The 72089-nt window shown below is 42.8% G+C and overlaps 1 protein-coding gene across 1 annotated transcript; it reads left to right on the top strand.

Annotated features, from left to right (window-relative positions):
- The first annotated feature begins 34827 nt into the window (after positions 1-34827).
- Positions 34828-38837, top strand: ACTG1 (actin gamma 1). The gene is made up of 6 exons (XM_083351375.1): positions 34828-34924; positions 36323-36454; positions 36548-36787; positions 37052-37490; positions 37610-37791; positions 37927-38837. The coding sequence occupies exons 2-6, from the start codon at positions 36332-36334 to the stop codon at positions 38068-38070; spliced, it is 1128 nt and encodes a 375-aa protein (XP_083207501.1). The 5' UTR covers positions 34828-34924; positions 36323-36331; the 3' UTR covers positions 38071-38837.
- Positions 38838-72089: the final 33252 nt, after the last annotated feature.

Genomic DNA, 72089 nt, shown 5'->3' with positions numbered 1-72089 from the left:
ATGTAAATAGATACAGAAAACAAAACATTTTCCTACTTCAGAACAGGACCTGGGAAAAACTGGGTAAATGGGTTAAGTCTCTGAGGGCATATAAGGCATGGTTTGTTTGAAGACTGTCACAGTTTTACTTGTCTGACCACAGACTAGAGGTGCAGAAGTCGCGATGCCTAAACCCATGTTTTCTGGTTCTGTCCGGAAGTGTTTATTATTATTTTCACACTCCCAGCCATTGGGGAAAGCTGCACCAGACTGATGGAGCCCAGCAGCCACATGAGACAGAAAGGTTGGTAGATCCAAGCCTTTTTACCTTCAGTAAATTGTTCCTTTATCTACACTCAGTCTACAGAAGATATCAGATTTATGAATTTATTTATATTCCACAATTATTATTTTTGTAATTAGTTCAAGAGGTGAACTTATCTAATACTCCTTCCTCCTCCTATTTTCGCCACAACCACCACCCTGTGAGTAGATTGGGTTGAGAGAGAGTGACTGGCCTAGGATCACCTAGCTGTCTTTCATGCCTAAGGCAGCAGGACTAGAATTCACCGTATCCTGGTTTCTAGGCCAGCACCTTAATCATTAGACCAAACCAGCACTTCAGATGTCTGTTTTCATATCATCCTGCAGGTCTATGCAAGGGGGACCAGGAATATATTTTTAAAAAGCAAAAGTGGCACCATACTTCCCTCCAACAATGTCCATTTTAAAACATACTTTTTAAAAGATGCATTTGGTCAACTATCTTGTTCCTCCTCTCAGCCTCCTTCTCTTATTTTTGAAATGTGTCATGTACATTACAGTAAAAAGCAAAACATAACTCAGAATCATTGTATGGAAGAGCAGACGATTTTATTAAGGCTAATGGTATCAGCTCAGCTGTATATATCTATCTTCAGCTGTACTTAATCAACACCTGTTTCCTCCCTCCCCCCCCTCCCCCCCCAGTCTGGGATTGAAGATGATAAATTAAAGCAAAACAGAGCAGCTGGGTCCAAAACCCGCTAAAATCTGATTGGCTAATCTGTGGCGCCATATGGCAGGAAAAGCAAGGTTTGGTGTAGGTGTGTTGTGTGAATCCAGGGATAATTCAGTAACTCCTGCTTCAGTTAAAACGAAGATTACTTACTATGCAAACAGCCAAGGAGTGCAACTTCAGAATAGCTTTGCTATTCCATTCTACTGATGTATGTCTGCAATAATCAGTCACTAAAATGCCAATAACTTTCCTTTTGTTTTATGCATGCACACTTGAACTATTAATCTAAGTCTAATTACTTCGCTGCCCTTATCGCATCCGCAGATAATCGCCCGGCCACCCTGTTTAGGGTGACTTGCTCCCTCCTTAATCAGGAGGTGAAGGAGGAGCCCTTACAGGGGCGAGCCGAGGAGTTTAGCTATCATCTGACGGACAAAATCGCTCAGATTCGAGCCGGTTTGGATTCTGACAGGACAGAGACTGACGGGGAGGAATCGAGCAGTCTAGAGAATGTTACCTGGAGTGAATTCGATCCTGTGACCCCAGATGAGGTGGACAGGATCATGAGGAGACTGAGTTCCGCCACGTGTTTATTAGACCCGTGCCCCTCCTGGCTTGTAATGCAGCCCGGGAGGAGACACAAGGCTGGTTCCAGGCAGTAATAACTGCTTCTTTGAGGGAGGGTACCTTCCCTGCCGCCTTGAAGGAGGCGGTGGTGAGGCCCCTCCTCAAGAAGCCTACCCTGGACCCAGCTATTTTGAACAACTATCGTCCGGTCTCCAACCTTCGCTTTCTTGCGAAGGTGGTTGAGAGCGTGGTGGCACTTCAGCTCTCTGTTCCTGGAGGAAACTGATTATCTGGACCCATACCAATCGGGCTTCAGGACCGGGTACAGCACGGAGACAGCATTGGTTGCGCTGGTGAATGATCTCTGCTGGGCTCGGGATAGGGGTTGTTCCTCTGTCCTAGTCCTATTAGACCTCTCAGCGGCTTTTGATACCATCGACCATGGTATCCTACTGCGACGTCTCAGGGGGTTGGGAGTGGGAGGCACTGTTTTGCAGTGGTTCTCCTCCTACCTCCTGGGCCGCTCACAGTCGGTGTTGACGGGAGGGCAGAGGTCTGCCTCGAGGCCTCTCGTTTGTGGAGTTCCTCAGGGGTCGGTCCTCTCTCCCCTCTTGTGCAACATCTATATGAAGCCGCTGGGTGAGCTCATCCGTGGTTTCGGGGTGGGGTATCATCAGTATGCTGATGATACCCAGCTTTTTCTTTCCACCCCGAACCAACCCAGTGATGCCCTCGACGTGATGTCCCGTTGCCTGGAAGCGGTCCGGGTTTGGATGGGGAGAAACAGGCTTCGTCTCAATCCTGCCAAGACTGAGTGGCTGTGCATACCGGCATCTCAGACTAACCAATCTTTTCCATCGTTAACTATGGGGGGGTGAGGTGTTACCCCCCGTTGATAGGGCCCACAACTTGGGTGTCCTCCTGGATTCACGGCTCAGTTTGGAAGATCATATAGAAGCCGTGGCCAGGGGGGCTTTTGCCCAGGTTCGCCTGGTGCGCCAGTTATGGCCCTATCTGGACCGAGATCCTCTACGCACAGTCACCCATGCGCTCGTGACCTCCCGGCTAGACTACTGCAATGCTCTCTACATGGGGCTGCCCCTGAGGACCACTCAGAGGCTTCAGATGGTGCAGAATGCAGCCGCGCGAGTTGTGATGGGAGTCTCCCGATACTCCCATGTAACACCTCTTCTCCGCGAGCTGCATTGGCTTCCGGTTGCCCTCCGGGTGAGATTCAAGGTGCTGGTGATGACCTATAAAGCCCTAATTGGCATGGGCCCAGATTATCTAAGGGAACACCTGCTGCCAGCGTCAATTTCCCATCGTCCTGTGCGCTCCCACAGGGAGGGCCTCCTCAGGGTACCACCAGTCAAGGATTGCCGACGGGCGATCCACAGGGGGAGGGCGTTCTCTGTGGGCGACCTTCGTTCATTTCGCCGGGACCTAAAAACCTGGCTCTTTGAGCTATCTGGTCTGGACTGAGGGGTTTAATGTTTTTAAATTGTGATTTAATTTTTGCGGCTAAACTTAATTTAATTTTATTTTAATTTTATATTGGATTGTTTTTAAATTTTGCTTTGTAAACCGCCCTGAGTCCTTTGGGAATAGGGTGGTATATAAACCGAATAAATAAATAAATAAATAAATAAATAAATAAATAAATAAATAATCAGCAACAGCTTATTTCAGCAGTACTTTGATTCTCCCAGTTATATTAGGGTGACAATATTCCCCTCAATCATTAATACTTGCATAAAATAATAGATTTCAGTTAAATGTCACTTACGTGATAAGAGACATTAGCTGTTAAGAGGACAATTTGATAAATTAATGGCTGATCAAGTGGCGACCAATCTGCGGTTTGCTAGGCATAATACTTTTTGCAATGCTAATAAACCAGGCAGATGGTTAGCTTATAGACTGAGGAAAAAACAAAGGGCATCTAATATAGATAAGATTGAGTATAAAGGAAGGGTTGTGTATCAACAGAATCTTATTAAAGATGCCTTTGTGGATTTTTACTCGAAATTATATACTAAAGAGGACATTAATGCAAAAGATATTGATACGTATTTGGAGAAGGCTAGCATCCCGGTTCTTACGCAAGTACAAAAAGAGGGGATTAATCAACTGATTACAGAAGAAGAAATTTTTACAGCTATTAAGGAACTGAAGGTGGATAAAGCACCAGGCACTGATGGCTTGACTGCGGCCTATTATAAAAACTTACAATTAGAGATGATAAAACCGTTAAAGGAACTGTTCCAGACAATCCAGAGGGGGGGAAAGGTGCCCCCGTCTTGGAGAACAGCTTTTATCTCTTTGATTCCGAAGGAAGACCAGGATGCTACTTTAGTTAAAAATTATAGACCAATATCGCTTTTAAATACAGATTATAAGATATTTGCTAAGGTTTTGGCTAATAGACTGATGAGGGTTCTGCAACAGGTGATTCATGGGGACCAAACGGGGTTTATTAGTGGAAGACAAATGAAAACTAATGTGAGACATATAGTTGATGTGTTAGAGTTTTTGGAAAGGCACAACCAGATCTCTGCTGCGCTAATCTTTTTAGATGCTGAAAAGGCTTTTGATCAATTGAACTGGCAATTTTTGTTGAAAGTTTTAGACAAAATGGAATTTGGGGAAAATTTTTTACAACCGATTAGGGCATTATACCAAACACAAACTGCCCGAATTATAGTTAACAATAGTTTGACAACAGTATGTAATATTGAGAAGGGCACAAGGCAAGGGTGTCCGCTATCGCCCTTGTTATTTGTGTTAACATTAGAGATATTATTGGTTAAGATTCGGAATTCGGAAAAAATTAAGGGGATACAAGTTGGAGATCAGGATTACAGATTGAGAGCATTTGCAGATGATCTGGTTGTTACAGTGACCCAGCCAGAGAACTCTGTTGTGGACCTGATGGAGATAATAACACAATATGGGAAGGTTTCTGGATTTAAAGTAAATATACAGAAAACTAAAATTTTGGCTAGAAACATGACAGTTTCGCAGAAGGCTCTCCTAGAAGGATTAACTGGATTTGAGATTGTTAAAAGGGTTAAATATTTGGGGGTGATTTTGTCGCCCTCTAATACAAAGCTATATAAAAATAATTATGAAAAGTTATGGGGGAAAATTCAAAAAGAACTGGAGAGTTGGGAAAAATTACAATTGTCTTTGTTGGGACGGATTGCAGCAGTGAAAATGAATGTCCTGCCCAAATTTTTATTCTTATTACAAATGATACCGATTCTTAAGAAAGATTCTAACTTGGAGGAATGGCAGCGTGGTATCAATAAATTTGTGTGGGCAGGGAAAAAGCCACGAGTTAAACTTAAGATTATGCAGGATACTGTAGAGAACCCAGACCTACAAAAGATTCCTATATTAAAAATTACAAGGTTCTCCCTTCCTGTCTCCAGTGATGATATTTCTGCAAGTGTAAAATCTGCTTTTCTCTGCCTGCAAAAGAAAAAGTTCAACACTTCTGCCCTTTCCCCAATTAGTAATCGATTAAGTCACATTCCTGCATTCAGTTCTACCTAATCTGCAATTGTAAGGTCACATTCCTACATTCCATCTCTGCCTCTGATGATAAAACTCTTTTCTTATTTACAACCACATTCCTGTCTCTAATTCACATGTGTATACAACAAAGACTTGTTTCATTTAAATTGCCCATGCCTCAAGATATATAGTTTTCTGTCTCCTGAAATTGTCTATGTTTCAAGATTATGTCTTTCAAGTCATGTCTTCCTGTGATAACCTTTTGTCTTTCCTGTTAGCATTTGTATATCTCTGCCTCAAGTTATGTCTTCCTGCAATAATCCCTGTCAACATTTGTATAAGATAGCTATGCAATATTGTTTCCTGTAATGACCTTTGCTTTCTTCATTAGCAATTGTATACCATAAGCTATGTTCCCCTTTGACCTTCCATGAGTGTTTTTCCCCCCTCCCAAATGAAACAGCCTAATAAATAGAGAGTGTCCAGAGGTATTCTGGGGCATAACATCCACCCCGGGCACTTCTGTGCTCTCACCTTGAGCAAACTTGTGTTGGTGTCTCAGTCTGTCCTAGGACTCTGCTCTAAACTATCGCAGTTCCCAAGTATGACCGTTGGAATTTCCGGCATACTGGGTCGGTAGCAAAGGGCCAGATCCTTCCATATTCAAGGTGATCACCCTTGTGAGGGTCCCTCTAAATTCCCACCCCTGTTAAGGGGCTCTAAGAGTTGAAGCCAGAACCCTGACCGGTCGCTCATCGCAACAACTGGGGGCTCGTCCATTGGATCGCGGCTTCAACTCCACAGCACGACTCCTGTCCAGGCGTGTGCTGCCTGCATTCCCTGTTCTCACGCACCTCGGAGAAGGCTTCAAATTGTGAGTAAACGGGCTCTCCAATTTCCAAAGTTTTGTCAGGTCATAGGGACGAACTTTTTAATATAATGCAGAAGGCTAATTTTGTTCAAAAACACAATGGCACCATGGTCCATCCTGTAGGAAAGAGACTTTTAACAAAACTTTTACGATATATTAACAAAAATTGTCTGGCTTATCCAGAATCAGGCACTTTGTCTGTTATAACCTGGGAAAAGCTACGTAAATATTTTCACAATCATCCCAGGGTGCCTGCTGACATTCTGTCCGCATGGCAAGCAGTGATGGCAGCATTAAAACTCTTGCCATCTCCTTTAGATCTAACATCTTCTATCTCTAAACCTCTTGATCACTCTTCTGATTTTCTGCCTTCATCCGTGCCACCCCCACCCTATGAAAAATCAGAGAAACTTCCTCCTATTGCTGTGCATGTCCCCCCCTCTGCTCTGCTTCCAGAGAATCTTCCTTCTGCCTTTTATTTTTGCCCTGCTGTGCCTGTCTCTCTTTCTGCTCTCGGCAAAGAGGAAAAAGCCTCTGAGCTTGTTGCTATTTCTAAACCCCCCCTCCCCCCTTCCCTCCTCCTCCTTCTCCAAATCTCTCTCCTCACTCAAGAGGCACCTTTTGTTCCTTTCCTCTTCATGATTCTCTTTTTCATTAAGCCTTTTCAGTTTCTCCACCTCCCCCTCCTTATGAGGAAGATTTGTCATCTTGTTATCTTGTTAATTTTTTGCCACCACCGGCAGCCGGAGGTTCACCAATCCACCCTTGCATCATGAATTGATCAACTATGTGCAAGGATTTTTAATAAGTAAAAATTCTTGCTGGATTGCCTCAAGGAGTAAATAGGGATCAATTATTTGGCATGGGACAATTCATTACTAATGACCAACAGGCTCAAAGCCCAAGGGATGCTTTTAATTTGAAGGGGCTTTAGCAGCTTTCCACAAGATATCCTAAACAGCCAGAAGGAGGGGGGGTGGCTGGTTCTTTTAACCATTTTTTTTTCTCTGCTTAGAATTCCAGTCTGAGAAAGGGGGGGTGGATGTGAAGCTTGATGCCCACTCTTGCAGTTTCAGCTTGCAATTTTTTTTTTACTCGAAAGAGGAGAGATTCTTTGCTGGAGAAGTTTTTGGAATTCTTTGAGTTTTAGTTAAACTTCACCTAAAAAAAATTACTCTGATCTTTTTGTGGAGTTGTTTTTTGTTTTTGTTTTCTTGTTTTTGATGTTTTTGTGTCTGTGTGCAGGACACATTGATAGAAGGTGATATCTGGGAGAATTTTCCTCCCTTAATCTGCACTATTTTATGCCTTACAACAGGCTCTGAGATTGTTAATAAAGATACACTGACTCCACATATGATTAATGTAGAGGATTGATTAATAGCTAAGAGAAACAGTTGGCTCATGCAAAAGTTGATAGAAGCTGGAAGCAGAAAAGTCAGAAGTTAGGCCAGAATGGCAGAAGGGCAGTGAATGAATGGATATAGAAGGGAGAAACAGAAAAGTGGTTTTTAAGTTGGTTTGCACAGATTTGTGAATTGCATGCATGAATTGTATGCCTTAACACAAGCCTTAGAATGCTGAAGGAACAAGAATGTACTATAGAAATATGGATAGGGAGAAACATGAGAAGTAGAAGAAAGAGAAAGGTGGATGTTGCATGATGTGAGTCTGTTCCTTTTGCTGCAATTAATTTAAACACGCCTGGACTATTTATTGTTGCTATTGTTCAACGTGCTAACCAATTGAAAATTTTGGAGTGGATTCATTTATCCCATACGCCCAAAGTTTCTATTTTAACCAGAGAAGCACAATTAGCTCCATTGATTTTTAAAATCCTGGAGATAGACACTTTTTTTGTGCCTATGTCTTTGCAAATTTGGGAATCATTTTTTCAAACCTCAAGTGAATTATCGTTTGCAAATTGTTCGCACTGTACCCATTGACTGGTTGTCACCCTTGTCTCCTCACCCCCTACATTCGGCTGTTACAGTTTTTGCAGATGGGAGCAAGGAGTGTGGCGCCTGTGCCTGGTTGGAAAATGGTCAATGGATAACCAAGCAAACAACACCCCAGCGGTCAGCTCAAAAAGCTGAATTAGCTGCTTCAATTTTGGCCTGTCAAATTTTTTCATTTCAACTTTTGAATCTTATTGTGGATAGCTTTTATGTTTATCACACAATTCAAGTGATTTATGGATCTTATTTATCCCCATCCATTCAACCAGATTTGTTACAACTTTTTTTAACCTTGCAAACTTTGCTTTTTGAACGCCAACATCCTGTTTTTGTTGCTCACATTCGTAGTCATCAGCCTTTTCTAGGTTTTTTGCAAGAGGGAAACAATGTTGCAGATCAGGCTGCCTTCGGACCTTCAGCCTGTTCTTTGCAACCCCTCACCCCCTGGGAAAGTCATTCATATTTTCATCAAAATTCCAAAGCTTTGCAAAAGCAGTTTGGCTCATCATGGCTACCCCCCAAAGGGGAGAAGCCACTAAACATGTAATTAATCATTGTATTCGGACCTTTGCAGTGCTGGGATGTCCAAAAGAACTCAAACCAGATAATGGCCCTGCTTACAGCAGTCAAGCCATGGCAAATCACACACAAATTTGGAATTCCATATTATAGCCAAGGCCAAGCCTTGGTGGAATGGGTTAACCAAACCTTGAAACATGCTTTAGATCATTATCAGAACAGGGGAAAACGAAACCCCAACCTCCCAGCAATGCATGAAAGTCTTAACCTTTGCCTCTACACTCTAAACTTTTCCAACTTGACTGGCTATCCCTTAACCACAGCTGCAGAGCAGCATTTTTCTTCTTCTTCTTCTTCAGATCTCCCTAAGCCACAGGTTTGGTATCGCCAACTTCCAGACCTAACTTGGAAAGGCCCTGCAGACCTTCTCACTTGGGGAAGAGGCTACGCAGTTGCTCAACTGCCAGACAAAGTGCTGTGGATCCCAGGTCGCTACGTTCACCCGTATCATGCCTCCACAAACACAACTGCAGAACCCATTAAAGATGACAGCATGGTTTGTGACTTTTTTCAGCTCTAACACCACTGACTGATGCTGCTAAAACACAATTCCATCTGAAAGCTAACCCCAGACGTCAAAGTCTTGCCGCCTCTCATACCTTTGACATTGGTTCCAGTCAAAAATGACTCTTTTCACACTGTTTTTGCCCATCGCATGGACCCAGAAGGAACAACCTGTTGTTAACAACGAGTCTACCATCATCATCTATGTGAACTCTGTAGCTCATGTTCCTGTCCAAACTTGAAATGGTTTCAACTTTCAGGAATTACTTGGCTCCTGGTTTCCCAAAGTACCTGGTTTACAAGCTATTGTAGCTTTTATTAGTATGATTGTATTAGGATGTATTATTTTACCTTGTGTCTTGCCTATTTTTATCAGAAGTATTACTAACAGTATTTCTTTGATTGTGCTTGACTCCATGGCAGAATTATACTTGGTATCAAGGAATGTTTAACTTCTCTCCCTGGCTGACCACCCTTTTCTCAGCTATAGCTGGTCCTTTAATTTTATTATTACTTGCATGTGCAATTGGCCCATGTGTTATGGGTAAACTTTTAAATTTTCTACAACGAAGGCTGAGCAGCATTAGCGATGACATTCTGTTGATGAAACACACTGTTGACAGTGAATACAAACACCCTCTTTTAGAATTCACTTCTGACCCAGAGACTGATGCACCCTCACACCAGCACTCTTTGAAAGGAATACTGGCGCCGGCACAGGAGTTGTCGGAGGATTTCTCTTTTTCCAGCGTAAGTATCCTAGAAGAGAAAGTTTTGGATTTTGAGGGGCCTTCTCAGTAATTGGCTTTAAAAAACAGAAAAAGAGGAGTTGTAGAGAACCCAGACCTACAAAAGATTCCTATATTAAAAATTACAAGGTTCTCCCTTCCTGTCTCCAGTGATGATATTTCTGCAAGTGTAAAATCTGCTTTTCTCTGCCTGCAAAAGAAAAAGTTCAACACTTCTGCCCTTTCCCCAATTAGTAATCGATTAAGTCACATTCCTGCATTCAGTTCTACCTAATCTGCAATTGTAAGGTCACATTCCTACATTCCATCTCTGCCTCTGATGATAAAACTCTTTTCTTATTTACAACCACATTCCTGTCTCTAATTCACATGTGTATACAACAAAGACTTGTTTCATTTAAATTGCCCATGCCTCAAGATATATAGTTTTCTGTCTCCTGAAATTGTCTATGTTTCAAGATTATGTCTTTCAAGTCATGTCTTCCTGTGATAACCTTTTGTCTTTCCTGTTAGCATTTGTATATCTCTGCCTCAAGTTATGTCTTCCTGCAATAATCCCTGTCAACATTTGTATAAGATAGCTATGCAATATTGTTTCCTGTAATGACCTTTGCTTTCTTCATTAGCAATTGTATACCATAAGCTATGTTCCCCTTTGACCTTCCATGAGTGTTTTTCCCCCCTCCCAAATGAAACAGCCTAATAAATAGAGAGTGTCCAGAGGTATTCTGGGGCATAACATCCACCCCGGGCACTTCTGTGCTCTCACCTTGAGCAAACTTGTGTTGGTGTCTCAGTCTGTCCTAGGACTCTGCTCTAAACTATCGCAGTTCCCAAGTATGACCGTTGGAATTTCCGGCATACTGGGTCGGTAGCAAAGGGCCAGATCCTTCCATATTCAAGGTGATCACCCTTGTGAGGGTCCCTCTAAATTCCCACCCCTGTTAAGGGGCTCTAAGAGTTGAAGCCAGAACCCTGACCAGTCGCTCATCGCAACAGGATACTCGTGAGAGAGGTGGCCTTAAAATGCCTAATTTTAAATTATATTATGAAGCTGCTGCACTAGTAGGAATAAGTGATTGGATTAATTTGACACAATCGAGGTTATTAAATCTTGAGGGCCATGATTTGTTGTTTGGCTGGCATGCATATTTGTTGTATCATAAGAAGGTAGATACTGTGTTTAGGATGCATATTTTAAGACAGGCACTGCTGAGAGTCTGGAAGAAGTATAGACATAAGTTAAGCAGCAAGATACCATTGTGGGCAATCCCAAAACACGCAATAGAAAATATACATGCTGGTTTCAAACATGATGAGACTACTTACAAGGAAATTTTAAGTTTGGAAAGGAATATTTGGTGCTTGAAATCATATAGTTTCTTGCGAGAAGAGAAGGTTGTTCAGACTTGGTTTCAATATATTCAGTTACGGGCCAGGTGGAAAGAAGACCAGAAAAATGGATTTGCAACGACTGATGAAAATTTGATAAAGCAAATTAGAAATCAAGGACCAGCACATATTAAACGGATATATCTTGCATTGATAGAGATCGATTCAGAAACAGAGCTTGTTAAGGATTGTATGATAAAATGGGCCCAAAACATTCAGGAAGTTATTACAATGGATACGTGGGAAAAGATTTGGGTGAGAAATGTAAAATTCACTCAAGCTCAAAGTCTAAGAGAGAACTTTTATAAAATGTTTTATAGATGGCATCTAGATCCTAAAAAGCTTGCAAGTATGTATCCGAATTATCAGCCTAAATGTTGGAGGTGTGGTGATGAAGAGGCAACATATTTTCACATATGGTGGACATGTAAAAAGGTCAAGGCTTTTTGGATAAAGGTCTGGTGGAATATGCAGAAGATTTTTAAACGGAGGATAAAGTTTTGTCCGCAATTTTTTTTGTTGGGAATAATTGATGACGCTACAGTTGTGGACTCTAAGTTGATGTTGAATTTAGTTACGGCAGCAAGACTTTTGATAGGTCAATATTGGAAGAAAGAGGAACTGCCGACTATACAAGAGTGGATTTTAAAGGTTTCCGACTTGGCAGAGATGGCGAAGATTTCGGCCTATTTGAAAGATTACTCGCAAGAACATTATATTATGGAATGGAGAAAATGGATTGAGTTTATCCAGAACAAGTATAGGGTTAAGAAGTTTTATGTAGCATTCGAATAAGTCTTCTTTCGTTTTCTTTTTTCTTTTTCTATTTTAGTCTTCTATATATATTTAATAATGCTAAGTTTTGTTTGATCCTATATAAGTTAGAGAGTGATGGATTTTAGAATTTATAGTTGTTAGTATATGGTTGTTTATGATTGCTTTTTTATATATATATACCTTGTATTTAGCTCTGGGAAGTCCGGGGGGGGAGGGGGGTTGGGGGGAGGTGGGGGGGAGGAGGGAGGGGGGGAGGGGGGGAAGGGGGGAGGTAGGGAGGGGAGGAGGGAGGGGGAAGGGGGTTTTTTAAAGGAAAACTGTATTTTTAAAACTTTTCAAGAGACATTAGCTGGAACTCTGCCTTTTCTATAGCTGTTAAAAGAATAGGTAGCCTGCCCATTTTTTGCATCTGGCTTCCTGGTAAGAATAATCAGGAATGCTTCTAAAAAGATAAGAACAGAGACAATTTCCAGAGCAGTAGTTCCAGTTGTGCACTGTCCGCTATAATTATCCTTTAAAAACAAGGACTACCTGTACAGCAAAAATAGGCAGTTGTTTCTCTAAAGTTTAGATCATTTGGAAGAGAAACAACTGCCTTTTTTGCTGTACAGGTAGTCCTTGTTTCGTTACTGTTATGTATGCAGGCACCTGCATAGCAACAGCCACCAGGGGGCGTTGGCCTAAACGGTTTTGGCGGGAAACCCAGTTTCGGCGGGAAACCTAGGGCCAACCCCATTGGCTGTCCGCTTACCTGGCTAGGTATTTAAGGAGGCCAGGTAACCCTCATTCCTCAGTTTGCTACCCCCCTCCAATAAAGAGCTGAACTCACACACCGGCTGGCGTCTCTTCCTTGCGTCGGACCCACTACACAACAGTGGCGACGAGGATGGGATTGCTACCGACCAAGAGCTGAAGTCACTGGGGAAACGCTCCGCGAGCTGAAGAGAAAGGCATTTTCCTTCTCCCCCACGACCGCCAGCCGATCGGACCACGCAAGTCACCACATCCGAACCTGAGACCGCACACCACACCGCGACCTAGACCGCAACCGCACTGCCATGGCAAGAGCCGGACAACCCCGCGAGTTCGACACCCGCCACCCAGAGACCTGGGCCCGTTACCTGGCTCACGTTGAACTGTACATGCGGTTCAACCAGATATCAGAGGATGGTGCGAAGGCGACAGCACTGCTTTGCCTCGGGGGGCCAGCACTGTTGGAGATCGCTGCGAACCTGTTCCCCCAGGAGGCCATCAACACCGTCGTGTACCGGGACCTCGTGGCCAGACTCAACGCCCATTTCAATCCCCGGCGCTCAAAGGTGGCCGCGCGGTCACAATTCGAAAAAAGGTACCAGCACCCCGACGAGACCGGTGCCGATTTCCTCACCGCCCTACGAGAAGCCGCCGTCACCTGCAGGTTCTCGAACTTGGAGGAGCGGCTACGGGACCGGCTGATCTGCGGCCTACGTGACAGGCGGCTGCAAGAGCGCCTGTTCGAGAGAGAGGAGGTTTCGCTCCAAGAAGCCGAGGACGCCATCCTCGCCCACGAAGCAGCCTGCGGGGCCTTCCAAGCCTGCCAGGAAACCTGGTCCGGCAACCAGGCGACCAGCGTTCACCGGCAATTTGCCTCGGAGGAGGACGACCAGAGCATCGACCTCCTCTAGCGGAAGTCGACCCCAGACCAGCGAGCCAGACGGCCAGAAAAGCCCAGGCCTCCCAGCAATGCCTCTAACCCTCAGAAGTGTGCAGGGTGTGGTGGGAACCACGTGCGCAGCCTCTGCAAGTTCCGGTCAGCCACGTGCCGTGCCTGCAAGAAAACAGACCACATAGCCGCGGTCTGCTGTAGCCGCCACCCCCAAGAGGAGATCCACAAACTGCAGCCGGAGGAATTGCCATTCGAAGGTACTGGGGCCCCGACCAAATCGCGAATTGGCTATGTTGAGAGCCGGCTGGCCATTAATCACACGGGTAGCCGCCAGCTACTCAAGCCTAAAATTAGATTAACAATCCGCTTGCAAGGCATCCCTTGCAGCATGGAGCTTGACTCCGGATCAGCGGTCTCGATCATTTCGGACGAGACCCTTAACTATATAAATTGCCGGAGCAAGCAGCAGATTAAATTACGGCCTACAAATTTAACCCTGACTGATTTCCAGAACTCACCGGTCAAGGTAAGAGGGGAGGCCACCGTCTCGGTGGGGTTTAAGAGCACCTGGGGGTTGTAGTAGTAGAGGGCCGGAGAGCCAGCCTAGTCGGCCTAGACTGGTTCGAGGCCCTGGAAATAGCAGTCACCGGGATCCACCGGATCCAGGGGAACCCCGTCGAGACCGTCTGCAAGGAGTTCGCAGACGTCTTCGATGGGACACTGGTCAGGTACACAGGGCCCCTCATATCGTTCAAACTTAACTCGAACGTTCCCCCAATTAGCGTCCGGCCGCGGCAAGTCCCCTTCGTGCTCAAACAAAAAATAGAGCGTGAATTAGATAAGCTAGTGGCCCAGGGAATCTTAGAGCCCGTCGATGGGGGGGAGTGGGAAACCTCAAATCCAACGGGGAAATTAGGATCTGTGCCGACTACAAGTGTTCGGTGAACCGCACCCTAAACCTGCATGCTTACCCGGTCCCCACGGTCAGCCATGTTCTCGCTTCCCTCCAAGGCGGCACCATCTTTGCAAGGCTTGATCTTGCGCAGGCGTACCAGCAACTCACGGTCACGCGGGCTACAGCTGACATTCAAACTATAGTGACACACAGGGGGGCGTTCCGGGTGAACAGGCTGCAGTTTGAAGTTAGCGTGGCTCCTGGCATTTTTCAGGAAGTCATGGAGAAGACACTCAAGGGCATCCCAGGAGTCTGCCCCTATTTTGATGACATCCTGATTGCAGGAGCGTCAGCAGAAGAACTAGCAGGTAGGCTCAGGGAGGTACTGTCCAGGCTACGCACAGCTGGACTCAAACTCAAAAGGGAGAAATGCAGCATAGGGGTGCCCTCCACAGAATTCCTGGGGTTCAGAGTAGATGCCAGGGAAATTCACCCCACAGAATCCAAGGTGAGGGCCATCAAGCTAGCACCCACTCCCAAGAACAAGACAGAGCTACAGGCATTCCTGGGTCTGTTGAATTTCTACCATGCATTCCTCCCACATAAGGCAGCCATTGCAGAGCCACTCCACAGGCTACTAGACAAGCAGGCAGCATGGGTCTGGACTGCCGCCCACGATCATAGCTTCAAGGCCTTGAAAGCACTACTGTCGGTAAGTCCACAGTAACCCATTTCATCGAGTCCAAGCCCATTTGCATCGCAAGCGATGCATCCCCTTATGGTGTGGGTGCAGTACTCAGTCACCTTGAGCCCAGACGGTCCACCCAGCCCCACAGGACACCTGCCTACCTGTCGGACTATGTGTGCAAATGACCCTTACACAGTAGTATTGTTTTTCTTTATCATTGACACACAGTGTATATAGTTATAGTTAGTTGCAAGTTGTTCATTGTTATGTGGTTCTTCTCTAAGGGGGGAGGGGTGTTATGTATGCAGGCACCTGCATAGCAACAGCCACCAGGGGGCGTTGGCCTGAACGGTTTTGGCGGGAAACCCAGTTTCGGCGGGAAACCTAGGGCCAACCCCATTGGCTGTCCGCTTACCTGGCTAGGTATTTAAGGAGGCCAGGTAACCCTCATTCCTCAGTTTGCTACCCCCCTCCAATAAAGAACTGAACTCACACACCGGCTGGCGTCTCTTCCTTGCATCGGACCCACTACACAACAGTTACTGCCTCATTTAGCAACCGTTCGCAGTTATAAAAGAGATGAAAAAGTAATGTTAAGACCAATCCTCGCATTTACTACCTTCACACGTCTGTAAAGCAGAGGAAGTTGAAGAAAGATCATAAGCATAGTTTCATTTAGTGACCACTTTGCTAATCGATTGAGTTGCTGGTCCCAATTGTAGTTACTAAACAAGGACTGCCTGTAATAACATTTACCAATGAGTTAAAAGATTGTCAAATTTCTGTATGTTGGAATGATTCAACAGTGCTTCTATAAATAGACTAAAATGCTTCTTTTACTTCTTGATCCTCAGCATAAGCTCTTTTTATATGACAGATTGTCCACTAGCCAAACCTTTTGTCATTCAATCGATTTAGCTAGTAGATTGAGCTACTGGATACATTTCTTATTTGCTGGCTGAATCTCTGACATCAGAAGTGCAATATATTACTTGATAGTGCAAAACAGCATCAATCTCCTTTAAGTATAACAAGCTTTTTCCTGTCTGCATTGTTTTGAGTGGCTTTCAACTTAGGCAGCCCAGAATTGCTATATGTGGGATGACCTGTACATTTATCAAAACAAATAAGTAAAAGAGAAATAAATTAAAAAAACCTTATAAAATAAACAAACAAACATAAATAAGGAGGGGCTTTCCTTTATTACCATTTTCTATATAATGGCTAGAAATTTTCTATATAATTTCTAAAAAAAATAGGACAAATTTCAGTGATAAGCATCTAAATGGGAGATAAAGATGCTGTTTCTCAGACACACTCTTTGCAGAACCTGTCTGTTTTGAAACTTAAGATAATATGCAACGTTTAATTATACTGATTTTGTTTTTATTCTGAATTTTAAATGACTGCTGCCTTCCTTTGTTCATCTTATTCTGTCCTTTCCCAAGTAAGTTCCTTTATAAATCTAGAGCTGTATTGTTAAATTTCTCATTAAAATTTTCCTCACATACAAAACTGTGCAGTTGAACAGATACCCTTTATGTTCTTGGGATTTTCACACAGTGTATTAAATTCTGAGTTTGTGTTCATACCTTCCCCCCCCCAATTTTGGAATAAAAGTAGGGGGGAGAGAAACCTTGATATAAGGGCTTGGGGATCTCTGATTGGACAGATTATTCTAATATTTTTTTATATTGAAGAACCAAATGATCTACATGTGAAGCCATCTTTCTTCCAAGCTCATAATAAGTCCATTAAAGCTTCTGTAGGTGAAAATCCATTTCAACATGTCCAACGCGGATGATGGTAGGAGAATCTCTGGAAGGAATAAACAATCAGTGATCTTTAACATTCTTTAGCACAATCAGATTGATCAGATTTTTTGAGGAGGTACCATAGCATGGTAAGAACAGGGCTCCCATTTTAGTGCCATGGAGCTTAATTTATACAGAGAGGCCTAGCTCAGCGACAGAGCACATGCTTTGCATCTAAATGGTGGGAAAGAATGTTACTGAGCAACATAAAAGTGGGAAAACAACACAAGCCAGCAGATCATGATAGCTTTAGAGCAGAAAGGATGAGACATTATGCAGACTTAATCAGGCAAGGCCCTGCTTGGTGCAAAATTATATTGAATTGTACCAAAAGCTTTTAAAAATATACCTAGTTTGGTCTCCTTCCATGAATGAAGTGAATTGGTTGTTACTCAGATCCATCTTGTGGAATAATCAGAACCTAGCAACCTAATGAAAAACAAAAGATTTCCCTGTTGTCAAAACCTAAAAATTAGTAATAATGGAGAAGATCCTCCCCCCTGAAAATCCAAGAGGTGTTCCGACAAAAGCATGGGCCAAAATTTGAATAAAATGGGGCCCATACTGATCACATGATAGCGATTGTAATTGTGAGCTATTTTGAAATACAGGCAGTCCTCAACATGCAAGCATAATGGAACCTGCCCATTACAGTTGTATGTTGTGACTGTCAGGACCCACCTCAATCCACATCTTAGGAAATAAGAACTCTTGGATGCAAGTTTAGTCCAAAAGGAAAATGTTTACTAGGATGGAATCGATTGTGGGAATACAAGACGGAATCTAACAAAGTTACATTTCAATCCTATATAAACATTCCCATTTCAGCCCCTCCCCTCATCCATTTGGTCAGGCTCTCATCAGTTGCTAGGTGTCAGGTCCTTCCATGGGAAAGGGAACTCTCCTTGGTTTTATGGTTATTGCTTTCCTTTTCAGTTGTAAATGAAGATGCAATCCAGACCTGTCTGTCCCCCTCCCTCCCCCAGTTAAAACATTCCCTGTTGTTTGGAAATCGCTTTAGTAACCATCCTCTCCCCCCCCCCTCGGAGAGATGGCAGAATCCCCAGAAATAGCACGTTGTTCTATCTATACAATTATGAAATGTGATATAAATGGATTCTGACATTCGGCTCTCCTTTCAGAAAAAAGATGAGTCCATCTGTAGGGAAAGAAAACATATAAATGTTAGCCTGGTTTGTTTGGATATTCTGTATGAAACCTCTTAAGCAATGTAGGTGCTTTAACATGGAGTTTGTTAACCCACTCATTTTCTGAGGAGGGGAGGTGTTTCCATGCCACTAAATATTGTATCGTTCCATGGTGTTTTCTGGAATCTAAGATTTCTTTCACTTCAAAATGTTGTTCTCCTTCCACCATGATGGGGGGTGGTGGTGGTGGGATTTTTGCTCGTAGTGGTGATTGTTGTTCTCTCTTTAATAGACTGCAGTGGAAGGTTGGGTGTATTTGTCTAAGATTTTTGGGTAGTTCTAATTCAACTGTTACTGGGTTTATGATTCTTTTAATTGGAAAGGGTCCAATATATTTTGGTCCTAGTTTTTTACAGGGTTGGAGTGATTTCAGGTATTTTGTGGATAAATATACCATCTCTCCTACCCTAAATGGTGTGGGATCGGCTCTTTTTTTGTCTGCCTGTGTCTTGTATGCTTTTCTGGCATCTTCCAACGCTTTCCTAACGATTGGCCATGTATTTTGTAATTGAGCAATCCATTCCTTCAGATCAGGGATAACCGGTTCTTTTGGGGTTAGTTCTGGTATTGGGTTGAAACTCTGGCCTGTAGCTACTTGAAAAGGAGTGTAACCTGTGCTTGAGTGGACTGCATTATTATATGCTACTTCTGCAAAAGGCAGTAGGTCCGTCCAGTCGGACTGCTGAAAATTAATATAGCATCTCAGATATTGTTCAAGTATATTATTAAGTCTTTCAGAAGCTCCGTCTGTCTGAGGATGGTGACTAGATGACAGTCCTTGGGTGGTTCCTAAGAGGGATAAAAATTCTTTCCAAAATGCCGACGTAAATTGCACCCCTCTGTCAGATATGATGCGTTGTGGTACCCCGTGCAATCTGTAAATATGCTGTACAAAAAGTTTTGCAGTGACGGTCATAAAAACCAATTTTACAAACTTTCTGCAACGCTGTGGTCATTAAGCAAACCAATACTTCACTATAGACGTGATTTTGCCAAAAGTAGGAAGTCCTGGCTTTTGCAAAACTGTCATAAAATGTGGTCACATGACTGCAGGATGCTGCAAACAGCCATAAATCTGGTTGTGTTGCTGAGCACCCAAAGTTCATGACTGTGGAAGGTGTCTGGCCATCGGAACTTCAAATCCTGGTTGTAAGTGGAACACTACCTGTATTTTTATGCTAATGTCATATCTGTGATACACAAATATAATTTCAAAACAGCATATACTGCTGCAAAAGGAGTAACTGATGCTTGAAGACACGGTCTCTCTGCCCACTGGGAAGGACTCTTGAGTCCCCTTGTCTCCCACCTCCAGGGATCCTGCTGAGGGAAGTCTGCTCCCCAGAGAGGGAAATATTTAAAAGGGCAGGAAAATATATTTCCTAAAAAGAAATTGAACCAGGAAAACATGCCCAGGTTTCTTAATAGCCCCAAGTCTCCCTCCCCCAAGCAGAAACCAACTCTATAGAAATGCAGATGTAAACTATTCAGGAAGGTTGAAGCTAAGAAGACATCTAAAATCTACATACACCAGCCCCAGGGAGGTGGGCTGGGACATACAACCAGCAAGATTCCTAGAGTGGCACACCTAGACTCAGGACAAAATACGTGACACAGGAAATACAAAGCCTGAAACAGGAAATAACTCCAAACAATAGAGTCCAAGGGGTATAAAAACTCACTACCCACATGTGGTCTCTCTTTTCTCTCTCCTTTTTCTGTTGGATCCATATTTCTGTCTGGCTTTCCTCTGCAATAAACTCCAACCTTCTTCCCAAAGCAGTTGCCATGTTTATTCCCCGCTTGGATGAACCATGATGAAGACTTTTCTTCCAACACAACCATACCACTATGGTGCTATGATTATGGAAAGGAGGCCAAAATTAGAATAGTCAGCAATTCAGCATCAGCATTTTTTGCAGGCAGTTGAGGTTGCCAACATGACAAGCACCAAAAATAAACCACAATACATTCATTTTGTTTGTTTGACTTTTGGTGAAGAGGGAGAAAGACGAGGCATAAAATTATTAGCTTGGAAATAAGCACTGACTGACTGACAGTTCTGATATAAATCTGACATAACTGACTGACATAAATCACCATCTGTGATGATTGTATTTTATTATGATGATCATGATTATCCCTTGTTGCTTGCATCTACACTGGGAGCTTATTCACCGGAGACAAATTCCTTGTGTGTCCAATCACAGCCAATAAAGAATTGAATTCTATTCTGTTCTGTTCCGTTCCATTCCATTCCACTCTTATTCATTTTCTATTCCTATTCCTATTCTATTATCTTCAGCTATTGCCAGAAGGGACAAGCACTAAATCTGGGTATTCCTTTATTTCATACATGTCAATAGTATGCCCATGTATGGACAAGATGGTTCATGCAAGGGCAAGCACAGCACTTCTCCATTACTTATTAAAGCAGACTGTCTTTTTAAAAGGTTCTCTGCTGGCCATTTTGGATACTCCCCAAAAGTCAGATTTAATGAGTAGCACAAAGGTGCTCCATTCCAGGATCATTTTTGAAACATGCGCAACCCTAATAAACACATCTTTGCTCATAGTACCCAATAACCAAACAAAATCTGAAAACAATCAACGTGGCATGGAACAAGTTCAGGACCATTTAAAAATGGGAATGCTCAGGAGTGCTGGAAGATGGAAGCATTTAAAGATGTTCTTGAATGGCTAAATTTATAGTTCACCGAAGTAGATAAGCACTGAAAATTGCATGTATGTTTCACAGTGCTATAGGAGAACATGAATATCAGCCAGTGCAACTTCTTATAACACAGTGTGATGAGGAAAAGGAGGACCACAAAGTGAGGGGTCCTTGGTGCTCTCTGAGCTTGTTTTCTTGCAGACATTTCATTAGTAACGTCACCAGTGCCAGACCTGATGCAAGAGCAAGCACAGCACTTCTCCATTATTTATTAAAGCAGCCTGTCTTTTTAAAGGGTTCTCCGTCAGCCATTTTGGATGTTCCCTAAGACTCAGATTTAATAAATAGTACAAAGGTGCGCCATTCATGTTTGTGCAAAGTCTGAAGCACTTTGGATCACAAAGTCTGCACTGGATGAAACAAGATTGTGTACATTAGTTTGAAGTTAAAGTCCTGTTCTCCAACGGGTCTGATTAATTTTGAATCCTATTATTAAAATCATCTGCTTTGCTTCCAGTTTTCAAGCTGGAATTTCCACTCTTGCTGCTATTTTGCTTGTTTCAGGATATAACTCTAATTCACTAAGGAGCAGGCAGTGCAGTCACCATTTTTATGTTGCTGAACAATGTACCTAACAGCTTCCAGATGGGGCTGTATTCTCTAATCATCTTGTTTCGTTTATGGAGTTTGAAAGGAAGTCCCTTCAGATATTACTGTCTCTATTTTTAACTCTTCTCTTTTTGCTTCTCTCTTTTTTGTGTGTACATTTATATGGAAAATCTATCAAAGAGGATATGACAGCATACAGGCAGTCCTTGTTTAGTGACCATTCACAGTTATGATAGTGATGGAAAAGTAATCTCGCAACTAATTCTCACATTTATGACCTTTGCAGCTCTGCAAAGGAAAACTGACATCAAATTAAGCACATAGTTTCACTTAGTGACTATTTCACTTAAAGACTGAATTGCTGGCTCTGACTGCAGTTCCACAAATATATTTGGACTAGGAAACATTACGAACTTTCCATCTGGAAGCGTCCAGTGTTTATTATTATGAACACAAGCAAATTGCTCCATGCTGACTGAGAGGGGCAAGTAGAAATCTCTTTGCTTGCTCTCTTAGGCTGTTTACCTCACCAAGGAAAATAAAAATTGAAGATCACTTGCACCTGCGTTACTCCAAGGTAAGCTACTATGTAACCTTGGTAGAAGCCGAGGAGCACATATGTACATGTGTAAAAACAAAGTGTTTCTCCACACCTTTCTTATCAAGCTGGTGTTTGTCTTCCCTTGGGAAGGATGCTATTTCAGGTGCATTGGATATGTTTTGCATGCAACAACTTCAACTAAACCACTGGCATCTGCACATAAAAATTTAGAGAGCAAGTGAGAGAAAATGGCTTTTGACTGAGATCACAGCAAACCATAAATGGACAATATACTTAGCTAGATCGATAGAAATCAGCTTCCTCTGTCGGGAATCCAATTGAATTGCAGAGCCAACAACCAGTAACAACAGCAAGACAAAGCTACCTGTTTCTCCATGAGCTCCAGATACCATTCATCTACCAGTGATATTCCTTAGACAGTCTCTAAATGATGCAATTTCACAGAATCCCCTCTCCACTATTTTTTATAAAGGGTGAAGCAAATGGAGAATAAGAAAGGTCCTTATTGTGGCTAAAAGCCACAGGAAACAGGGGGTGGAAGGGGGGTGGTGGAATAACTGCAATAGGCAAAAAACACTCAAACACCACCATCTTCCTTATTGTAAAGTGGAAATACAATCTGCTCACTGGAGCAAATGGCTTCCAATCCTACCCCAGGGTTCAATTTTCTTACTGGCTGGAGACATTTCGCCTCTACTATCCATTCTCTCTATCCCCATAATCATGGAAGCTGCTCCTTTCAGAGAGAAGCATTTCCTGGTGCTTTTAGATCACACATTCAAAATGTGCTCTTTAGCAGGGACTGTGTGTGATAGAGAAAGGGAGGAGAAAGGGAGGGGGGAGAAAAGGAGAGCGAGGAGGACTCAAGGTTGCCCTTGTACAAGATCTAAGCCTATGACTCAAATCAGCCTCTGAAGATCTCTTTGTCATTGTCTCTGTACTTATTACCGGAATGGATAGAGGCCCATGAATAGTTATTGCTGAGCAGCAAGGGTGGGGGAGACCTAATGTGCTGCCTCTTCCCTTTTCATGGGCTTGCACATCCCTTACAACCATTTTAATGGCTCAGAATCAAGGTACATTCGCACTAATCATTATGTGAGGAAGAAACTATCTTACGCTGATATACACAGCGATGTATATCATCTGCCAGACAGCTTAACAGGGAAATCTCTCTCCTGCTGAAAGACAGCCTCCTGTTCTTCAGATCACAATTAGGGTGGGATCATGACTGACAGCACTGTAATAAAATGAGATCCGTTGGAGGAGTCTGGCTTGCCTTGCCAAGCAGGCTATGCAGTTCAGGATACTGAATGTATATTATAAATATTTATTCACTAAGGCCTTGTTTGGCAGGTGGTAATTATAATTCAACATAGAATGAAAAAAAAATTAACCCAACCCCCCCAAACTCAAAAACAGAGTCCTGTGATCAGCCACATCAGCTTTCTCCAGCCTGGTGGAGAAACACACTTCCAGATTTGTTAAGATCTCTCAGATTGCTGGGAATCCGGGGAACTGTACCCCAGTACATGTAGTCCTTGATTTATGATCACGATTGAGCCCAAAATTTCTGTTACTAAGCGAAACATTTGTAAAGTGAGTTTGCCCCATTTTACAACCTTTCTTGCCACAGTTGTTAAGTGAATCACAGTAACTGTTAAATTAGACAAACTGTTGTTAAGTGAATCTGGCTTCCCCATTGACTTTGCTTGTCAAAAAGGACCAGGACACTGCATCCGTCATAAATGAGTCAATTGCCAAGCACCTAAATTTTGATCACATGACCACGGGGATGTCACAAAGGTCATTAAGTGTGAAAAATGGTCATAAGTCACTTTTTTCAATGTCGTCATAACTTTGAATGGTCACTAAACAAACTTTTGTAAGTCGAGGACTACCTGTACTTCTGACCTGTCAGTGTGATTTAGAGCAAGTACCAAGAAATCTACAGCATCCAGTTAATGTCTACGTTATACTCAGGGCTGCAAAAATAAAATTCACCCACAACGACCCAATTTTGTACTGTGATGATCGTTTGACACCCCACCATACAATCCACAGTAGATAAAATAGGACAAATCATCTTCTGATTATTCTTGGCTATTTCCATCCCCCACTTTACTTCCTGAATTTTATAGAGGCGTGGTTCTCGTAGTAGTTGTTTTTGAATTCAAAATAGTTTGCCTGATCTCAGCAAATTTGCATTAGTTTAATCTATAGGCCCTCTCTCTCTTATAAAATCCTAGGAATTCAGATGACCTGGCAAGAAGTTACATGGTACTTAGAACATACATCCAAGAGTGGATAGAGAGGATGTTTCTCCAGAAAGAAATGGCTGGCATGGCTGCAGTGGCGTAGCATGGGTTGTCAGCACCTGGGGCAAGGCAAGTAATTTGCGCCCCCTAACCCGTGGATTTTAGCACTCGAGTCTCTTCCACCACTGCACTGTCCCTCCCCCAGATAGTCCCTCTCTCTCCGCACCGCACCACACGCCTGGCACCCCCCCCCTCCACAGTGGTCGGCGACCCGGCGGCTCGGATCGGATTCGCACAGCCAGCACTGCAGTGAGAGAGAGTGAGTGAGCCAGGCAGGGGCAGAGAGCTGCGAGTGCGAGCGCGCCCCCCCCAGATGTTGCGCCCGGTGCGGCCGGCCCCCCCTGCACCCCCCACGCTATGCCACTGCATGGCTGTGAACTCGGAGGAACTGGCACAGCTGGCAGAGCAAGTGCAAAACATGCTTCTCTGGTTCGGGATTCCACATCAAGAATGGGAAGATTTATGCAATCAAATGACCTCTGCCTGCCTGAGCAATGGGAGAGGAGGTGTTCCTGCCTTCCGGCTAAAATGTAGAGGGTGGGGGGTAAAAGAAAGGAGAGAGGGGGAGTTACAGAACTACAAAGTTGTTGCTACCTAAGGAATCTGCCCAGCTACTCTATATCAATCCAGTTCATTCTGTAAGGGGAAAAGTAATGACCCATCATCTTCAGAGGAATGCCGCTGCAAAGTCATAGGGAGAAATGCCCCTACTTCTTGGTCTTTGATGTTATAGCATAGGCTAGCCTTCCTGTTTCTAGGATTCAGTTCCCCTCTAAGACATAAATTCTACACTTGAAAACATCAATGGCAAAATCCAAAAATATGCAAGGGAAAATCTGTTGGTTGAAGAGGAAAAGCAATTTTAATTGCTGAGGTTAATAAAATTTGAAAGCGGAGGGTTTTTTTTAGAAGTTCAATGAAAATAAATTAAACAACCACTTTGATATGGTAGGATCAAGACTAAATTGCACTTAAACACAATTCTTAAGTCAAGGTTGGCTGCATAAGTGAAATGACTTCCTCACAGCAGAGAAATGGGACTTATGTGGTAAGTGAAATACCAATCAGGCAATCAGGATGAGTATGTGAAGGTGCTGGAGGTAAGCTTATCACTTTTCATACATACAATTCCTTACATTGCTTCAACCTCTTAGGTTCAGCATGGAGTCCGTTGTGCCAACTCCACATAGGCTTAGAGGAGCTGAGGAGCAGGAGACCAGTCTGATAACAAAAACTGTTCTCAACCTAGTCAATCGTTTTCCTACACCACTCTACAGGTAATCTTTGACTTATGACCACAACTGAGCCAAAACTTTCTGTTGCTAAGGGGCACAGTTGAGTTTTGCCCCATTTTATGACATTTCTTGCCACAGTTGTTAACTGAATCACTGCAGATAAATTAGTGACACGGTTGATAAGTAAATCTGGCTTCCCCATTGACTTCTTGTCAGAAGGTTGCAAAAGGGGATCACATGATCCTGGGACACTGCAACCGTCATAAATATGAACCAGTTGCCAAGCATCCAAATTTTGGTCACATGATCATGGGGATGCTGCCACAGTTGTGTAAAAAATGTCCTAACTCCTAAGTCAATTTTTTTCAGTGCCGTTGTAACTTCAAACCGTCATTAAATGAATGGCTGTAAGTTGAGGACTACCAGTATTGGAGAGCCAATCACTGGCTGTGATACAGTTACATTTACAAAGTTCTCCATGGGTTTGACTCAGCCTCCAGGGCAGAGTCATCTGCAGGTGATGCTTCTGATAGGGACTATTCTGCCCTATCCTGCTTCTCTATCAAGTATGTCAAAAGGGTTAGCATTACCTATCTCCACTTGAAGTAAAGGATTTATGTCATGACCCTCAACGGTGCCCAAGTTCAACAAACCTAATATGGACTTAATCCAGTGACAATTTTTACTGATCTGCCTGTTGTACTTCATCTGGAAATTTTGGAAATACTGAGATGGACTCATTAATTCATGTAGCCACAATAAAGATTATGATTCAGTCAATATTTTGTAATGGTCTTTCTTAAATCATAACTTTACGATGCTTGTATGCTTGCAGTTGTCTGTCAGTCCACAATTGGCTCCCCACCACTGCTTAACAGGCTTTGAGGAAAATTGGCTCATTCTGATATAGAGATCTGCTGATCAGTGCAATCTAGCCTTCTGAATTAATTTAAAGCTGCAATCCCACATATTCCCATTCACTATGGAAGAACTGCAGGGCCCTATAGAGACCTAACGCCTGAGCAAAATATGGTTAGGACTAAAGGGCAGGTAGGAACGCGGTGGCTCAGTGGGTTAGGACGCTGAGCTTGTCGATCAGAAGGTCAGCAGTTTGGTAGGTCGAATCCCAAGTGCCGCGTAACAGAGTGAGCGCCTGTTACTCGTCCCAGCTTCTGCCAACCTAGCAGTTCGAAAGCACGTAAAAAATGCAAGTAGAATAGGGACCACAGGTAACAGCGTTCTGTGCGTCTAGTCATGCTGGCCACATGACCACGGAGATGTCCTTGGACAAGCGCTGGCTCTTTGGCTTTGAAACGGAGATGAGCACCGGCCCCTAGAGTTGGAAACGACTAGCACGCATGTGCGGGGGAACCTTTACTTTTACCTAGGCTGAGAGAAATTATTTTGGAGGTAGGAATTTAAAAAAAATAGTGGCCTGAAAAATTAAAAAATCTGATTGCAGTAGTCCAAGTCATATCCTGTGAAGACATGTGAGAGATTTTTTAAAAAAAATCTCTACTGCTTCCTCCCTTCCAGCGTGTTCCTGTCTTCTCTGATATCAAAATGCTGAGTGTACAGAATGTGCTTAGCCTTGCCAAAATAAAGAGCCAAGCAGGCAGATATTCATTTCTGCTACCTTCACCTTTACCCTGTAGGAATTCTGTATCAAAGAGTTAACCTCTGTTGGGTTGACCCTATATGGAGATATCGAAGAACCAATAAGAAGAGCAATACAAGCAGAATCAAGCTAAGAGGTTGGCTGGTAGAAGGCATTAGACTGACATTGCTCACATTTTAATCACAGCTTGTTGGTCCTTGAGTAGAGCCCAGACAGGCAGATAACGGAGCTCTCAACAAACTTAGCTTGTGTATTGCAACAAGTCCATGTATTCTCTCAGCAAATAATCTAGCATGTGTATTGCAACAAGACCATGGTAACTAGCTAAGCAAATGGTGCATACAGGGCGGCCAATCAGCCTTCTTTCCTTTCTCTCCCTTTTTCCCCTACCCAACATCTTTGATGCAGGTGGATCAAAAACTTGGGAATGATTTTGCAACCCAATGCAAATATTGCCAACAAGGATTTGGGATTTGGTCTATTACAGGGCCACAAAATAGGCCTATAAAATAGCTCAAGGATAACTACTGTATTGGCCTTTGAACTAAAAGTATTTTCCGAAAGCCCCCCCCCCCACGTTCTAATCCACTCTTCTATTCATATTTGTTTTGCAAAGTAATCCAATTATATGGTATCTTTTCATTCTGCTCCTTTCTAGCAAGCTAGAGAAAATTAAGCAGGTGTATTGGTATGTCAAAGCTAACAGAAATGCGACCAAAGAGAGGAGACAGGCAAACCTCCCTGAAATCCTAAACTTCCCAAAAAACTAAGATACAAGTCCTCAATTTCAATGGCTAAGAGAGACAGTCAAGTGAATTTTATAACTGTTTTACAACCTTTCTTGCTAGTTATTAAATGAATTACTCCAGTTGTTAAGTTAATGACACAGTTGTTAAGTGCCTCTGGCTTCCCCATTGACTTTGTTTGTCAGAAGGTTGCAAAAGGTGATTGCATAACCCCAGAACACTGTTAACTGTCATAAATATTAACCAATTGCCAAGCATCTGAATTTTGATCACTTGACCATGGGGATGCTGCAACAGTCGTGTGAAAAATGGTCATAAGTCATGTTTTTCAGTGCCACTGCAACTTCGAATGGTCACTATATGAATGAATATAAATCGAGGACTACCTGTACATCTAATTACTGAACTGGATTGTTGCCTAGCCCCTTCCTAGGAAATGAAGACAAAGGGAGGGGGTTCTCGCTCCTTGATCTGTGATAATTTCCTGGGGAAAAAAACATTATAAACGTTTATGCTTCAGGAAAAATAGGATCAGCCCACTTGATACAGTAACGTTATCCAATAATCATTTCCCCCGGTGAACGTTTTAACAGCCTGCAAAGACCTTTGTTGCAGGTTACTAATAATACGAAATCCAACACCAGCCGAGATTTCTCAAGAAGCAAGGCGGCAGTAGATAACGCAGCTTTATTTCCTGAACCGGAGACCTCAGCCTTAAAAGTTTATTTTTTTAATATTTTGCCCCCAAAGCAAAGGATCCGTACTAGGCCAGCGAAAGCTTGTGTTTAGCTGGAAGCCGAACCTCTTAAAGCCCTACTTCCTCCACGTTAGCCCCACTTGGTAACAGCACGGCGATACTTCCGAGTAAAACGCGCGCAGAATCTTTCCCTCCTTCTTGGGTAGGCCGAAACAGATCAGCGGCGAGCGGGGCAGCGGGAGAGAAACCACCTCAATCCAGGCCAGGGGTCTTCAAACTTGGCCCTTTTATGACTTGTGGACTTCAACTCCCAGAATTCCTCAGCCAGCGAAGCTGGCTGAGGAATTCTGGGACTTGAAGTCCACAAGTCATAAAAGGGCCAAGTTTGAAGCCCCCTGATCCAGGCCATGGGTGATTGTCGTCGTAAGAATGCATTTCCTCCAACCCTCCTCCCTTATCAGCGATCAAAGTCCGGCGATCCACCAGCCGAAAGGATTTCGCCTCGCCCGCCGTCCTTGGGGGCGGGAGGGGCAGTAGGTGTGCATCGGTCCCCGAGCCCGAAAGGGCGGATCTCCGAGACAGCGGCCAACCATCTCCAAATATAGGCATAGAAGGGCTCCTTTTGTTGTGTTGTTGTTTTTTTTCCCCTCCCCGCGCGCCGGGTCACCTGGGCGCCGCTTTGTGGAAGCCACACCCACGGGATTTCCGTGCGCGGCTCCCTCCCGGCCCGGCCCGAAACGAATGACGCGGACACCACGACTGAGGGGCCCGCGCTGACGAACAGATTCCGAAAGCGGTGCAGAAGAGGCGACGTTTCGCTTCGGGCGAGGGATGATTGTGTAGCTAAGGCAGGAGGCGGAGGCGGGCAGGAGGGAAAAACAAAAAAGTTCATTCATTTCTATCGCAGGAAGCGAAAGGCCTTCGTTGGGGCCCGGCTTTTGGGCACGTGCTAAGAACTTTCTTACGGATGGAGGATCAAAAGTTCCAGGAGTCTTCAAAACTTGGCCCTTTTATGACTTGTGGACTTCAACTCCCAGAATTCCTCAGCCAGCATATGCCTGGCTGAGGAATTCTGGGAGTTGAAGTCCACAAGTCACAAAAGGGCCAAGTTTGAAGACCCCCTGAATTCAAAACCGAGAGCAGAGGGGGGGGGAGGGGGCTTGCAAACTAACTCGAGCCTTTCGAAAACAGCCGGCGAGGGCGGGAAGAAAGGGTTGGAAGAGGGAAAACGCCACGCCGAGGCGGACGGCGTTGAGCGAAATGAACCCTTGATTTGCAATCAACGGGGAACGCACCTGGCTGCCATTAGGTTAACAGTCAGGTTACCTGCGTTAAAGCGTCCCTGAAATGCTTAAGCCAGGGGTAGGCAACCTCGGCTCTTTTATGACTCATGGACTTCAACTCCCAGAATTCCTGAGCCAGCTATAGCTGGCTCAGGAATTCTGGGAGTTGAAGTCCATGAGTCATAAAAGAAGCCGAGGTTGCCTACCCCTGGCTTAAGCCTTTCAAGGAAACTCGCATCCCGGTAGCGAGCGACGCCTCGCCCTGTTGTGTCGTGTGCTATAAAAGGCAGGAAAGTCGCCCCCCCCCGTCCTCGTCAGCATCTCCGCGCTGCGCCCGGCATTATTATTTTTTTTTCCTTCTTCAAACCCGGCCCTCCGCTGCTCACCTCTCCTCCCCCTCCCTCTTTTGCTGCATTTGGGTGATGTGACGGAGGTCTATACCTCTCGCTATGGAGAGGTCTCCAGCTCCTAGTATCACTTAGGAGGTTTGCCACGGAGCCGATCGCCTTCACCCCCCCCTCACCCTGCCCCACATTTCAGGGCTTCAGCAGTGTCTTCACAAAAGCAGGCAGCGTTGTGGGAGCAGCGACGCCTAGCAAGCGGAGGGCAACTCAAGCTAAACGCGGGCCGCTGCCGAAGATGCTGCTGTAGGTAGACGGATGGATGCAGGGCCGCGGCTAAACCGGCTTCTGCCCTCGCAGCCCCACACCTATGACTTTCGGGTGGGGCACCTCTAACGCTGGTGCACCGACATGGCGAACGAGAACGGTTTCTCTTCGTTGGCCGCAGCTCCCGGGGACGCGGCAGCCGTGTGTCTCAGGAGTGCAATCTTGGCTACTCCGGAGGAAACACGCCCTCTCTTTCAGCACAAAAGAATCCGAGAGGAATGCAAATGACCGGAGGGGGAAGCCTTATGCTTTCCAGAGGGCTGTTGCGGGAAATAACCGGGCCTTCCGCTCTCAAGCTTGGAGCCCCTTAACGTGCCTGGCTCATTCAATCGAAGCAGCTTTGAGAGCTTTCGTTCCCGATCTTTCCCTGTACAGTCGCAGGCCTTTTTCCTGTCAGTTTCAAAGCAGCGGTGGGATTCAAATACGTGAGCAACCGGTTCTCTGCGTGGATGCCCCTTGCGGAAGTCCATTCTGGGCCTGGGCAACAAAAAAATTAGCTACCGGTTCTGCCGAAGTGGTGCGAACTGGCTGAATCCCACCACTGGTTCAAAGATGTGTTCTGACAAGCGAGTGTGTGCTACTGGTAGCTTTTTTTTTGCTTTCCTATAGTGGCGTGACAATGACCACGTGCCAAAGCATCGACTGTTGTAAAGCGTAATTGGAGAAAGGGAAGGCCAAAATGGAGGAGAAACAGGTGAAATTTTGATAAGACATATGGGGAAAAAACCATTCTCAATACACTTTGGAGCAGAGGTCCCTATATTGGATTTGTGAATAATAATTGAGTTTAAATAGCCAGAAAATAAAAGTTAAAAATAAACATGCCAACAATCAGTTGTGTCACCTGTACTTCACTCATGGTGCTACCCACAAACTTAAGACCCCTGCAGGATCCTTAAATCTTTAGGTATCTTTCAAAACTCTTTAACAATTTAACTTTTCCTCTCTGAAGATAGTTACATAAATGTCATAGAAATGCCAGCAAAAGCAGACTGAATGCCACTTGAGCAAATGGAAGTTTTGGAGATTCTCAAGAATTCAGAGCATGTTTCCCCCTCTAAACTTTAAAAGCATGTAATTATCCAAATCCTTAAACATTCCATTTTTAATTTGAGTAATTCAAATGCTGTATTAAGGAGTAAGTAGGAATGACTGAATGAAGAACTGAGAGGTGGTGTTTCTATTTTAGCATTTTCTCCAGGGCTTCTGGAATTGATATTTCCTGGACAATAGATAAACCCATATAAGGAAAGCAAACCTAAATATAAGCATGTCTAGTGGGTGGAGCCAAATTGCTTTACCACTAATTGGCAATAATGGGGATTACCCCTACCTCTTCATGTATTTCAGTTCAATTCTTAGCTGTGATTCTATGGAACCTTAAACGTTTTGAAATCTTGTGAATATATATTTGGAGTTGAGCAACAGAAACCAACACAATTATTACAATATTTCCTCATGATGAATCTGACTTCTACCTATTCAACAATTGTTTTGTTTGCAGGGGGGAAGTGTTGGAACTCAGCTATTACTTGAGTTGGTAAAGACCTTCCCAATTTAGGAAGACAAAGTAGGTTATGGTTTTATGGGAAGGACAAGCTTAGTCACCTGCCTATAGGTGAGGCCTGGTTATTTTTCTAGGTGTGTACACAGAACAGGGATGGGCAGAGACTACTGGTTTTACCTATGTTTGGTAGGTTACTTTTACAATGCTGCAGCTTATGTGGGTTAGAAAAAGAACCATTTTGTCTCCAGTCTATTATGGCTGATTCTCATAGTTAAGTAGTGTGACTAGAAAAAACTGATTGGAAATTTTCTAATAAGGAATCTTTTTCACCTTACATATGTTTTCTTTCACACAGATGAAACAATAGTGAAACATATTGCACTTCTAATGCTCTGACATTATTAGGCAGAACTCAGCAGGGCAAAAGGTTTTTATACTGTAAAAATCTAAAATGGAAGTCATAGCCAAGGGAACAGCGATGCTTTTCTTTGGCAGATTATCAGCTTACTATTATGTCATGTAAATACAGTATGTATAGGATCACAACCTCTTGTTCATTATGTCTTCTAAGCTACCTTGAATTTGCTTTATCTCAATATTTTAAAATAATTAAATGTGCTTCCTGTAAAGATAGTTCCAGAGATAGTAGAACATTTTGTATGAATTTCAACAGAAAATCTGGTTACACCCAAAGCTTCTTGTATTTAATCCTTTGAAAGAAAGGTGAAAACTTGTTTTGCTTCGTATTCTTCAGTGTTAGGAACCAAAGTTTGCTTACTTTTTTCTTTTATACATATATTTATTCATTGCTCCCCTACAATCATATCTTTAAGCACTTTTATAATTAATATTTTTGTTTCATTTTACTTATGTTAATACATTTTAAATAGTTTGAGGGAAGGAAAACAAAACATTCAACATTCATCCAGGGCAGGCCTAGGTAAAGAGATATGACTTAAGCAGGTATCTAAAAGATGTAATGGTAGGTACCTATAATTTGAGGGGGGAAAGCATTCCAGAATGCAGGCAACAAAATAGGGAAAACCCACCCATGATTAACTGCATAATGTGGTCTGCCAATCTATACACACACAGCAGGATGTCATCAGCTTTTAAAATACTAAAGATACTTAAAACAGTGGGCTTATTTGCATATGGTATAAACCAGGATTCTTGGGCAAATATCCTCTATATCTAATTTACAGGACTAAAGTCTCAAATGTTGGACACTAATCATTGATGTCCTGCAGTCTTTCCCCATTTTTTTACCACCTGACAGATGCAAGTTTCTTGTTTCATGTTTTGCTTTGTAATCACATTAGGCCTATCCAGTATGTTTTTTATGAATGGTTTTTTTACTGGAAAAAATAAGTATTTCTTTGACATCTTTGTATTCCTTGAATGTTCATATTTTTCCTAGATGCTCCTTAAAACATTCTGAATAATATTAGTGCATCATAACTGTTTGCTTGAACAGAAAAAAATATTGTGCTGTGACTATAGGTACAAGAATCTTGCTGCCCTCATTCAGGTAAGTCATCTACCACTAAGGCAGTCTTCCTCAACTTGATCAAGATTTATTAAGCTACAGCTCCTATAATCTGCAATAGCATGGTGTTTTGGCTATATCAATGAGGGATAATGGGATTAATAATCCAATGCAAATAGAAGGCCTCACATTATGGAAAACTGCAAAATAGGACATTCACTACTGTGAATGTAGTGTGAGATATTGTACTAATCAAATTTGGCAATATGTGGGCCAAGGAGGCCATTTCAACCAATGAAGTAGCAGCTTTTTTAAAAAACAGGAGTGGGCCAGGAGAAAAAATTGCATTGCATGTAAAAAAGGACAAAGTTCTTGTCCTTGATGGTTGTGAAACAGATGCAGTTATCTTTGGCATTTAGAATACAACTAAATAGTAATTTTCCTACTGATAGTCCCTTGGCTAGATTAAAGTCTCAGATGCTTCACTAAAACCAACTGCCACGTGAGTACTTCTGCTTCATGATAGCCAAGTACCACATTCCAAAAGCAGTCGCCCCAAATTACGATTCGTGTGCGATCCTGGTTCCCCTTATGATATCCTGCATGTGTGTTTGTGTGTGTGTGTGTGTGTGTGTAAAAGAGATCTGTTGGCACTGCAGTTCCCTCATTGAGTGGCCAGTAATCAGGCCACAGGAAGCCCCCCCCCAAAAATGCAATAAGGTAGGTAGGGGCTTGGCAAAGTGGTACTCTCCAGATGTTTTGTACGCCCATCACTTCCAGAAAGCGGGCCACGGCAAGGGATAGTGAGAAATCAAACTACAAACATCTGGGGGCATCCCGCTACCTACCCCTGAAGTACTGGAACGCTTCGACCTCCGGGTACCCCAATAGACCCCCTGGAAGCTTCGGGAATGATGCAGTCAGTGACTCCTGAAACGCCCGTTTCCATCCTTGGCACAGGGCCGGCTCGTTTATTGGGGCGCCCCTGCCCCGAACCCCTTCGGCGCCGCCTTCCTCACCTGCAAACGGAGGGGCTGCGGCGAAGGGGTCGAGGAGCGCCCCCCTCTATCTTCCCCCCCCCACAACCCGCCGCGGCTCATCCAGATTCCGGGGTTCAGAGAGGCGTTGCCAAGTCGCCTTCGTCTGCCCCACGTGGCCCGGCCCCCATCCGCCAATGGCAACCCGCACTTCTGAAAGATCTCCATATATGGCGATGTTCTCAGCCGGCGAGAGGGGGCCGGCTCCCCCTGGGTATAAAAGGGGCGGGGCTGGCGTTGGGACGGTCTCACTCAGCCGGCGGCAGCGGATCTAGCAGCATCGAGTATCCCCCCCTTTTTTTTTTGCCTTCTGAAAGCTTCTGCCGCTTTTAACAGGTAGGTGCCATCGTCTGGCTGCCTTCGCCGTTGGCTTCTAACTTCGGCGTCTGGCTTGCAACGTTGCTCATTTAATCGCCGGGGAGGAGAAGGGGCAATTTATTACTAAAAATTTTCTGGGATCCCGATCGAGGGTCTGTGGTTTGAGAGCCGTTAAAAAAAGGCGCTTCGCGTTCTGGTTTCTTGAGGCGGCGAAAGAGGCAGGAGCGGTCTCCGGAGGGTCTCTTTGGGCGCGAGCTCCCGGTTCGTGGGCGTAACGGTTCTTTGAATGGGGTGAGCCGGGAGGGGGCGGAGTTGTCTGCCTGGTAACAAGCCGGTCCGATGCGGTTGGCTGGTTTTGCTCGTTGACGTCATCGGGCGGGAAACGAGGGGGGGAAATCTCTCGCGAAGAAGAACAACGTGTGAGGGGAGAGAACCGAGGTTCGCTCATTTTTCGAGGGAGGAAGGGAGGACTTTTGAGGGAAGGTGCCTGGAAAATGAGGCATCGTTAAGGGAGATCAAAAGAACGGGTGGCGGTAGGTGGTTTGGGAAGGCGGGGTCAGGGTTTGAATGGCGTTCGTGAAGATTTAGATTTTGTTAGATTTATATACCGCCCTTTCCCGAAGGACTCAGGGCTGTTTACAGGGCATTTTAAAACCACATTTTAAAAGTAGTATTGTGTGTCTCTTGGCCGGCGTTACAGTGCACGCGCCGGGCTGACACACCTCCGTACCTGTAGGGAGCAATGCCTGATTATTTAGCCGAAGATAGGATAGCCTGTGAAACGTTACGGTCTTGATTAAGGTGTGAGATCGGAATTGGGTTTCCTGGGAGCCGTGTCAGCACTGAAGGTGGCTTGCCTTTCAGATAGGATGCCTTAATGGCACGTCTCGTGGCATGTTAAATGGTATGGTACAATGGAAGCTTTTCACGGTATGAATATCACAAAATTTGCTTGGGGGTGGGGAAGAGAAAGAGAACAGCCTTCTGTGTGAAAGGAGAAAGCTCCCTTGTCTACACATTGGACTGGTGTTGGGAATTTAAATTCAGAACTTTGGGAGAGTTTTTACTACGGTAGGTTAAACAAGAATCTAATGCCTGCTTTAAAGGCGGTTCTTATTGAAGTCCATGCGATGCTAATAGATAAGCCTAGAGGACTGTGGTGCTTTTTGGTGGCAGAGCTCAGAACAGGAACTAGGACTTGCTGATTCTGCAGTGGAAGTTAAATGAAAGAGGGTAAAGTGTTAAGCCATGGTGGAAATCACGAGTGGGTGGGGTTCCAGACATAAAGGCATTCAGAGCAGCCTCTAGTGGTAAAAAGCGGTAGTCAGTTAAGCACTGATTGTTGATGATGTAAGATTATTGCTGCAGTGATGGAACAAATCACAGTTGCTAAACCTTCTTTTTTATTGAATGCAGATCTGCAAAATGGAAGAAGAAATTGCAGCACTTGTCATTGACAATGGTTCTGGAATGTGCAAAGCAGGCTTTGCTGGAGATGATGCTCCTCGGGCTGTGTTTCCCTCAATTGTTGGACGCCCGCGCCACCAGGTAAGTTACCAAATAACAAAGATACTAAGTTTATTGAAAAACGGACCTGCCTTTTATTTATAATGTGCTAATTCATTTCTCCCTTTTTTTTAGGGCGTTATGGTTGGTATGGGACAGAAAGACAGTTATGTGGGAGACGAGGCTCAAAGCAAGAGAGGTATCTTGACCCTGAAGTATCCCATTGAACATGGAATTGTCACCAACTGGGATGATATGGAGAAAATTTGGCATCATACTTTTTACAATGAGCTTCGTGTTGCCCCCGAAGAACACCCAGTACTGCTTACAGAAGCTCCTTTGAATCCTAAGGCCAACAGAGAGAAAATGACACAGGTACAGCATTGGTACATCTTTTTGCATCTGTGATTTCCATCCATTCCATCCATTTCTTTCAGATTACAGCTTCTCTTTTTTGGTTATTTTCAGGGTTCTGTACTCTCCTGGCATTTCCTTCCTTCAAGTCTCTCAGGTTTCAGTTGTATTTCTGCTTGCTTTCCTTTGGTTTCTCCTCACATCAAATACTTTGCATGTCAGCATGGGTGTGCAGTAGTGAGTAAAACTGCTCATTATTTAATAATTGCTTTCTTTTTGTTTTAGATCATGTTCGAGACATTCAACACTCCAGCCATGTATGTGGCCATCCAGGCTGTGTTGTCCCTGTATGCTTCTGGTCGTACCACTGGTATTGTAATGGACTCTGGTGATGGTGTCACACACACTGTGCCCATCTATGAGGGTTATGCTCTCCCTCATGCCATCTTGCGACTTGATTTGGCTGGCCGTGACCTAACAGACTACCTCATGAAGATTCTGACAGAAAGAGGCTACAGCTTTACCACCACAGCTGAAAGAGAAATTGTCCGTGACATAAAGGAGAAGTTGTGCTATGTTGCCTTGGACTTCGAGCAGGAGATGGCTACTGCCGCTTCCTCTTCCTCCTTGGAAAAGAGCTATGAATTGCCTGATGGCCAGGTGATCACAATTGGAAATGAGAGGTTTAGGTGTCCCGAAGCCCTTTTCCAGCCTTCTTTCTTAGGTAAGCATTTGAGATAATTGTTTCAAAGAAATGTATGGTTAGTCACACTTGAATAAATGAACAAATTGAGTTAAAAAATATTTTGGCATACAAATGCAATCATGGGTGTTTTTTTCTAGGTATGGAGTCCTGTGGCATTCATGAGACTACGTTCAATTCTATCATGAAATGTGATGTGGATATCAGAAAGGACCTATATGCCAACACAGTATTGTCTGGTGGTACCACGATGTATCCTGGAATTGCAGACAGAATGCAGAAGGAAATCACAGCACTGGCTCCCAGCACAATGAAGATCAAGGTGAGGGTAACAGTATCAAAATGCCTAGGGCAGGTTCTTGGTATTACTTTTAAAGCTTTGGAGCTGTTTTTAATAATGGTCGAATAATCTATGAAATACTCTTTTAATTTTTAACTCCTTTGTCTTCTATTCCAGATTATTGCTCCTCCTGAGCGCAAATACTCTGTCTGGATTGGTGGATCCATTCTTGCATCTCTCTCTACCTTCCAGCAGATGTGGATCAGCAAGCAAGAATATGATGAGTCTGGCCCATCCATTGTCCATCGTAAATGCTTCTAAAAAGACTATGGCAAATGTGCAGTTTTTACTGCATTTTTTCACCAGTATAAATTTGCCTGGGCAAATATATACGCCTCATGCTAGCCTCATGAAACTGGAATAAGCCTTCTCTTCAAACATTTGTCATTGGGAAGTCTGTCTCCAATAACCTTGTGAGGATAGCTTCCTGTTGCAGATAAGACCCTTGAATGAACTAAAGTTCCCTTTGTACATAGCAGTGTAACTACCCTATACACATCTGGCCTAGGACACAGTACAGATAGTGTTGACGAACATAAGGTTTAATTGCCTGGGATAGTAGTCTCAGCGTAACCAGCTATGTTGCAATGAAATCTTGAGCCTAGATCTGTACAGGGTAGCAAAAGACCAGACTTCACTACACAAAGCGCTAAGAATTCCATGTCTTTATTGTTGAGGCTGGCAAGAGTTTGTGAAAAGGATGGCCATTTTTGTCTTGCCACTGTTCCTAACAGGATTGGAAATGTATTGTGTCCAAGCCTTATGAACCTGTTTTTCTTTCCTTGCCCACCTATGATCCAGCAAGACATCACTGGGCAAAACATTGTTCAACTTGAGTTGCTCTAATGTTGGCATTGACACCTGTAAATTTAATCATCAGGTTTAATTTATGTAAGATTTTTGTACGTTGCCTTAATGTTGTCACATGACAGTAGAAAACCAAAATTTGTAAGTCATCCTGAAGTTGAGAATTGTAATGCCCAACACTTCATTGTGAAAGGAAAATAAAAGCGCTGCAGTAAACGAAATGTGCATTGTCGTAAGGGAGATTATTTACTGTAATGCCTATTTACTGTAATTTGATAAATTCTACACAATGCCTTCATTTGGCAAGTCACAAAATTTGTAACTAGCATGGCTGCAATTAAATTGTCATCAAAGACTTGCAAAATTATTGTACAGAAATCATTGAAATTGGAAAGATCAATTTTGGTAAGCTAGGCTATGGTTGATGGGTCCTACCGTAGGGCTCCTGCATCATTAAACATTTCTGGTTATCCACAATACATGTTTTCAGTGCTAAGGTGAATGAAGTGTCATCCCTAAAAAGTTGGATTACAAACTTAAGGGCTTCATGTTATTAAATACTTCACTGATCAAAGAAGTTGGTAACAGACTTCAGAACATAAGAGAATTCTAATTTCATTAGTTTTCTCAGATGATAGTTCCATAATTGTAACTACATTTTCCAGAGGCCAAATATATTTCAATTGGATTAGAGTGAGAATTCTTATTCTGGACAATTGAATGTTTGCATTGAACTTAAGCTAAAACTATTGGATTTTGTAGATCTACAGAAATCTAAACCTAAATTTAAAGAATTTGATAAAATATTACCAGCTTTGAGAAATTAAGGTAAAAGGTTCCCCCACACATGCATGCTAGGGGCCGGTGCTCATCTCTGTTTCAAAGCCGAAGAGCCAGCGCTTGTCCGAGGAAGTGGCCGGCATGACTACACGCCAAAGGTGTACGGAACAGTGTTACCTTCCCACAGTAGTGGTCTCTATTTTTCTACTTGCATTTTTACGTGCTTTTGAACTGCTAGGTTGGCAGAAGCTGGGACGAGTAACAGGTGCTCACTGTTACGCAGCACTAGGGATTCGACCCACCAAACTGCCTCAGCATCCTAACCCACTGAGCCACCGTGTCCCTTTTGAGAAATTAGCTCCATATAAATCACTTAAGAAATAGGCTTTAAAAGGAAAAAATTGTTCAAATGTGCGATATACTGCATAAAATACCGTAATATTGTTAGGTAAAAATTACACTAAAGTAAATAACAGCAACAATTGGTACAGATAAAATTTGGAAATTCTCCCTTCAGGAGGATTTCTTTTGAAGCCCCTTTAAGCAGACACAAGTAAGCTTTTCAACATGCCAGTATGTCTTAAGGAAAAATTCAGCCCAGGGAACCATTGGATATATTTCCTTGGCCAAAAAAGAAAGGTATCACTACCCTTAAGTTCCCTGTTTCTATATCTGGTTATTGTACTTTTTCCAATATCTTGTAAAATAGACTCAAGATTTGGTAAAAGTTGAATTCCCTAGTGTGTTGGTAGTGAGGACTAGGCAGAAAGCAAGTGCTGGAGGCAGACAAAAGGGTCGGCAACAATGCAATTTGCAAGGCTTCATCTACATCCTTTCCCTCCAGCTTGTAACAATGAACTTGGTTGACTTTTCTGAGACTGAATTATGGTGACACAAAAGCTTAAAATCTTTTAGGAACTAAATTTGCACATTCATCCAAATGCCATATATTACAATGAGGATGTGCAAAACCTTTCACTACAAAATCTTTTTCCACAACTTCATTGGGGATGCTTGGAGTATACAGAAAATCATTCCATCTGTTCTTTATTTTAAATTAATTAGATTTTTATTCAACATACCATTCTCCCATTTTCCCCACAACAACCCTATAAGGTGGGTTGGGCTGAGAAAGTGATTGGCTCAAGGTCACCCAGCTAGCTTTGATGCCTAAGGCACAATTAGAATTCAGAGTCTTAATCTGATTGAACATGCCAAATGTGGAGGCATCTTGAAAGAAGCGGTGGTGAGACCTCTCCTCAAGAAACCTACCTTGGACCCAGCTGTATTAAACAACTTTCGTCTGGTCTCCAACCTTCGCTTTTTTGCTAAGGTTGTTGAGAGTGTGGTGGCGCATCAGCTCCCTTCAGTCCTGGAGGAAACTGACTATCTGGACCCGTACCAATCGGGTTTCAGGCCCGGGCACTGCACGGAGACGGCATTGGTCGCCCTGGTGAATGATCTCTGGAGGGCTCGGGACAGAGGTTCCTCTGTCCTAGTCATACTAGATCTCTCAGCGGCTTTTGATACCATCGACCATGGTATCTTGCTGCAGCGTCTCAGAGGATTGGGAGTGGGAGGCACGGTTCTTCAGTGGTTCTCCTACCTCCTGGGACGTTCGCAGTCGGTGTTGGCAGGGGGACAGAGATCGACCTCGAGGCCTCGTTTGTGGAGTTCCTCAGGGGTCGGTCCTCTCGCCTCTCCTGTTCAACGTCTATATGAAACCTCTGGGTGAGATCATTCGTGGCTTTGGAGTTGGGTATCATCAGTATGCTGATGATACCCAGCTTTTCATTTCAACCCCAAACCACCCCAGTGATGCCCTCGATGTGATGTCCCGTTGTCTGGAGGTGGTCCGGGTCTGGATGGGGAGGAACAGGCTTCGGCTCAACCCTGACAAGACGGAGTGGCTGTAGGTGCCAGCATCTCAGGAAACTCAGATCATTCCATCTCTCACTATGGGAGGTGAGTTATTACCTCCTGTAGATAGAGCTCGCAACTTGGGAGTTCTCCTGGATTCACAGCTCTCTTTAGAAAATCATATATTAACTGTGACTAGGGGAGCCTTCGCCCAGTTACGCTTGGTGTGCCAGTTGCGGCCCTATCTAGACCGTGATGCCTTACGTACAGTCACTCATGCGCTCGTGACCTCTCGATTAGACTACTGCAACACACTCTACATGGGGCTGCCCTTGAGAACCACTTGGAAGCTCCAACTGGTGCAGAATGCAGCCGCGCGAGTTGTGTTGGGGGTCTCCCGATACTCCCATATTACACCTCTGCTCTGTGAGCTGCATTGGCTTCCGGTTGCCTTCCGGGTGAGATTCAAGGTACTGGTTATGACCTACAAAGCCCTACATGGCATGGGTCCGGAGTGCCTTAGGGAGCACCTGCGACCAGCATCAACTTCCCTCCGCCCAGTGCGCTTCCACAGAGAGGGCCTTCTCAGGGTTCCGCCGTTCGGAGAATGCCGTCTGGTGACCCCCAGGGGGAGGGCGTTCTCTGTGGGTGCGCCTGACCTGTGGAACCGTTTACCGGTTGAGCTCCGGATGGCTCCCGACCTTTGCTCCTTCCGACGCGACCTAAAAACCTATCTGTTTGAACAATCCGGCTTGGTCTGATGGGTTTTGTTTTAATTATTATTTTAATGTATTTTGTCTTCTGCATTTGGACACTAGGGTTTAATTTGTTTTCACTTTCTGTATTTGGACATTTTGATATTTATGTCCCTGTTCACCGCCCTGAGTCCTTCGGGAGAAGGGCGGTATACAATGCTCTTTAAAATGAATCTGTTTATACTTGAAGATACTGATTCTGATTGACAGATTAAAGCTGCCTTTCCTACTGCATGCTCTTTTTATCCCATAAAAGTACAAAACCTTTGGATTTCTTTGCCTGGGCAGGTTAAGGCACATAATTTGGAGAAAGAGGAAGCTGCTGAATCGGGGTGTGGTTTATGGAAGGAACTGCAGGAAAGTTCACTTGCTCCTGGATTTTTTAGAATCAAGTGTAGGACTTGGTATATATCTAGGTTCACAGTATTAAGTTTTCTTTATATACTTTTATAATAAATTTAAACTATTGCTCTTTCTACTATTGTTTTGGATTCCCGAAAGTAATTTTGGAATTCTTTATATTTAAAAGTGAGCAACCTATGCTTCATCAACTTTTACAACAACAATAATGCAAGCAAGAACTGGTGGGACCATACAATAGAGGAAATGAAGAAGCTACAGTGCTCTAAGGGTTTAGAATTCAGAAAGGCACCTGCCACATAACACTCCAGACAACAATTTTCAATAAGAAAGACAAAAAAGTCTGGATAGTGGATGTGCCAATACCTGGAGAGAGCAGAACAGAAGAGAAAATGGAAAAAATATAAAGAGCTGCAAGTAGAAGTGGAACAACAGTGGCAAAAGAAAGCAAAGTAGTGCTTTGGGTGCAATCCCGAAACTACTAGAGTACCACTTGAACACCATTGACATTGACAAAATCACTGTCAGTCAATTGCAAAAGGCAGCTTTACTGGGAATAATGATATCTTTAACACCATCAAGCATTCACATCTGCCTATTCTTGGGAAGGACACACAGGACACACAGGTGGATAAAAAAAATCCATCTGACACTGCAATGAAATTTAATAATTTCTTCTTTGAGTCCTATTTAAACTGAAATGTATGTTTTTTGCGTCTTTTGTCAAAATAATATTAATAAAATTCAACAACTTACAATTTTGGAATTTTGCTCCTGATAACCCCAAATTTCTTTAGTATAACTGTTCTTGTCCTTTCTTTGAATTCTTCACCATGGAGATGCTCTACCCATTTCTAAGATTAATAATCCTATTTCTTCCTATGCCTTCAGTGTTTCTTTAATCAGTTCTAGGTTTATTTATTTATATCACATTATTTTTACAAATAGCTCAAGAGGGCAAACATATTACTTGCTATTGTCTTCTGCCCCTTAATCTGTTTGCATCGATCTTGTTACCAGTATCGCTTTTAAAAATATTAAGGCTAGAGCCTTGAACTGTCCATTATTCTTTTGTAATTAACTTTTTTTGACATCCATCTACTTCTTTACACATTCAAATGTTCCTGAGCAATTAAAATCTGATAATTCCAGATGTTTTGTTCATTTTATCAAGATCTTCATTGATAGCTGATCATCTGTGCCACAGTTTAGGGCATTTTTTCCAACTATTCCTGGATAAAGTCAGTATTGCTTTGCATAACCTCTCTTTGGTTGGGAAATGGAAAGGAAATGATGACTTACCAATTGTGCCAAATTCAATATTTGTATTTTACTCACCACTTGCTCATCAGAATACTATAAAATCAAGCAGCCACACCCTGACAATTTATGTAAGCAACATTTATTCCATTTTGGGGGTGGGGCTGGGGAGGAAAGAGAGCCAATAAAAGATGGCCAATTCAACATATGCTAAAATTGCTAGTGAGGCTGTTGCTCTTACATCCTGTCCCGTTCCTCTATTTAAAATGGATAGTTACATCTAGACAACACCTCTTGTTTGTGTTCCAAGCCTTTGCATTTAATTAGCCACTATAAAAAAGGGGGAGGGCATCACCTAGCAATAGTAGTTGGGAACAGAAGTTACAGTGGAGGGAGCCAATATGCTAAACTCTGTGTGCATAAGCTGCTGAGTAATGGGATTAACAGAGGGAGCATTGCTGCCAACACTCTGTACTGTGCCTCCTGCTGTTCTCTTGATTCAACTCTCATTCTTTACCCCCTCCCTGCATTCCACACCCTTGGACTCCTTTGTCTGGGAATAAAAAAAACCACCCTCATCCTAGGGGATTTGGCAGCCAGATGTCACCTACTAAACATCAGAGGAGCTAGACTAATGAATTCAACTCTCCCTTTGGCTGTTGAACTGTTGATTTGTCCCTCTCCCACTTCAGTTCTAGCATTCCTGCTGTCAAGGAAAGTATCTTGCCTGCAGGAACTTTCACGACACCCTAGCGTCTTCCAATAACAATGCTGGCTTTTACCTGCTCCACCTCTGTTACAATTGTTGCATCTTCCAGAAGTTCTCTATGTCTCTTGCTTAGAACCTTACCTGTACTCTCTTGGTACCAACCTCTGGATGAGAGAAGGGAGATAATCTTCCATTGCAGAACTCCATTTTTTCTTTCTTTCTTTCTTTCTTTCTTTCTTTCTTTCTTTCTTTCTTTCTTTCTTTCTTTCTTTCTTTTCCATCTATCCATCCATCTATCTCATCTTATTAACCACCCATCTTCCTCACAGAGGGGATCCCGGCGGTGTACAATTTAATCAATAATATAAAAAATAAAAACCAAGTAATTTAAGATTAAAAAGGTAAAACAACATTAAAGTAAAGGTAAAGGTTCCCCCGCACATGCGTGCTAGTCGTTTCCGACTCTAGGGGCCAGTGCTCATCTCCGTTTCAAAGCCGAAGAGCCAGTGCTTGTCCTAGGACATCTCCGTGGTCATGTGGCCGGCATGACTAGACGCCAAAGGCGCACGGAACGCTGTTACCTTCCCACCGTAGTGGTCCCTAATTTTCTACTTGCATTTTTATATGCTTTCGAACTGCTAGGTTGGCAGAAGCAACATTATTATTATTATTATTATTATTATTATTATTATTATTATTATTATTATTATTAAATTTTATTTATATACCGCCCTTCTCCCGAAGGACTCAGGGCGGTGAACAGGGCAGATGTATGAAGTTGCAAAAGATGGAGAGATCCAGGATGAGGAGACTAAGAGTTGTTAATGTAGGCAGTGGGGGTGCGGGGTGGGAGGGAGGATTTCTCATGTGTTATCATGGGGCCAACTAACCCCATGGCTATGTGAGCCCCTATGTCCCCCCCCCACAAGGCTACACAGACAGGTTTTGACACATCTTTGACCCACAAGTTTTGACATACATATGCACACCTTTCCCTTTTTCCTGGAATAGATTTATTCTACCTTGAACAAGACATGACAGGAAGATTTTTGTAAAGATCCAGGTTTGGATGACTTTGTTTTTTGTATGCCTATCACCCTTGAGATGTGTTCTTACTGGTGAAGGAACCCAAAATGCTTTATTTATTTCAGGTAACTAAGGAAAGGGGATTTTTTAGTTAATTCTCCAACAATAACCATTCCTATAAACATTCCATTGGAAAGTCAAGTTTTCACACTGATGTAACTTTTAATGTTATGGGCACATATGGATGCTTTCAAAGAAAATCAAAAGAACCTCCAGCATTTCAGTTCAATATTTATATAAATCATTTATTCCTGATTCCTTTCCTTAGTTGTTCATATAAACTGTAGCTGGTATAATGACAGTGGTCTACATAGGCTTAAACTGAGCCTTATCCTAGTGACTGAAGAACTATTCTCCCATCATCTCCTGTCAACATTAAAGATTTTAGCACGCTGGCTGAGGAATTCTGGAAGTTGAAGTCCACGAGTCATAAAAGGGCCAAGTTTGAAGACCCCTGCTTTAGCGTACGTGGGTCTTAGATGCATTTTCTATTCCTATATCCAACAAGGTAATAATACAAGCGTGGTGATGAGCAAGGCTCATTGTGGCTACAGCAGGAGGGGAAAAGCTCTTCTAGCTGTCCATATTTTAAAATCCTCCTACTTGAAATAAATGTTGTAGGCAGGGCAAGAGAAGAGAAATTACCTATGCTAGTCAAAAACTGGCGTAACTGGGGAACCTGATCAGAGGGTCTCTTGAGGGAACAAAGGGGTTTTGAATCCAGCAGAACTACTTCAGCCCCAGTTTGGAACCTGTCTTTCAGAGGAACAATATACCTGTTCAGCTTTCAAGGGCTGGGACAGATGCTGAGAAGAAGCATCTCCACTCATTCTTAATTTTCCTCAGTCAGTATCCAAGAGACTGGAGAACCAATATAAGCTAGCATCTCCTTTGATCAACATGTTTACATTTACAAATCTGAAAACATTTCAAAGGCAAGTCTCATCCATGTTGGGTGATCCCCCAAAAAGATACTCTTGAAAATGTGTTCTTAAAGGTGCACAGGAAGAACGCTCCTGCTTACTTCTTCTCATATTTCTGACCAACATGGTAATGTAAGTCAGAATTCTGTGGGGATGAGACAGCATACAGGGCAGAGGTACAAAAACTATCCATGTTGTTGTTAGCTGCGAAGTCGTGTCCGACCCATCGCAACCCTATGGACAACATTCCTCCAGGCCTTCCTGTCCTCTACCATCTTCTGGAGTCCATTTAAGCTCACACCTACTGCTTCAGTGACTCCATCCAGCCACCTCATTCTCTGTCGTCCCCTTCTTCTATTGCCCTCGATCTTTCCCAGCATTAGGCTCTTCTCCAGTGAGTCCTTTCTTCTCATTAGGTGGCCAAAGTATTTGAGTTTTAGCTTCAGGATCTGGCCTTCTAAAAAGCAGTCAGGATTGATCTCCTCTAGGACTGACCGGTTTGATCGCCTTGCAGTCCAAGGGACTCGCAGGAGTCTTCTCCAGCACCATAGTTCAAAGGCCTCAATTCTTTGGCGCTCAGCCTTTCTTATGGTCCAACTTTCACTGCCATACATTGCAACTGGGAAGACCATAGCCTTGACTATACGCACTTTTGTTGACAGGGTGATATCTCTGCTTTTTAGTGTGCTGTCTAGATTTGCCATGGCTTTCCTCCCCAGGAGCAAGCGTCTTTTAATTTCTTGGCTACAGTCCCCATCTGCAGTGATCTTGGAGCCCAGGAAAATAAAATCTGTCACTACCTCCATTTCTTCCCCATCTATTTGCCAGGAATTGAGAGGGCCAGATGCCATGATCTTGGTTTTCTTAATGTTAAGTTTCAACCCAAGTTTTGCACTCTCCTTCTTCACCCGCAACAAGAGGCTCTTTAGTTCTTCTTCACTTTCTGCCATTAGAGTGGTATCATCTGCGTATCTTAGGTTGTTGATATTTCTTCCGGCAATCTTAATTCCAACTTTTGATTCAATCTAGCCCTGCCTTTCTCATGATGTGCTCTGCATATAAGTTAAATAGGCAGGGCGACAGTATACAGCCTTGCCGGACTCCTTTCCCAATTTTGAACCAATCAGTGGTTCCATGTCCAGTTCTCACTGTTGCTTCTTGACCCGCATATAGGTTTCTCAAGAGACAAATAAGATGGTCTGGTACTCCCATCTCTTTAAGAACTTGCCACAGTTTGTTATGATCCACACAATCAAAGGCTTTAGCATAGTCAATGAAGCAGAAGTAGATGTTTTTCTGGAACTCCCTAGCTTTCTCCATGATCCAGCGTATGTTGGCAATTTGATCTCTAGTTCCTCTGCCTCTTCGAAATCCTGCCTGTACTTCTGGTAGTTCTCGATCCACATACTGCTGAAGTCTAGCTTGTAGGATTTTAAGCATGACTTTACTAGCATGAGAAATGAGTGCAATGGTGCGATAGTTTGAACATTCTTTGGCACTGCCTTTCTTTGGAATTGGGATGTAAACTGATCTTTTCCAATCCTGTGGCCACTGTTGAGTTTTCCAAATTTGCTGGCAAATTGAGTGTAGCACTTTTACTGCACTGTCTTTTAAGATTTTGAATAGCTCAGCTGGAATACTGTCACCTCCACTAGCTTTGTTGTTACTCAGCTTTTCTAAGGCCCACTTCACTTCACATTCTAGGATGTCTGGCTCGAGGTCAGTGACCACCTCATTGTGATTATCTGGGACGTTAAGCTCATTCTTGTATAGTTCTTCTGTGTATTTTTGCCACCTCTTCTTAATCTCTTCTGCCTCTGTTAGGTCCCTGCCGTTTTCGTCCTTTATCATGCCCATTTTTGCATTAAACGTTCCCTTCATCTCTCCAATTTTCTTGAAAAGATCTCTGGTCCTCCCTATTCTATTGTTTTCTTCTATTTCTTTGCACTGTTCATTTAAGAAGGCATTCTTATCTCTTCTAGCTATTCTCTGGAATTCTGCATTCAATTGGGCATATCTATGTTTTTCTCCCTTGCCTTTCGCTTCCCTCCTTTCCTCAGCTATTTGCAAAGCTTCCTCAGACAGCCATTTTGCTTTCTTGCATTTCTTTTTCTTTGGGATGGTTTTGGTTGCTACCTGTTGTACAATGTCGCGAACCTCTGTCCATAGTTCTTCAGGCACTCTGTCTATCAGATCTAATTCCTTAAATCTATTTGTCACCTCTACTGTATATTCAACAGGGATATGATTTAATTCATACCTGAGTGGCCTAGTGCTTTTCCCTACTTTCTTCAGTTTAAGCCTAAACTTTGCAAGGAGAAGCTCATGGTCTGAGCCACAGTCAGCTCCTGGTCTTGTTTTTACTGACTGTATAGAGCTTCTCCATCTTTGGCTGCAGAGCATATAGTCAATCTGATTTCTGTGTTGACCGTCTGGTGATGTCCATGTGTAAAGCCGTCTCTTGGGTTGTTGGAAAAGAGTGTTTGCTATGACCATCGTATTCTCTTGACAAAATTCTATCAGCCTGTGCCCTGCTTCATTTTGTACTCCAAGGCCAAACTTGCCTGTTATTCCAGTTATCTTTTGGCTTCCTACTTTAGCATTCCAATCCCCCATGATGATAAGGACATCATTTTTTGGTGTTAGTTCTATAAGGTGCTGTAGGGCTTCATAGAACCGGTCAATTTCATCCTCTTCAGCACTGGTGGTTGGGGCATAGATTTGGACTACTGTGATATTGAATGGTTTGCCTTGGATTCGAACTGAGATCATTCTGTCATTTTGAGGATTGTATCCCAGTATTGCTTTTCCTACTCTTTTATTGACTATGAAGGCTACTCCATTTCTTCTGAGGGATTCTTGTCCGCAGTAGTATACCTGATGGTCATCTGAATTAAATTCACCCATTCCTGTCCATTTTAGTTCGCTGATACCTAAGATGTCGATGTTCAGTCTTGTCATCTCTTGTTTGACCACGTCCAGCTTTCCTTGATTCATGGATCTTACATTCCAGGTTCCTATGGAGAAAGAATCTTTACAGCATCGGACTTTCCTTTCACCACCAGACATATCCACAGCTGAGCGTCCTTTCGGCTTTGGCCCAGTCGCTTCATTCTTTCTGGCGCTACTAGTACTAGCCCTCTGCTCTTCCCCAGTAGCATATTGGACGCCTTCCGACCTGAGGGGCTCATCTTCCAGCGTCATATCGTTTTGCCTTTTGGTACTGTCCATAGGGTTTTCATGGCAAAGATACAGGAGTGGTTTGCCATTTCCTTCTCCAGTGGATCACGTTTTGTCAGAACTCTCTGCTATGACCTGTCCGTCTTGGGTGGCCCTGCACGGCATAGCTCATAGCTTCATTGAATTACGCAAGCCCCTTCGCCACGACAAGGCAGTAATCCATGAAGGGATGAAGGCAGTAATCCATATGGTGTTGTAACAACTTGCACCTGAACATTGGCAAGATGAAAGAGATGGTGCTAGACATCTGGAGGAAAAAGGAGGAACCTGCCCCACTTTACATCGGGGAGGACTATGTGGAGAGAGTTTCCTCCTTTAAATTTCTGGGAGTCTACCTCTGCAAAGATCTGACCTGGAAAGTTAATACAACCCAGGTGGCCAGAAAGGCCCAACAGAGACTTCACTTTCTCAGGGTCTTGTGGAAGAACAGGGTAGAACAACGGCTTATGACCCTCTTTTACCGGTCTACTAGAGAGTGTCCTCTCGTATGGTATTGTGGTTTGGTATGCTGGTCTGACAGCCGCGGATAGGAAGGCATTACAGAGGGTGGTGAGCACAGCACAAGACATTGTGGGCTGTCCCCTGACACCACTGGGTGACATCGCCAGGGCTCACTGCCTTGGAAGAGTGAGGAAAATTCTCAGGGATGACTCACACCCTGGACGGTATCTCTTTACTCTCCTACCATTGGGTAGGAGATATAGGAGTATAGCCAGCTGCACCAACAGGCTGAAAAACAGCTTTTATCCATTGGCTGTTAGGCTTTTGAACGGGAAATAATTTTTATAAACTTTATGCATAATTGACTTGCGAGGCCGGTGTGTTGTGCAATTAGCTCACATGGTGTAATAAGATGGAGGGTTTGTGGCACTGTAAGCTGGGGGGTGGGGGCACGAAGGGAGGCTCAGCCAATCTCAATGTATACATGGTTGTACTTTGACAATAAAGGTTGATTCATTCATTCATTCATTCATTCATTCATTCAATGACCCTTGTTCTAATATTTGGCTGATTCACACAACTATGATTTTTCATTCTAGAGTTATCTGGCGACACTTACTGAGACTGTAAGTCTTCGGGTCCTGAGTTTTATTGTTTCATGTTTTTCTTTGTACATACAAATCCATAAAAATTTGCAATACCAGAGCACTTTTTGCCTTAAGCACTTAATATTAAATCAAATGAGGATATTTTTCATTCAATTATTCACACATGCATAAATTAAAGCCATCTTAACTGGATCCCACGTGCAAGATTTTAATAGCAACTAACCCTAGCTCCAGCACACTGTTTCTCAGCAGTTCTGTTTTCAATTGTTGACTCATGTAGTGCTGAGTAATCACGTCACCAGAAAGCAAGCTCTGCATGAGGCTGCCTTGATGGACCTCTTGCCCTCATCAGCAACTCCTTTGCCAGAGGGCCACTTATGGGAATGTGTGAGATGGTGAATCATTTTCATTAGCAAATCTGGTTATTATAACCACCTCTCCTTCCTTGGCAAATAATGTAGGAGAACTGTGTTCGTCAGTGGTAGCCCCAGATCAGAAGAAATCTGTTAGCTGTGTTCCAGACAAAAAACATAAGCTTTTTGATCTAGCTCACAAAAGCTGATGCCTTTTAATTAAATTTGTTGGATTGAAAAGGCCATCAAACTCCTCCTGATTTTATTTAGCACATGTGACCTGTGGAATGAGGGTGAGGGTTAGAGCTGGCAAAGAGCTTTCAGTTGCAGAGCCTTTCTTAATCTACTTTCAGCAGGTTGCAGATGACTTCCCAACAGTCCTCACTGAGAAGCGGCGTAAGCAAAAGTGTTGTGCGTCCACTCTCTGCCAATGACAGCACCAAAAGGCAGAAGAGCTGGGCAAAAGCACAGCTCCTGTTCCTCCCCAGGTACCACTTAGAATAGATGGAAAACCTGAAGCCCCCACCGGCTGTTGAAGCAAGCGCCCAGCATTTTTCACATCCACCACATTAGCTGCTGGAAATTATAGTCCAGAATGTTTGGAAATAGCTTGAAATGAAACTGTTCTCATTACTCCGTTTGATGCTCTGTTTCTCTCCTTTGCCTCCCCACTCCCCCCAAAATAGAGAATGCTGGAAATATCCATTTTAATTCATTTCCCCTTCCCTCCCCGCTTTCAGGTTTTGGGAACATTCATACCACTGTGCATTTTGCACCTTCCTGACAATTTGATTGATCCCCAGGTATTTTTCATTTCTCAGCGCTTTCTTCTCTTTACATAGCTTGTAACAGGGAAAACTTTTGCATGAGGTTAAGAAACTAAACCACATTTTACGTTCATTATTTTTGAGCCCTGTTTCTTCAGATTCCTAGTCCTTTAAAAGGCAAAATCTCATTCATGTCAATCTCAGCCCTCAGCCAGATTCATAGCCATGTCCCTGTGGTTTTCCTGGAAAATGTATGATTGACATAGCCCTTCTGGGATGCTTTTTATTGCATCCCAGGGATTTAGATTTAGCTGGATCCACCCTTGCCTCACTTTTAAAGCTAAGCTAAGAGCAGGTGGGTATTGTCAACTTCCTGATCTCTGATTGTGAGAGACATATCTACAAAGCCTCAATGGATGCAATAGATTAAAGGTTGGAGAATCCCCAGACATTTCAATGCCAAAAGTGATATGTAGACAAATCTTCAGAGCTTGGGATATTATGTTAAAGTGTTTGGATATTTGTGAGCCTTTCTGATCCAGTCAACATCCTATCAAAATCTAGACCAGTGTTTCTCAACCTCAGCAAATTTAAGATGAGTGGATTTCAACTGGACTTGATGCTGACTGGGGAATTCCGGAAGCCCACCCATCCCTGACTTGCTGAAGTTGAGAAACCACTCTAGATCATTATCCAAATTAGTGATATATCTCCCAAGAGTGCTTGGAAACGGTGCCCCCATGTGGTGCTCTGTGTCATTCTTCTACTGCTGGAAAACCAGGATGTGACCAGCATAGAAATATGAGGCCACCCAACCTTTCAGTATTAACTGCTTCATATTCCTCAGAAGAGATCTAGCTGACAATCCCTACTCTGGAGCTTAGGTAGTGGAATATGGTATTGATTCAAACTATTTCAGGAAGTTCCTTCACTCTGAATTTCTATTCAACTTCCAGCCCTATGATTCTATGACTCACACACATTACACACACATTTACATGTCTGTACACACATGCATGTGCATGAGTACATAAAGTAATATTTCTGCTAGAAATTCTTTCCTGCCTAGTGAACATCATACACTTTGATATGTGGGGGGTGCAGGAAATAAAACAATGTTTCATCAACACTCACCTGTTTTCATCCCAAGGCCTACAATATTTCCTTAAAAGGATGGACTTTCCCACACACAGAGAGCATGCTTTTTCCTCAAAATTATGTTACCTATACTATATCTATTATTAGATAGCAAGTCTTCCCATTCAAAGGGTGTATTTTCTAAGCTAATTCTTTCTAAAACAAATTCTTCCCCAGTTGCACCCTTTGCACAACTGTTCCCCTAATGATGTCCCTGAATGTCTCAAAAACATGGCAACCGGTTAATTGTATCATGCTCTGGAGAGGTGGGAAAACTGAAGGTGACTAATTCAGGGATTTATTTATTTTTTGGGTTTTAAAAAAGAATTCACACAGTGTCAGCCTTCTTTGTAATTAGCCTTCCTCATCCATTCCAAAGGTTCTTACATAATAAGCATATTAGAATACCTGACTCAATTTTCCCCCCATTATTTTTCAATACACACAGTACTGTAGGTGGTACTTTCTATCAAGTAAATAACAGCATAGCTTACAACACTGTGTGAATTGTTCCTTTGCTGTTTTTCTGGTTCGCCTGATAGATTGAAGAATTGACTTGTTCCCTAGAGACATACTGAATAAAAAAGACAGTGATCTTGGGTGCATATGTTCATTAACACCTTGTCTTCTTTACGACTACACTTTTCCATTCCAGTAAGCTCCATTTCCTTTGGTGGGGCTTCCGAATAAAATCTGCTTCTCCCCACATAAATCTGAAAACATTTTTTGCCTGGATTTCCGAAGAGAATCCATTTCAAACATTTAAAGGACACGACACTGCCATTTGGCTCCCATGAAACCAACTATTTAAACATTGAATTACGTATTGAAAAGGACTGGCTTTCAGAAAAACTGTCTGAGCTATCTTACCAACCAAGTTAACAAAATCACAAACAGGATTTGAAATACCGATTTGTAAGCCACGTTCTGAATTTCTGTCAGCAACCTGGAAAGCGAAACATTTTTTAACTAGTGAAAAGACATAAAATCCTCATAGTTTTAGGAAACCACCATGGAGGTTGGTCACCGGGATCCTGACTGACCTTCCCCAACTTTACATATTTACTCAAAATAAAGTAAATAGTGGGTCAGCAATGGCTCTTTTAACAGGGTGAGGAGGGGATATAAGCCTGAGCATTGGAACTGAACATTTCATGAAATGGATGGATAAATTAAGAGAGATCTATTGAATATGTGCTGCAAACATCCGGATTACTAATGAATGGCAGCAAAGAATTAGGAATTTATGTAGGTCTGTGCTACCATCTAGCAGTTGTCTGGATTTGCAGCTTGGATCTGACCAAACAGAAATTTAATCAAGGCTATTCTTCTGAGCAAATACTCTCCTCATTAGAGCATATTAGATATGGCTTCCCCCCCTCCCCCATTCTTCTGCTATGTTGCCTCCTCAAGCTTCTGTTGCTATGCTGTAACTACTGGAATGTGCTCTATGTGGGACTGTCATAAAATGGTATCTAGAAACTTCAATTAGTAGAATTTGTCAGCCTATTTATTAGCAGAATTGAACAGAACATAAAAACACTGGTGTTGAAAGATATCTCCCTTGGTACCCAGTCTGTTTCCAGGCAATTCACAGGAGCTGGGTTTTTGGATTTTTTTTTACCTTTTAAAGTCCCAAATAGCTCAGATCTAGTTTACCTCAGTGATTACCATCTTCCATATCAGCCTCCTGGTAACAGTAAGGAATTATCCAGTCAGAGATGGCCAAACATCAGTGCCTTTACAAGGGGTTTCCAGTGTTATGCACTTCATTTGAGAAGCAGGATTACAGAATAACAGACTTGGAAGGGACCTTGGAAGTCTTCTAGTCTAACCCACTGCTCAGGCAGGAAACCTATACCATTTCAGATAAATGGCTATCCAATCTCTTTTTGAAAACTTCCAGTGATGGAGCACCTATAACTTTTGAAGGCAAGCCACTGATTAATTGTTCTCACTGTCACAAAATTTCTCCTTAGTTTTAGGTTGTTTCTCTCCTTGATTAGTTTCCATCCATTGCTTCTTGTCCTGCCTTCTGGTGCTTTGGAGAATAGCTTGAGTCCCTCTTCTTTGTGGCAACCCCTGAGATATTGGAGCACTGCTGTCCTGTCACCCCTAGTTCTTCTTTTCATTAAGTTAGACATACCCAATCCCTCCAGATGAAGCCATGTTGTTGTTGTTGTTGTGTGTTTACAGTGAAGATTTTTTTAAAAAATTCTGGCAGGTAATTGAGGGAGTGGGTGAAGTAGTTCCGTTGATTATTTTTTAAGACTATGTATGCTTAGTATATTTTATTGGTGACTGTTCCTTGATAAACTATTTTTTTTAAAATTCCATTTATATCCCGCCCTTCTCCGAAGACTCAGGGCGTCTTACAAGCTTAGCAGTAGCCTTCATTCTATGTATATGCCTGCTTATTAGGGCTTTCACACACACACACACCAAGCGGCATTATTACAAAATCAGCTTATTGCCCCCAACAATCTGGGTCCTCATTTTACCTACCTCGGAAGGATGGAAGGCTGAGTCAACCTTGAGCCTGGTGGGATGCGAACCTGCACTAATTGCAGGCAGCTGGTGTTACTTAAGGAGGCATTAGCCCACTGCTCCACCAAGGCTCTTTTTAAAGCCAAGCCATCTCTGAGTCCTTTCCCTTTTTTGCCTCTGGTAACTCTGCTTGCTCATTTGGGTGAGTTTCCATACAGGTTTTGTAAGCTTTTGTAAAATAATAGCTCAGTCCATGGGATGAAAGACTGGTAGCTTCAGATCCCTCTCCAGAAGCATTATGGCTCTTTACATCTAAGTCTTGCCACCTCGGTGGCTTGGTAGTTTCTACTGCTATCTCCTATCCTCCAGGAAGGGGCTCACTGACTCTCTAAAACAGGGGTGTCAAACTCAATTTCATTGAGGGCCGCATCAGCATTGCCATTGCCCTCAAGGGGCCGGGTGGGTATGGCTAGGGTGGGCGTGGCCTACTGGGTGGGCGTGGCTAGAGTGCGTATGGCCTACTGGGTGGGCGTGGCCAGCTCTACATCATTCGCATCAAGGGTGCCTATGGGGGCCTGGGCAGGAGTGGGACAGATCTGAGGGTCTCTGGCAGAAGGAGGGTCTCTGGGCCAGGGCCAAGGCAGTGGGGGCCGTTCCCTCACTGTTTCCAGGATGGTTTCGTGGGCCGCATGAAACCACTTTGCGGGCCAAATCTGGCCCCCGGGCCTTGTGTTTGACATGTCTGCTCTAAAAGAATGCAAATGACCAGCTGTCTGCAAGGAATATAAATCCTTCCATTCCCCACCATCCAGTCAGAGCTGACAAAGCTTCTTGAATGAGAAGTGAAACGTGTTCAAAGAAAAACAAGAAAGTCCAGTTATCTCCTGAAAAAGCACTTTTGGGACAACCGTGACCTGGATGACTGAGAATCTCCATAGACAATCTCCATAGAGAATCTTACATACAGGACAACAGTGGCAGTCAGTTTGGTCTCGTGGCTAAGTTACCAGGCTAGAAATCAGGACAACATGAGTTCTAGTCCAGTATTAGACATGACATCCGGTTGGGTGACTTTGGATCAGTCACTCCCTCTCAGCCCAATCCACCTTATAGGGTTGTTGTTGTAGAGGAAATAGAAGGATGAAGGAGAATTAGGTATGTTCATGGCCTTAAATTATTTATTAAAAAAAGGTGGGATAAAAAATAAAGACAATTGGTAAAAACAATGTTTTACAAGAAATGCCCTGTCCTTTTTCTGCAAGCTTTGCAACATCACAAGCCTGTCCCACCGGTGAAAGAAGTATGATCCTGCAGATATTGCTTCTCCAATTAAACTTTATTTTAAAAAACAGGTAAAATGTGATTCCTTTTAACTTTGGATATTTTAATGCAAATAGCTAGTGTGGCTAAAGTTACATTGAAGAATTATTTAGATTACAACAGCACAGTTGGTAACATAAGAGGAACATTAAAAAAAAGCAAGTCTCCAAATAGTTCATTCTTCCTCTGAGAATAGTGTAGACTATGTAAAGATTGAAAATAAAGTATCTTCATACCTACCTTAAAATGGTTAAAATTTGAAATCATGCACAGTTCACTAGTTTGTAGAGAACAGTAAATTACATTTCATTTAGTACAACTCAAAGAAACAAAAATTACATATAGTGCAACCTCCTGGTTGAACATTTTAATCTATTCCTACAGAGATAGAAGACTCTTGAAATAATTTTTCCCCCTGCTTCAATTATTTGGCTTATTGTAGTGTCTAGGGATGTTGCCAATCAGAAGCAATGGGCAGAGAGCAATCTTCAACCCCACTGCTTACTAGCCTTGATTCTGCAACTTCTGTCTTTGTTTTAAAAAGACAAACATATTTTCCACAGAGGGAGGGGCTGGAAACAAATTGATTCTGATCTCTGTGCGTACATGTAGGCATCATCTGTTTGTCTCATGGATGGAATGGAATGGAATGGAATGGAATGGAATGGAATGGAATAGAATAGAATATAATGGAATGGAATGGAACGGAACGGAATAGAAGCAGGAAGGGACCTTGGAGGTCTTCTAGTCCAGCCCCCTGCTCAAGCAGGAGAACCTATACCATCTCAGACAAGTGATTGTCTAGTCCAGGGGTCAGCAACCTGAAACAGTGAAAGAGCCACTCGGAACCGGTTTCCTCACAAAAGGAAAAACTGGGAGCCGCAAAAAATGTGTGCGCATGCGCGTACATGCACACATGTGCAGAACAGGGTTTGACTGAAGAGTGGAGCCAAGGCGAGATATGTACCTACCCTGCATATTTGAATTGATTGGTTGAACTTTTTTAGTCCCACTTTTTTTTTTTTTGGACTACACATAGCAGAAGACTGGGAGCCGCAGGAAATGGCTGAAAGAGCCGCATGCGGCTCCGGAGCCACGGGTTGCAGACCTGTGGTCTAGTCTCTTCTTAAAAATCTCCAGTGATGGAGCACCCACAATTTCTGGAGGCAAGCTGTTCCACTGGTTAATTGTCCTCACTGTCAGGAAGTTTCTTAATTCCAGGTTGCTTCTTTCTTTGATCAGTTTCCAACCATTGTTTCTTGTCCTTCCCTCTGGTGCTTTGATGAATAACGTGACCCCCTCTTCTTTGTGCCAACCCCTCAAATACTTGAAGACTGCCATTATTTGTTAAAAGGGTTAAATATTTGGGGGTGTTTTTGTCGCCCTCTAATACAAAGTTATATAAAAATAACTATGAAAAATTATGGGGGAAAATTCAAAAAGAAATGGAGAGTTGGGAAAAATTGCAATTGTCTTTGTTGGGGCGAATCGCAGCAGTGAAAATGAATGTCCTGCCTAAATTCTTATTTTTATTTCAAATGATACCGGTTCTTAAGAAAGATTCTAATCTGGAGGAATGGCAGCGAGGTATCAATAAATTTGTATGGGCAGGGAAAAGGCCACGAGTTAAACTAAAGATAATACAGGATACTCGTGAAAGAGGTGGTCTTAAAATGCCTAATTTTAAATTATATTATGAAGCTGCTGCTTTAGCAGGAATAAGTGATTGGATCAATTTGACACAAGAGAGATTATTAAATCTTGAGGGCCATGACTTGTTGTTTGGCTGGCATGCATATTTGTTGTATGATAAGAAGGTAGATAATGTTTTTAGAGTGCATATTTTAAGACAGGCATTGTTGAGGGTTTGGAAGAAGTACAGACATAAATTAGATTGTAAGATACCATTGTGGGCAATCCCAAAACACGCAATAGAAAATATACATGCTGGTTTCAAACATGATGTGACTACGTACAAGGAGATTCTAAGCTTGGAAAGAAATGTCTGGTGTTTGAAACCATATAGTCTCTTGCGAGATGAGAAGATTGTTCAGACTTGGTTTCAATATATTCAGCTACGGGCCAGGTGGAAAGAAGATCAGAAAAATGGTTTTACAGTGTCAGATGAAAATCTGATAAAGCAAATCAGAAATCAGGGTCCAGCACATATTAAACGGATATATCTTGCCTTGATAGAAATTGACTCAGAAACAGAACTCGTTAAGGATTGTATGATTAAATGGGCCCAAAATATCCAAGAAGTTATTACAATGGACACATGGGAAAGGATTTGGGTGAGGAATGTAAAATTTACACAAGCTCAAAATTTAAGAGAAAATTTTTATAAAATGTTTTACAGATGGCATTTAGATCCTAAAAAGCTGGCAAGTATGTATCTGAACTATCAGCCTAAATGCTGGAGGTGTGGTGAAGAAGATGCAACATATTTTCATATATGGTGGACTTGTAAAAAGGTTAAGGCCTTTTGGATAAAAATTTGGTGGAACATGCAGAAGATTTTCAAGCAAAGGATAAAGTTTTGTCCGCAACTTTTTTTGTTGGGTATAATTACAGATGCTACGGTTGTGGACACTAAGCTGATGTTGAATTTAATTACGGCAGCAAGACTCTTAATAGGCCAATATTGGAAGAAGGAGGAACTGCTGACTGTAGAAGAATGGACTTTAAAGGTTTCTGACCTGGCAGAGATGGCAAAGATCTCGGCTTATTTGAAAGATCACTCGCAAGAACGTTATGTTATGGAGTGGAGAAAATGGATTGAGTATATCCAGAACAAATATGGGACTAAGAAGTTTCATGTAGCATTTGAATAAGTCTTCCTTTTTTTTCTCCTCTTTTTTTCTCTTTTCCTTTTTTATATATCTTATATTAATAGTGTTTGTAATTACCCTATATGAGCTAGAGAGAGATGGATTTCAGAGTTTATGGTTGTTAGCATATGAATGTTTACGATTGGTTTTTTTTTTGTTCTTTATACCTTGTACTTAGCTCTGGGAAGTCGGGGGGGGGGGAGGGGGGGGAGGGGTAGGGAGGGAGGGATAGGGGAGGGTTAGGGGGGATTGTTAAAGATAAAATGTATGATAAAACTTTTCAATAAAAAAAAAGACTGCCATTATGTCTCCCCTATTTCTTCTTTTCTTTAGACTAGCCAAACCCAAGTCCTGCAGCCGTTCTTCATATGTTTTAGTCTCCAGGCCTTTTGGAATGTGGATATGGATTGTATGTCTTAATGAACAGCTTATGGAGGGACAATAACTTTGTTCATACTTTCAGTGTATATAACTCAAGTCTATTTCACCTGTATAATGAAACTCTACCAACATATTGGGGGGAAACCTTTGTATCCTTTCCTTATCTGCCATTTCTCTTACCCCAAATCCATTTACAGCTAGTGCTCAACTTACAGCCACAATTGACCCTAAAATATCTGATGCTAAGTGAAACATTTGTTAAGTGAGTTTAGCCCCATTTTACTACTTTTTTTGCCACAGTTGTTACGTGAATCGCTGCAGTTGTTAATTTAGTAACATGGTTGTTAAATGAATCTGGCTTCCTCATTGACTTTGCTGGTAGGAAGGTCATAAAAGGTGATCACATGACCCCAGGACACTGCAACCGTCATAAATATGAGTCAGGTGCCAAATGCCTGAATTTTGATCCCTTGATCATGGGGATGCTGCAATGATCATAAGTGTGAAAACCAGTCATAAGTCACTTTTTTCAGTGCTGCTGTAACTTTGAAGGGTCACTAAATGTTGTAAGTCATGTATTTTAATCATGCCATGACTAAACTATTTGCCGCTTGGGGAGGGGGCGAAAGCCCTAATAAGCAGGCATATACATAGAATGAAGGCTACTGCTAAGCACATTGATTTGTGCTTTAAATTGTAAGCCGCCCTGAGTCTTCGGAGAAGGGCGGGATATAAATGGGATTAAAATGAAAAAAATAAAAAATAAAAAAATTCATTTATCACAGTTTGGAACTGCCCATCTCAGTCAAACTTAATGTTTGAGTAAAAAACGCCATACAGTAATATTCTTTGTTTGCTTTTGGTGTGTTGTGTGAAGGTCATTGGGGCTTAATGAACTAACTATGGGGTTAACATGATGCATAAATTGCAATACCCCCTTGTAGTGAACTTCTTTTTCCCCCCAGCCCATGTTATTTTCTCACCTGCTTACAACTTGTAGATCGACTTAGAATGTTTGCATGTTGCTTGTGGTTCTTTGTGTGGCTGCTGCCACTGCCGCCAAGGCCATAGACTCTCCATGGTTTTGCCTCTGACTTTGCAAAAGATGATGCTGTGTCTGAAGGACTGCTAGCTACTGTGCTGCAGAGACAGATCATGCTCACAGGTGATTCAAGGTGTGACTGAGATGCATTGCTGTTTAAAGGCTGAAGGTTGTTTCCAAGTATGCAATTAAATATTTGCATTAGGTGCAATTTTGTAGATAAGTATCCCCATTTCTTCTCTTCTTTGCTGCTATATTTGATGGACAGCCAGACCTCTCAGTGGTCCAGTTGGCCAGGAGTTGGGAACTTAATTCTGTCACATCTATTTCCAATTTTATGGTCATCCTCTTGTGCAAACTGCATTTATCTGGATGGGCCAGAAAGTGGAAGACTGAAACAGGGCACGTGAGTGGGGGAAGACAAAGAAATGGTCCACTCCAACGCAAGAAGAGCCCCCAAATGTAAGCTTGTTCTCTTCCTGCTCAAGACACTTTAGGCAGTCTGAAGTAGATCTTTGGGCAGAGTGTGATGTGTGAACCTGTGATTTGCGACTCAGTTATAGGTCAGGGATATGCAACCTTGGCTCTTTCATGGACTTCAACTCCCAGAATTCCTGAGCCAGCATGGCTCAGCTTGGAAAGCTCTCCCTTTCCCCTCAACATGGCTGGCTCAGGAATTCTGGGAGTTGAAGTCTACGAGTCATAAAAGAGCCAAGGTTGCCTACCCCTCTTATAGGTGAATTATGTTTGTTCAATAAATCATGGCCTAGTAGTGCAATGTGTGAATCCTTTTGGCAAGCCAGACCCAGAACAATAGCCCAGTTGCTTTCCTGTTGGGAAAGTCTTCATAGATGAGTTCTCAATTGCAGGCCTGCTTCTGATAGTCCCAAAGCCAAGAGAGCAGCATTGCTTCCTTCACTTCATCTGTTTGTTTCTTAGAACTTGAGTGAGTGATGGCAGCTCGGCTTTCTGTTTTAGCTTTAATGGATTGGTCTGAAGAAGGCTCCTCCCCCCTCCCCAATTTCCCCAAGAATGCTCTGCAAGAGAAAGCTTTGTGAGAGGACTGAATGATAGCTAGATTGAAGTAGAGAAGGGGTAACAGGCCAGCCATAGAGGGATGACATCCTGTGCTGTGGGGCAAAGACCGGGAGAGAATGAAGCTATCTGCCTGTGGTGAGTCTAAGTGGGGCTTGTGTAAGCCAAATGCCTTCCCAGATAACCATCTTTGCTAGTTTGAGGTGTGCCAGTGACTGATAATTCACAGGTTTGCTAGCTTAACCTCTTTGGGGCATAAATATTTCTTTGACAGGTGCAGGTTAAAGCTAGAACTTCTCAGGCTTACTCAGAATTTTATTCTGTTTTACTTATAAAGGCAGTCCTCGATTTACGACCACCGTTGAGCCCAACATTTCTGTTGCTAAACAAGACATTTGTCAAGTGAGTTTTGCCCCTTTTACGACTTTTCTTGCCACAGTTGTTAAGTGAATCACTACAGCTGTTAACTTAGCGACATGGTTAAGTGAATCTGGCTTGACGTTTCTTGTCAGAAGGTCACAAAAGATGACCACATGACCCCAGGACAGCGCGTCATAAAATATGAACCAGTTGCCAAGCATCTGAATTTTGATCACAATTTTTGATCGCTTTTTAAAAGTCCATTGTAACTTTGAATGGTCACTAAACAAACTTTCGTAAGTCAAGGACTGCCAGCATTTATTTTATGCATATGTGAGTGCTATGAATAACCTCTGGGTGGCAGATCACAAGGTGGGTTGGTTCAGAATGCTATCTACCAAGCCAAAGATGAGACACATCCTAGTTTCGAAGAATAATACCATTAAACTTTTTCATTATAAGATTTGTAGATCTAGGATAGCTATCAGCTGCTCATTTTTATAAAAAAAATTGTAATAACCCAAGCATGGATTATTAGATCCACCCCTGTACCCAAAGAAATTCATTAAGAAGTTAGGAAGAAAAAGTTCACATTAACAAACAACAAGGTGAATACCTGTTAGGGTCTTCAAATAGATATTCATGGATCTTTAATATGTGCTGTGCAAGAAAAAAAGAAAGTAAGATAAGAGTTGTGGAGGATACTCCATCCATTTTCTTGCATTTTTCATGATCTCCAAAAGTATGCTTTCTATAAGTGTCCTCCTTGCAGTGTCCTCCCACCCCACCCCAGTTTTATGAGCACTTAAAGACAGAAAGGTCTTGATCATGACAGCACTGAGAAAGCCTTGCATCATTTCTGAGCAGGAGAAAATGTCTTCATTACATAGTCTCAGGGTTTTTTTTAACATTCAGAAAAAAATTGGATTTCTTGTCTATTAAGACAACACCTCCATTTAGTAACTGCTATATAAAGTATCATATATAAATTATTCTATGCACCCCAGATATTTTTTTAAAAAACTTGTTCTCTCCTAATACACTATGACAAACTTATATTTTAAACATTCCCAGAGTTTGTACGATATATTTCATGTGTAATGAGAGGATGTCTGCTCTTGACAATTTTTAAAAAAATTGGACAAAAACAGCTGTTTGGATCTTTTCATTATGTGTATGTGTGTTTGGAGAAGACCTCTGAAAATATAGTCGCATGGACAGCCAAGAAAACAAAGTAATGGACCTTTGAACAAATTAACACAGGGTTCTCTTTCAAGGCACAAATGACCAGGTTCAAATTATCCTACTTTAGGCACGTTATGAGAATATTTAGTTCTCTGAAGAAGGCCCTAATGCTGAGTAAGGTAGGAGGAAAGAGAAGAGGAAGACCAGCAGCAAGGTTGGACGTACTCGGTTACAGTGGCAATGGGTGCTGTGATGGAGGACTAGAATGGGGATGGTTATGACTACCTGTAAGTAATGGCTATAATGGTTATGACCAATGGCCAACCTCATAACCTTTTTCAGAATTTTGCTATAAAGAAACTGGTGAATTTTTTTTATGGCAAATATATAAACCCAGCCAATGTGCGTGTTGAATCCAACATGCTGCCATCTTAAACTGTGGTTGACTATTTTATAGGTTGCTTTGTCATGTGAATCGGGGGGGGGGTGGGTGGGTTGTAATAACAACAACCAATATCATTCCAAGATTGAGTAAGATTTATAGGAATGGCTTCTAAAATTCATAACTCAAGAGCCTGCATCCTAAACTCATCACAATAAACAGTATTTTGGTTGATGGGCTGCATCCTGAGACTATCTTCAGCTGACCACTAAGAAATCTTAGCAAGCCATTATATCCCACAGGTAGTCCTCAAATTATGATCATAACTGAGCCCAAAATTTCTGTGAAATTCACAGAAGTGAATTTTGCCCCACTTTGTGACCTTTCTTACCCCAGTTGTTGTTAAATGAATCACTGGAGTTAAGTTAGTAACACACTGGTTAAGTGAATCTGGATTCCCCGCTGACTTTGTCGGAAGGTCACAAAATGGGATCACATGACCAGGAGACACTGCTACCATCATAGATATGAGTGTGTTGCCAAGGGTCTGAATTTTGATCACGTGGAAATGCTGCCAATGTCATAAGTGTGAAAACAATCATGTCACTTCGAACGGTCGCTAAATGAATGGTTGTAAGTTGAGGACTATCTGTACTTTTCTTCTTTTTTTAAAATGGGCATCTTTCTAACTCATTCTTTTGCCGTTGCCTTGCTCTTTCTTATTTACCATTCACAAATTAATCTGAGAGACTGATTAAATTTTTAACCTCAGGTGCAAAAATCCAGCTCTCTTTTGCTGGCCTAGAGCAGCTAAACTCTAAGTATCATCTTATAGTCAAATTATTTCCTAGAATGGAAACACAGGCATTGGTGTCTGTACAGTTGTTGCAAATTAATGGAGGAAGGATGGGTGGGGGTGGGGGAGATCCCAACTTGAATTGTATCTCCAGTTTAGCGGACGATCACTTGACTATGAGTCAGCAGCGTGAAGCAGCAACCAAAAAAGCTAATACAACCCTGAGTTGTATAAACAGAGCCATAGAATCAAGATCATGCAAAGTATTAGTACCGCTTTATAAAACCCTAGTAAGACCACACCTGGAATACTGCAGCCAATTTTGGTCACCATATCACAAAAAAGATGTTGGGAGTTTGGAAAAAATTCAGAGAAAAGCAACTAAGATGATCAAAGGCCTGGAGCCTAAAACATACGAAGAACAGCTGCAGGACTTGGGTTTGGCTAGTCTAAAGAAAAGAAGAAATAGGGGAGACATGATAGCAGTGATCTAGTATCTGAGGGGCTGCGACAAGGCAGAGGGCCAGGTTGTTCACCAAAGCACAAGAGGAAGGACGAGAAACAATGGTTGTAAACTGATCAAAGAGAGAAGCAACCTGGAATTAAGGAGAAACTTCCTGACAGTGGAGACAAACAACCAGTGAAACAGCTTGCCCCCAGAAATCGTGGGCACTCCATCACTGGAGATTTTTAAGAAGAGACTGGAGATTCACCTTTCTGAGATGGTATAAGTCAGGCATGTCAAACTCACGACGTCACATGACGTCGCGCGACATATCGTGACTTTTTCCCCATTGCCGGCAAGGGGTGGGCGTGGTTTCAGTATGACGCATCCGGCCCACAGGCTGGCAGTTTGACATGCCTGGTATAGGTTCTCCTGCTTGAGCAGAGGGCTGGACTAGAAGATCTCCAAGCTCCCTTCCAGCTCTATTCTATTCTATTTACTGATTTCCTTTTCTGATCTTCAAAGATAGACATGAACCACTTGGTTTAATGCAGTTCATGGATGTTGTCTGCGCTATTGCAGCTCCAAGATGAACATTCCCATAATCTGATCAAGCAAAAAGCAGGTGGACCGTATTCAACTGGTGGTGTTCAATTCCAATTCAAATCATGCTTGTAAATATGAACACTAGAGGGCAATCTGACACTGCTGCAGTAGTTGTGAGAATGTGTAACACCAATCAGCCCCTTCATCCACACTTCGGGTACTAGTTTTAGTTCATCAAGGGAGGAGGGGTAGTGCAACCACACAAAAGGTAAACATTATCTGAAATATTTTCTGACCCCTGGATCATCAAACTACACACGATGGGGGATGATCATTTGAAAAGTCTTCTGCCTCTGGATGATCTACTCTCATTAGTTGTGAAGGACAGACTTTGGTTAAAAATTGAGGACCCTAAGGGACAAAGACAAGAAGAAAAGAAGATGAAAAAGTAAAAAAGGATGATGTCTTTCATTCCAAAATTATCTTGGATGCAGAATATTTGAGGTTCTTTAACCCAATCAAATTAATGTATTTTGTTTTGTGCCTGTGAGAGAGATTAGACAGACAAGACAGTTTCCTAAGAACAGATGGGGTGGCAATAATCTGGGCAAATTAAAAGCTGCCACATCTTGTGTAGGATGTCCCTATTATTTTTACTGTAATCTTGTACATAGTTTTCTGGGCCTAAAAGCCTCAGAACTCTAACTTTGCACAAACACATATTCTTATATACATATACGTATACATATACATGTGTGTGTGAGGGAGTACCATTTGTATAGTAAAAGTTAAATAAAATAAAGGACAAAAGTAAGATTTTGAAAAAAAATAAATATAAAAGCCAGCTTTCTGAAATGAAAACCTATCCTTTATCAAAAAGGACAGATGATCCTTATAGACACTACTGCAGGGCTGTGTTTTAGTTCCAGTGCATACCAAAGAATCGCTATCGTAAATGCACAATATTTTGCCCTCTGAAAATGTCATTCTGCCTTCAGATTATGCACCCCTTGCATCATTTTATTTGCAATATGGAATGTATTCACTTCTGCAAGCATCAGAAGACCAAATGTATGGTATATTGATTGACATCACAAGTCTCCCTTCCAAATTGTTAGGCAACCTGAAAGCTTCTAAAAAAATAGGAAATGATGGCCAACGCCTTTCCTCAGCATTCTCCCTAATTGAGCACCAGTGCTAATTTAAAAATAAATCTCAGAGATTGAGGGCAGATGAGCAAGAACGTATCTTCTCACTGTGCTGCCAGTCATTTCGGGAGGACATTTTGTCCTACAAAAATGACTCTCGCAAACAGAAAGTAGTAGCATTACCAACTTACACCAGCTTGAATGAGAGTAGGTCTCACTCATGAGATCCACTTCTGTAGGGAGCTGCACTGCAATTGCCTTCCTCACCTGCCTCCCTTCTAGTCAGTCTTGATTTCAAATATATTGAACTAAAGTTTGTGAGAACACGTCACTGAATCTTATACAATATTATTGAGAAACCAAGTCCCACTCTATCCCACATGGCCTTCTCTCTTAACCAATGCGTAGCTTAAAATATGTGGGGGTGTTTTTGTTTTTTTTAGAAAAGGATGCATCAGGTGCTCATCAGAGAAAGTCAAAAGGATGGTTTCTATCTATAAAGAGCCAGTTTGATCTAGTGGTGAAGGCAACTGGCTAGAAAGCAAAAGAGATGATAAGTTCAAGTCCCACCGGAGCTATGGAAACTAGCTAGGTGACTTTCTCTCTCAGCCCAACCCACCTCACAAGACTGTTGTAGAGGTGAAAATAGGAGGAGGAAGGTGCATTGTACCTGTTCACTGCCTTGAGTCATTTGTAAAAATAAAGATGATGGGATATAAAAACCGAACAAGCAACCAAACAAACAAGTCAAGAGGTATTTTAACGTATTCTCGAAAAATACTGGTTTCACGAAGGCCACACAATGAGGCTGTGGTTGGACTAGTATTGGACCATTTCCTCCCACTCTTCCTCCCCCATGACCAATTTCATAACCTTTAACTGCTTTGGTCCAGTTTGATTCTAAGGATTCTGATGTCCCTGGACTATGAGTTTCAGGCTGAAAGCCACCAACATCAAAGTGCTAGTTTAAAATAGAACATCGCCTCCCCACCCCCATTCATCCCTGCATTAGGGCTTGAAATCACTGTGATATGCAGATAAGGAGGAGAGGGAGCCTCGGAGCTGTCAGAATTCGGGAGGTCTTTCGAGACACCGTATTTATGGTCTCCAGGTGTTCCACCCTTTCCCTACAGAAATATGCAGTTCTTTTTCTTCCCCCCCCACCCAATGTCTCTCACTTGAGGGGGAAGATCAGAAATAGGGAGCAAGAGAATCAGTCACTCAATTAGTAGAGGATGAGGAGAATAGGATCTTATCTGATTATCTAAGAGTACAGGGTCAATTTAATATTTTAAGAGTACAGGGTCAATTTAATATTTTTTAATGTGGTTTTTAACTTTTGTATGTTGGATTTTTTAATTCCCTGTAAACCGCCCTGAGTCCTCAGGGAAAGGGCGGTATATAAATGTAACTAAATAAATAGAACCCACCTTACTGTAGACTCCGGGAACTTTGTTCCAGCAGTCCTTTCCCCCACCCCCAGAATGTATAAGAAAGAAGATTTATTACTAGCTACTCTTTAAACTTTCTAGGCAAATTGGCAAAAAGAAGGATTACCATACCCTTTACCGAGGAAGACCTTGAGGCAAGCTAACCTTATTCGTTTCTTATTGTAAATAAGAAATGTACAATAACGGTGTGAGGCACATTACAGGTACAGCAATTATGCACCTTGGCTGCTTTGGAGCAGAAAGATGTCTGCCCTTCCCTTTCTGTCTCCTCAAAACTTTATAGTATATAGGCAAGGCGCTGAATTAGATGGATCTTCAGCTGTTGTAAAGTCTCTGGGATGGGGCCCACAGTTGCAGGATGGATGATGGTCAGAAAGGAGAAGGGATGCAGCAAAGGTCATAAAAGTTTGAGGGCTGAAGTTTATACAAATTAGAAAATAATGGATCAAGGCCATAGGGCATATTTTCACAGGAGGAAAAAATGTTTGGGTCATTAATTCTAACTTTTTGAGTAACAAGCTCCGCACCAAAGCTAAGAAATGCATGGATTTTCTGGCTTCAGCTTGGATTGGGTTGGGTGGGTACGAAACAGCCACACAAAGCGGCTGTCCCTTTAAAGGGTGGAAAGCCCTGAGTCCAAGATCTCCTTGGCACAGAGGTGGCCTAGATGAAAGAACTGAGATGACAAGCCTTATTAATAATGGGTAAACATACACTAGCTGTGGAGTGAAATGATTAACGGGACAAAACTGGAGCAGATAGAGAGGCAGCAGCTGCTACTGGTTGGACTGAGATGCAGAGTGCACTGATGTAGGAAACTGAGTCGCCTAAGGGGTCCCAAAGTCACCACCAACAATCTGGGTCATTCCTGAATTCCTCCTTTTCCACATCCCACTGGGAGATACTATGCAGTCCTGAGATATGTCCGGCTCTGTGAGACTGTTTTTTTTGGAGCCAGATGTAACATAGAATGTTGGAATTACAGTTTGAACAGCCTGTTCAAGTTTACATAGGGATAATAGATCATGGAATTATACAATTGGAAGGGACCTTGAAAGTCATCTGCTTTAGCCTCCTGCTCAGTGCAGGAGAACAATTTGAAGAACATCACTAAAGGAGGACTCATTACTTTATGGAGAAGCCTGTGCTACATTAAAGGCTGACAATTCATATAGTCCAGAACTTTTTCCTGATGTCTACCCTGAAATTACTGTCATATAATTTAATCCATTGGTTCTGATCCCGCCCTCTGGGGCAATAGAGAATAAGTTCATTTGCTATTTGACAACCCTTCAGATATTTCAAGACTGCTATTATATCTTCATTCTGTCATTTTTCTTATAATTAAAATACCCAGATCCTTTCATTGTCCTTTGTAGAGCTTGATTCCCACCCACCCCCATTTTGTAGCTTTCCTTTGAACACACTCTAATGTTCGTCATCGTCCTTTTTAAATTGGGGTGCCCAAAACTGGACAAAGTATTCCAAGTGAGATCTGACCAGGGCAGTGAAGGCTGAATTCCTAACCTCCTATGGATTTGCCTTTTGCATAGCTATATCATACAGCTGCTCGTGCTTAGTCTGTGCTCCACAAGAACACTCGGACTCTTTTCATGTGTAGCTCTAGCAAGCTATTTTTGTAAGTTATACCTTAACCTGAAGTTTGAACTGTGTTTTATTCAACAAACCGTAAGTAAGCAAACTGTATCTTAATGCCTTGCGAGAACCAGTCCTTGAATCTGAAGTGTGTGAGACAGTGGCTCTGATATATCCCCTAATTTCTGGAAAGATTCCTTTCTCAACAAGCATGCATCTATAGTGTTAAGGAAGAAGTAACAGAAAAAAAGGCTACTGCAGATGAACGAATCAAGAACCACAATGCTGAGAAAGAGGAATCATGCAAAGTCCTGGTATACGCAAGTATGTCTGAAATATTTAGTTATTATTTATTTATATATCACATTTAGAAACTGCCCATCTCGCTCACAAAGCCTTGGAGACAAAGTGAGGTGAATGAACAAGTTTCCATTTAGGAAGGTTTCTAAAAGGAAATAGACGCCTGTGTCTGACAGGTTGTGCTTCAGAGTAGCCAATAACCCGGGGAGAATCTGCCTTTCGATTAGCTGTGCTTTAGGAGCTGTTTTCTTTGGTTTTAGATTAACAACTGATTATTTCACAGGAAGGGCGATGAAAGTGACAGAGCGTGAGGTGGCCCACCTGATTGGAGATCATTTCTGCTCAGACAGGCAGAGAAAATACCACCCTGATGTACCACTGCTGCAATTCAGCATCTGCTGTGGGGTCCAGGATGGGTCCCCTGTATAGCTGGGCAAAAATGGAACGTCTGGTGTCCCTGAAACGCAGTCATCTCGCCAGACAGTGGCCTGCAGGGGACCACTTGCCTTTGCGAGGCTTAAAAATAATTAGCCAGTGGGAGCCTTCTGCAGAGACAGCAAGACATTGCCGGGAAGGAGGGAGGGACGTCAGTGGTGGGCATTTAGCTTTTCCAATGCAGGGCACATCCTGAAACACAGGGAGTTTCCAAATGTAAAGGAGGGCAAATGGCCAGGGTCTAGTAGTCCCCATTTGATGAACTGGGGGAAACTGCATCTTCTCTCTCTTCTTAATTCTCAAACCTTAACAAGTGTCCAGGTTCCCCCAAGGGAATATGGAGTGAATGGTTTTTTGGATTCCCCCCACACTTCAGGCTCCACTTTGATCAAAGTCGGACAGGTAGTTCTTGTGTTATAAAGGTAATTGGGGCTGGAATTTCCACAGCTAAACGACAAGGCTGTAAAGTGCAATGTCACGTGACTGCATCGCTTAGTGATGGCAGTCCAGGCACCCCTTTGCTGCCGTCATTAATCGAATCCCCACCAGTCATTAGACAAGGACGCACCCCGAACCAAGCAGAGTGCAGGGCAGTAGGGGAAGCTGGGGCTTTGCCCCGTTGCACGCTGGGGTTGCTGGTCATGGCACGGGGCATGAGGTGGCTCTTGTAACCGAGAGGTCTAGGGATGGTGGCCACCAGCTGAGACTGCCTGGGCCTCGATTTCAGCCCTTATTATACCAGTGCTGCTGCACAGGGAGGAAAGGGATAAAGGTTGATAGGTGAATGGGGGAAGTTGAAGACCACCCTAGTTATAAGTGTGGCTGAGCTGCCAAGTGCCTGACTTTTGATCACCTGACTGTGGGGGTGCGGCCATGGCTATAATTTAAGGGACCAGGAGGTATAAGTATCACTTGTTCAGTGCTGCTGTAACTTCAGAGGATTGCTGAACGAAGGGTTGTAACTCAAGGACTACCTGCACATAGGAAGGAGAGGCAAAGAGTGTTGTTCCCTTTTGCTCTCTGTGATTACATGACAAAGGAAGCAACTGCTTGACCGCAACTTCTATTCTTTTTTAGAACCAACTTCACCTATGATTTCAAATTTACTGTACATTAGCATCGTCAGCTGAGTAGATTCACACTGACTAGGCCTGGCTCTCTCTCCTTCCTTCCTTCCTTCCTTCCTTCCTTCCTTCCTTCCTTCCTTCCTTCCTTCCTTCCTTCCTTTAAAATCTTGGCTCCGATACCACACAATCAGTTTGCATACATTTTTTACTGGATTAACATACACAAATGAGTACTGGTCTCTCTCTCTCTCCCCCCCCCCCAATCTCTTTTCACTCTTCTTTTGAAGAGGTGGCAACCACAATATACATAAATGTAATAAATTAGCAGGTGGCTGCCATGGAGATGGGGCTGGTTGTAGATGCAGAAGTCTGCCTTTTGCAAATTGC

Source organism: Vipera ursinii, assembly GCF_947247035.1.
Source record: "Vipera ursinii genome assembly, chromosome: 2".
Lineage (NCBI taxonomy): Eukaryota > Metazoa > Chordata > Lepidosauria > Squamata > Viperidae > Vipera > Vipera ursinii.
The sequence above is the reverse complement of the archived record's forward strand: the minus strand, read 5'-3'. Positions and strand labels throughout refer to the sequence as shown.

Excerpts from the sequence above, each read along its gene's own strand:
- ACTG1 (XM_083351375.1), top strand. The coding sequence starts at position 36,332 with ATGGAAGAAGAAATTGCAGCACTTGTCATTGACAATGGTTCTGGAATG. Across the intron at positions 36,788-37,051 it reads ACAGAGAGAAAATGACACAG|ATCATGTTCGAGACATTCAA; the intron begins GTACAGCATTGG and ends TTTTTGTTTTAG. Across the intron at positions 37,491-37,609 it reads TTTCCAGCCTTCTTTCTTAG|GTATGGAGTCCTGTGGCATT; the intron begins GTAAGCATTTGA and ends GTTTTTTTCTAG.